The sequence below is a fragment of the Myxine glutinosa genome, chromosome 13, assembly GCF_964187855.1.
Source record: "Myxine glutinosa chromosome 13, kmMyxGlut1.1, whole genome shotgun sequence".
Classification (NCBI taxonomy): Eukaryota; Metazoa; Chordata; class Myxini; order Myxiniformes; family Myxinidae; genus Myxine; species Myxine glutinosa.
This window is the reverse complement of record NC_136273.1, coordinates 81,674,242-81,746,330: the sequence shown is the minus strand read 5'-3', so window position 1 is coordinate 81,746,330 and position 72,089 is coordinate 81,674,242.

The following is a 72,089-nucleotide window of genomic DNA, read 5'->3' as shown; positions in this document are numbered from 1 at the left end:
AAAGGCTATTTTTGATTTATTGATTAATCAATTAATCGATTAATTATTTAATTGTTCGATTAATGACTTCATTAATTTTTTTTAAGTTACAGATTCGAATGAAACGGTGGTGGTTTAGATATTGTATGAGCCAATTATTGATTAATTATTTCATTACTTTATGATTTTTATTTATTTATTTTCATTATTAAATAATTATTTATTTTCTTTCTCTTTTTTTTTTTTTTTTTTTTTTTGTATACAAGATCGAGGCTCGTGAAAGAGCGAACATTAATCACACAGAAAGACAAACAGACACACAAAACAAATAACATCGGGAGCGGTAGACAAGATGGGGAGAGAGGGGGAAGGACACAAACACACATTTGAGAGCAGGGACCGAGAGACATGGAGACATCGAGAGAACTGTGGGAGGGAGAGGGCTTTGGGGGGGAGGCATGGGAAGGGGGGGGGGGGGGGTGGGAGAGGTATAAAACATATGGACACTGCCAAGACTTCCAGGAAAGAAGTTGGAATTTCAAACAAGGTGGATCTGGGGTGAATTAGTGGGGGTAGAAAAGATCAAGGTTTTGGATGGGGGAAGATAAGATATGGTGGTGAACAGCTGTTTTGAAGACCTGGAGGGAGGAGTGTGATTGAAGTGAGTGTGGGAGTTTGTTCCAGGGGCGGGAGAAAAGAGGAATGAAAGAGTGAAGGTGAGCAGAGAGCCGAGATTTCGGCAGTTTAACCATCAGAGGGTGGCTGGCAGATCTTGTGCGACCTGTAGGAATATTTGGGGGACAGAGCACAGAGAGAGCTGGGGGAGCAAGGCCGGAGAGGAGTCGGTAGAAGACAGAAAGACCACCTACCTGCCTGCGGTGAGTGAGTGAAAGGCCCTCAGAGATAGCTTCATCGCGGGAGATTCCAATGATTCTGAAAGCTTTGGATTCAACAGCGTGAAGCCGAGCCAGGTGTGAGGCAGGAGCACCAGCCCATAGGGGAGAACAGTATTCCATTGAGCTGCGGATGAAAGCCTTGTATGTGGTGAGGAGCTCAGGTGTGCCTAGGAAGGACTTCGCACGACGGAGGATGCCCAGTCGGCGACTGGCTTTGGAGGCCAGCTTGGAAATGTGGTTTTCCCAAGAAAGATCATGGCAGATGGTGAGACCCAAATGCTTGAGCGACAGAACTTCTTGGAGAGGATTGTTGAGAAAGTAGATGGGAGGGTTGTCCAGTCGATCTTTTCGGAGAGACATAGTAAGAGTGTGAGATTTGTCAGGATTGAAAGACATGTTCCACATGTTTGACCAGTCTGTGATTTTGTCCAGGTCTTCAGAGAGTGAGGAGGCTGCAGACTGCCGATCTGAGGGAAGAGGACTGGAGCGGCAGAGAGTGGAGTCATCAGCAAAGTGATACAGAGGATTTTCCAGAGAGTCGGAGAGATCATTGATAAAGACCAGAAAAAGCACAGGGCCCAGCATACTGCCTTGGGGAACTCCAGCCTGAACGGGAAGGGGAGATGAGAGAAATCCATTCAGGGCCACACGTTGACTACGACCAGAGAGGAAGTCCGCAAGCCATGCATGGAGATTTCCATGGATACCATAGGAGGAGAGTTTGGTGAGCAGAGCTGGGTGCCAGACCGTATCGAAGGCACGTGATATGTCAAGGGAGACAGCTCTGATTTCCTGTTTGGCATTGAGGACCTCCATCCATTGTTGAGACAGCAGAAGCAACCTGTCCAGAGTAGAGTGACCTGGTCTGAAACCAAATTGATGATCAGAGATCAAGCCATTGGAGAAGAGGAAAGATTTCATATCCGAAGCAATGATGGATTCCATGACTTTGCTGATAATTGGGAGCAGGCTGATTGGTCTGTAGTTGCAAGGATCTGTTTTTGCACCTTTTTTGTGTAAAGCGGTAATGTTTGCTGATTTCCAGGATGCTGGCAGATGACCTTGAGCAAAGGATAGGGTGAAAAGAACAGAGAGAGGGTGAGATAGAGCGGCAGAGCAGGATTTTAGAACCCGTGGGCTGATGCCATCTGGTCCAGTTGCAGAATCAGAGTCGAGGTTTGACAAAAACTCCTCCACCTTGTCAGGAGAGAAGGTCACAGAGTCCAGGAGCAGTTTGGTTCGACTGGGAAAGGTGGGAACAGAGAGAGATGGGTTTGGGACTAAGGATTTTGAGGCAAACACAGAGTTGAGGCATTCGGCTTTGTCACGTGCGATGTCAACTGTGTGGCCATTTGAGGTAAGGGAGGGGATGGAGGGGGAACAAACACCAGAAACGGATTTGACCAGACGCCACCAGGATTTGGAGGAAGGAGACAGGTTTGAGAGTTCATTCTTGAGTGAGGAGAGATAGTGCTTCCTGGCACTCCTGAGGGTAGACACACACTTGTTCCGAGCTTGGTGGAAGGAACTGAGATTTCCTTCAGTTGGATTAGCCTTCCAAGAGGCAAAGGCAAGTTGTTTCAGGGCAACTGCCTCACCACAAGATTCAGTGTACCATGGACGGGAGGAAGGGTAAGACAACTGAAGGCGAGATGGGATAAATCTGTGCATGAGAGAGATCAGTTTGCTTTGGAAGAATTCCCAGGAAGAATTGATGTCAGAGGCAGTGGAGATGGGAGACCAATCCAGACGATTGATGGCTGCTTGAAGACCGTCCCAGTCGGCCTGAGTGAAATGCCAGACTCGTCGACGCTGAGGAGGCTCTCTGAGAATGGCCAGAGAGATGTCCACTTTGACAAGCACATGATCAGAAGAACCGATTGGAGCAGAAGAAGAGCAGCAGACATTAGCAGGGAAGTTAGTCATAACCAAGTCTAGAAGAGAAGATACTCCATTGGCTGAGATCCGGGTCGGGAAATTGACAGATTGTGTCAATCCCAGTGAGTCACAGAAGTCCTTTGCTGAGGTGCCATGACTGGTGAGAGAGGAACCCACACCCAACCAGGTGGCATGATGACAATTGAAGTCACCACATATGAGGAAGAGAGAGTTGGGATGAGTGGATAGAAGTTGGTCCATGTTGTCAGACAGTGAAATGTAGATGGAGTCATCACTGTTTGGGGGACGGTACAGAACACATATGAACAAAAGGTGGGAGCGGAGAGGAAGCCGTAGCCAGAGGTACTCCTGGGGGTGAGGAGGAGAGAGGGCAGTGCAAGGAGAGTGAGGAAGAGAGTTTTTGATAAAGATAGCCACCCCACCACCAGGCCGAGGCTCAGGTCTATCATACCGGAGGAGGGAGTAACCAGGAAGAGATATTAAGGAATCAGAGACATCTTGAAGGAGGAAAGTCTCTGTTAAGCAGATCAAGTCTGGATTGTCAGAAGCAACCTGTATGGAGAGATCAGTCAGGTTTGAGCGAAGGCCCCGGATGTTTGAGGTCCATACCGTTAATGAAGAGAGAGGGGGAGCATCGGGTACAGGACAGGGGAGGGGAGGAGTAGGGTAAGATGAAGGATGAGAGAGGGAGGTAGGGAGAGCAGTTGTTAGTGTGTCAGCGATTGCAGAAGAGTTCCAAGAAAGGGAAGGATGAGGAGGATGAAAGGTTTGAAGGTGAAGGGATGAGGCACAGAGAGGGGTTGTTTGAGGGGGGGCAGAGGAAAGAAGAAGATTGGGGGGGGTGGAGGTATGAGATAGAAGGGAGACGAAGTGGGGAGGAGGCAGCTTTGAGGAGGAGGGGGGAGGAGGGAGAATTGGAGAGGAATGGTATGGGGGGAGATTTGAATGGGAGGGGTTGGGGAGGAGTTTTGAAGGGGAGGAGTGAGGGGGGAGTTTAGGAGGGGAAGGGCAAGGGGGGAGTTCAGGAGTGGAAGGGCAAGGGGGGAGTTCAGGAGTGGAGGGGTAGGGGGGGAGTTTAAGAGTGGTGGGGCAAGGGGGGAGTTTAGGAGTGTAGGTGCAAGGGGAGGGATTTGGATGGGAGGGGCAAGAGGGGAGTTTAGAAAGTGGATGATTAATGAAAGACGAACATTGAAAACAAATTGGGTTTGTTGTGATTTTCAAGTTAGCAATCCGGTTCAGAATGATGGAGGAGGGATGGAATGAATGTGAATTTAGACCATGTAGTGAGGGAGACGTATAAGATATTGAATTTCTTTTTTTTGAGGTGGAATGAGTTGGAGAGGAAATTGAGAAAAGCCTTTTAAATAGGAAGAAAAACAGCGTGTTGTAAAATACCACTGAGTAAAACACTGAAGGGGAAAGGTTATACATATTTAAATAATATTTAAACAGAACCGTGAACAATCTTATGTGCACGAAAATACCAACGGGGGGAGAGCCGAGAGGGACCACCACGAGTCACGTGAAGGGCAAACGGTGGATGGCAAGGAGTTAATGGGGGCGGGGCGAACAGCACACCTGGACAGAAAATACAGGATGAGTCAACAGTACACGTGGAGAAAGGAAAATAAATATTTTTTTGTTTTTTTTTGTTTGTTTGGTTTTTGGGGGTGGGGGGGGGGGGAGGTGGGGATTTAGAACGTTAGACAGAGTATTATGTTCGGGGTAGAAGGGAAAAAAACTAAGAGCCAAGCAAAACACGATTAAGATAACAAACACCGAAGGGGGTACAACTACAAGGCCGCACACGAGGAGCAGAACACGATTAAATAATTACAAGTTACAGGAAATTCAAACCAAAAGTAACTATAATCAAAACAATAACGCATGGACGATAATAACGAGTTGAAATTTGACAATCTATCTGGGGAAATGGGGGAGAAACACGTGGTCGAAGAACGAACGAACGAACGAATAAGAATGAATAAACGAATGAGAAGAGAGAAGGAAATGTCTGAGCAATATCTCAGGCACCATTTGAGCTAGGAAGCTGATATTTGGACATGCCAATGACCAAGTGATTTGGCTGTAAAGGCTATTTTTGATTTATTGATTAATCAATTAATCGACTAATTATTTAATTATTCGATTAATGGCTTCATTAATTTTTTTTAAGTTACAGATTCGAATGAAACGGTGGTGGTTTAGATATTATATTAGCCAATTGATTAATTATTTCATTACTTTATGATTATTGTTTATTTATTTTCATTATTAAATAATTATTTATTTTCTTTCTCATCTGGGCAATATCTCAGGTGCCTTTTGAGCTAGGAAGCTGATATTTGGACATGCCAATGACCAAGTGATTTTTTTATTTTTTTTATTTTTTATTTTTTTTGTATACAAGATCGAGGCTCGTGAAAGAGCAAAAATTGGCTGTAAAGGCTATTTTTGATTTATTGATAAATCAATTAATCGATTAATTATTTAATTATTCGATTAATGACTTCATTAATTTTTTTTAAGTTACAGATTCGAATGAAACGGTGGTGGTTTAGATATTATATTAGCCAATTGATTAATTATTTCATTACTTTATGATTATTATTTATTTATTTTCATTATTAAATAATTATTTATTTTCTTTCTCATCTGAGCAATATCTCAGGCACCATTTGAGCTAGGAAGCTGATATTTGGACATGCCAATGACCAAGTGATTTGGCTGTAAAGGCTATTTTTGATTTATTGATTAATCAATTAATCGATTAATTATTTAATTATTCGATTAATGACTTCATTAATTTTTTTTTAAGTTACAGATTCGAATGAAACGGTGGTGGTTTAGATATTATATTAGCCAATTGATTAATTATTTCATTAATTTATTATTATTATTTATTTATTTTCATTATTAAATAATTATTTATTTTCTTTCTCATTTGGCCAATATCTCAGGCACCATTTGAGCTAGGAAGCTGATATTTGGACACGACAGTGACAAAGTGATGAGGCTATAAAGGATATTTTTGATTTATTGATTAATCAGTGGACCCTCTAAGCATTCCACCACCGAGTCTGCTAACTAGCTATAGCCGTAACTTAGTGGCGTGGTCTAATGACTCACGATAAGCATTGTTTCCTGTTATATATGCAAAACGAACTTGATGAAGCTGTTTCCATGGATACGACCACACGGTTTACATTTACTAGGGCATGCCCGTACTATATCTATATCTAAAATTATATCCCCCCCCTCTATTTACATGAATGGTTTGGTCCATTCGCAACGACCACAGAACCCCCCCCTCTATTCTATTTACATGCAATGGTTTGGTCCAAAGCGAACGGCTTCCGGAGTTTGGTAAAGAAATCGCCATCGCGTGCACAAACGCGCAGGAAAGCGAATGAATCGCAAATTCGTTTTTATTAGTTTTAAAACGTAGTTTAACGCCAACATAGTTTGCAAACGTGAAATAAATGAATACGCTCTCAAATGTGCCATCCGAGGCAGAGTGTGTCCTCCACGTTCGGCACACGCGATCGTTCGCTGCTCTCTGATTGGTTGAATCGTTTTTTGGACATAGCTCGGTAAGTAATTGTCCGATTAATATGAAACCTTGAAAAGGCACATCCTCGGGTCCCCAGCAATATACCTGGCAAGTTAAAAGTATATCGGACCCGTGGTTGTCGAGAAACAGCGGTCACAGACAAACGTACAGACAGACAGACAGAGATTACTGGAATTATAGATAGATGTTCACTACCTACTCACACAGTTCAAAGTGACCAGCCGAATGGTGAATCACTGCTCGCTCAGAGGTCACGGGTTCAAATCTGACTCAAGGCTGAACTAGAAAAGCATCTGAAAATGCAAAGCACGTCCACTCCGTTTGTATTCAGACGTCTTCTTCTTCTTCCGTATGATCAAAATAATGAAAACAGTAAAAAAAAAAAAAAAGTGAAAATTGATGATTTTATGAAGCCTTGACCTTTGAGATTAAAATCTAAAAAAAAAGAATCTCCTAGTTTTTATTGGTGAACCAATTCTGTGACTCAATATCAAAAATTTCTTAAAATTTCAGGTCAATTGGAAGAAAATTGACGATTTTATGCAACCTTGACCTTTGACATTTTGATATAAAAAAACAAACAAATGACGCCTACCTTTTGATTAGTGAACCAATTCAGTGACCTGATATGCAAATTCTTTAAATAAGTCGATGAAGCTAACTCCGAGGGCCTTTCGCTCACTCACCGCAGGCATGTTGGTGGTCTTTCTGTCTTCAACCGACTCCTCTCCAGACTTGCTCACCCAGCTCTCTCTGAGATCTGTCCCCAAAATATTCCTACAGATCGCACAAGATCTGCCAGCAACCCACTTTGGTGAAACTACCAAAATCAAGACTCTCTGCTCACCTTCACTCCTTCATTCCTCTTTTCTCCCACCTCTGGAACAAACTCCCGCACTCCCTTCAATCCCACTCCACCCTCAAGGTCTTTGAAACAGCTGTTCACCACCATCTCTTATCTTCGCCCATCCAAAACCTTCATCTTTTCTACCCCCGCTAATTCACCCCAGATTCACTTTTTTGAAATTCCAACTTCTTTCCTGGAAGTCCTTGCAGTGTCCATATGTTTTATACCTCTCCCACAGCCCTCTCCCTCCCACAGATCTCTCAATGTCCCTGCTCTCAAATGTTGTGTTTGTGTCCTTCCCCCTCTCTCCCCATCTTGTCTACTGCTCCCCTTATTTTGTGTTTTATGTGTCGGTTTGACTTTTTGTGTCATTAATGTTAGCTCTTTCACGAGCCTCGATCTTGTATACAAAAAAAAAATAAAAAATTAATCGATTAATTTTTTATTGATTATTCGATTAATTATTTAATTATTCGAGTAATGACTTAATTAATTTAAATTTTTTAAGTTACAGCTTCGGATGATGCACTGGTGGTTTAGGTATGCTATTAGCCAATTGATTAAGACATTATTTTACGATCATTATTTATTGATTTTAATTATGCAATTAATCAATGATTGTGCACCTCTCCCTCCCAATACAGTCTATATGAACTGCACAGCGATATCGCCGGGCGCCAAAAGCAATGCCACGCTGGAGGATATTTATTTATTTATTTGGCATGGGGGCGGTGTGCTTTGAATTTATCTTTACTTGTTTATTTATTTATTTGGCATGGGGGCGGTGTGCTTTGAATTTATCTTTACTTGTTTATTTATTTATTTGGTATGGGGGCGGTGTGCTTTGAATTTATCTTTACTTGTTTATTTATTTATTTGGCATGGGGGTGGTGTGCTTTGAATTTATCTGTACTTGTTATTATTATTTTTTATAGACAACAGGAATCCTTTTGTAAACACACAAACAACATGGTGGTGAGGGGAGGTGGTGCACTTTGTCACCTTCTTCTCATCGTGGACGGGTGTGACCAAAGACTGCACCAAATAATAACTGATGGGAGTGAAGACTGTAATGAGGGCGGCAGCTTTAGTGGGACAAAGGACCGCGCACATGGCACCCGGTATCACGCTGATCGACATGCGTTTGGGACAGGGCCTGGTCGTACACCCTGGAGGTCTTTATAGACACCACCCACCAAGGACGACTCCCTTTTCACGACTTTTACCGATGACGGCCAGTAGCGGTAGCCCCTCCATTTCCACCCCCCCCCCCCCCCCCCGCCCCACACAAGCACACACAAACACTCATACGCATACGAACCATGTTTGTGCACCTACATGTATACGATTGTATATATGATTTTGCGAGATTGTGCTGTACGTGATTATACATATTACATACACACAGTCACACACATACACAAACACACCATAGACATTCAAATGGACCTTGGTCTGGATAAGAAATCCATGTGTACATCTGTACAGGGTAAAGCAACAAATCGGACAACATAAAAATTTACACGAATACAACAATACAGGAACTAGACAACGAAGCATCATAAAAATACCTCAGAGTAGAAGAAGCCACCAAAGATGTCACAAACAAAGGCACAAAACAATTTCCAAAGAATACCTGCGTAGAACGAGGCTGATCGTGAAAAGATACCTTTCTTCAAGGAACAAAATCAAAGCCATAAACCAACTGGCAATGCCAGTATTCCAATACAGCTGTGGGATAATAAACTGGCCAAAATCATAAATCAACAAACTAAATATAAAAACAAGGAAACGTATGACTATCCACAAAACGTTTTACAAAAATTTATGCATCCCGAGAATGTACCTGCTAAGACGAGAATGGGGTAACGGACTGATGGAACTCAATGAAGTGCATCAATGACAACAGTCGGACTGGCTGAATATGTGAAAAGTTCAACAGACTACAGAATCCAAATGGTACGCAAACGCAAAGACAGCAAGCCAGAGAAAGTATCCCAAACCACCGAGCAAAATTTCCAAAGATAGATGCAAATGGAAGATGTCACACATGAAACCGAAACAGCAACGAATACAGCCCCAACTATTGCAAAAAATGCAAAGGAAAAATATAAAGCAAAATAGCAACAGATATACACTGACAACTAGGAGAATGACAAAAGAGCAGGCAGGTAAAAAAAACAAAAAAACGTTGGACATCTTGGGAGTAGACAAAGAAGGCTCTTTGGAATGTATAAGAAGTGGTCAGCTCAACAGGGATGAAGAACGAGAATCATTATGAATGCCCAAGACCAAGGACACCACACCAATGTCTGGAAGAAAATTGCGGCACTGAGTTAATCGGAGAACTGTATGTTCCACAAGGTAGAAACAGAAAGTACGAGCCATCACCTCAGGGTGTAAAAAAAACTCATGTCAGAACAGCTGTACACACAAAAACACAACAAAGTATGTCGAGTAATCAACTGGTACATCTGCAGAAATTTCAATATCCCAGTCCCAGAAAACCCATGGAAACATGAACCAAAAGCAATCATTGAGAACAAAGAAGTAACACTCACGTATGACCTGGTGATTCCATCGGGTGTGAACACAGAAAACAAAACATTGAGATGGGACATCGTACATAGTGCTTTAATACACAAAGGAAAATAAGTCATTGCTAATTGAGGTTTCAGTACCCAGTGATTTCGGACGAAACACAGAAATCAAAAAAATGACCAAATATCAAGACTTCAAAAATGAAGTTAAAAGATCTTGGAAGCTGAATTGCTGAAGAGCACCAAAATTGCACCAATGATATTTGGAGCAATGGTAATGATGAAGAAGAACCACACAAGGAAATTAAAAACCCATGCCAGGAAATATTACCACAAACTAAGTACAGTTGAAACCTGTCCTGGGCTCAGTGACAACCCTGAAAAGAGCTCCCGGAACTAAACTTTGAGAACAAGAAAAGTTGAAACATTTGAGTGAAACTTGTTGGGTCATAAACCTTCCACGGCCAACCACATGAGAAGGTGGGAATAATTGTGTTATTAAAGTAGTACTAGTACTAGTACTAGTACTAGTAGTAGTAGTAGTAGTAGTAGTAGTAGTGAGTAGCAAATCCCACAATGTCACCAGAGGAAACAATTTCGCCAAGACTTCGTTTTGGTAATTGCACACACAAAATGGTCGTCGATTACAGGTCCCCTGTACTTTTGACAAAACAAATAGACACCAACGGCACGATTCATACACTGTGCCAGCGTATTAATGGGCAGGAACGAAAGGCTGCAGTAATGGAAACTCGATTAGTAGAAAGTCGTGCATTCTTTGTGTACGCATTTCAAAGAGGCCTGCAGATGTGCCAGCACATAGTGGTGCTTTTGACACGGGGCAAACGTGGATGCTGAAAGCCCTTTGTGATGCATATATATCCTTGTTAAATTGGGCTCAGCTGACTTCCGATTTTCTCGTCTGAATACGCTGAATGCATCTAGGCCAGCGGTTGAATTAATCAGAAAACAGCACAAACATCACACACACACACACACACACACGCACGGAAGTGGATACATCTCCTCAAACCCACCCTAGCGTGGAGACAAAAACATATACTGTACATATATACATCTACATATATAAATATACATACATATACATATATACATCTACATATATAAATATACATACATTTACATATATAAATATACATACATATACATATATACATCTACATATATAAATATACATACATATATATATATATATATATATATATATATATATATTGTTGCGGATATGAGGATTGTGTTTTTTTTATTGTGTTGTATTGTATAGTAAATTGTTGTGAAATATTGCTTTATTCTGGACCCTCCTTACTCCAGTTATGTATAAAGGTCAAAGGGCGTCCCATAATTAGGTCATAAACAATCACGTCAGCCAATCATAGATTTTCCCCCTGGTTGATAGTTATATCTTTATTATGTGTATTAGGGTAAGGCCTTGTCTTCCATTAAGATGACACTCCATTGCACCAAGTGAAATAAGATAGATTCCTTTCATTCCCCATTCCCACTCCCAAAAACTTTCATTGCCAAGCCTCGATTGCCAATTACATCCCCTCCAAGCCTCCATTGCCAACTGCACGGGGCACAGGTTTGTTACAGCGGTGGGTTGCTGATTTCACCCCAATAGACGCCATTAAGCATGTGCTCAGCTCGGGGTCAGAGGCCCTGTGCCCACCAATCAGGACCGAGGCGAGCTGACCGATGGGCGTGTCCTAAAGGCCGGCGGCTTGATCGCCAGAGGCGCTATAAAAGCGCGCACGCAAGGTACTGCCGAAGGATATCCAGGGAAGCACAAAGCCTGCTATTCGTCGCCTTGCTCGCCAAAGTTGGACCAAAAAAAGGAGTTAACAGCAAGAAGCCTGGAGAAAGCACGCGACGTCCACGCAGCAACACAGCAGCTTCAACAACAGCAGCTTCAGTAACCGCAGCTTTGGGCCTGGACGGCAGTTTTGAGCGGGGCCGCGAAGGAACGGCGGCTGCCAAACGCGCCGATCGTGCTGCAGCTTCCTTGGACCTTCCTTTCCCTCCAGCCATCCACCTCCTGCCTTTCCATCCTTCTTGTGTACGTGAGTTTGTTTTGTTTGTTCTGTCCTTGGGTTAATTAAGACTGTAAGTAAGCTAGGAATTTGCACTGTGTCTCTGATTCTTCTGTAAATTATTTTATTATCTTTCCTTCTTCCTTGGTTACTTTGAGCGTGTATATAATAGGAATAAATTTAGTAGTATTGCCAACCTTTTTGTCTTCTTCTTCTTCTTCACATCCGTGTCGCTTTTGTCTTTTCAATATTGAATATCTGTGGCGCGATCCGGCCAACGTTCGGGAATCGGGTTAGTCGGGGTAACTGTTAGGGCCACGGGGCCTCCGCTTGGCAAAACCAACATCTTATCCGTGGTCCGTAACAAAATATATACATCTTCATACATAAACATACATATATATATATATATATATATATATATATATATATATATATATATATATATATATATATATATATATATATATATATATATATATATATATATATATATATATATATATATATATATATATATATATATATATATATATATATATATATATATATATATATATATATATAGATAGATAGATATATATATATATATATATATATATATATATATATATATATATATATATATATATTGTTGCGGAGATGAGGACTGTATATTTTTTGATTGTGTGCTGTACTATTATTATTATTGTTTATTCTGCACCCCCCTACCTCCGGAGCTGTGTAAAGGTGAAAGGGCATCCCATAATTAGTCCACAAGCATACACATCAGCCAAGTAATAGAATACCCCTGTTGATAGTTATCTCTTATTCTGTGTTTTAGAGTAAGGCTGTGTCTCCCATTAATTGAAGTACTCCATTGCACCAGTGAAAGAGAATAGATCCCCTTTCCTTCCCATCCCCAAAATCTCCATTTCCTTCACATCCCCTCTCGTCATTGCCGAGCCTCGATTGCCCATATTACATCCCCTCTCGTCATTGCTGAGCCCTCGATTCTCAATCACCTCCCCTCCAATAACCGCCATTGACCACGAGGCAGGGTCGGAGAAGAAGGGCGTGACTCCACCTCGTCATAGAGGGGAGGAGGGGCGTACCCGCCCGTCGTCATCGAGGGCGGAGCCCGAGGGTCACGCGACCAACCAGTGCCGAGGTGAGCACCCCGATGGGCGTGTCCAAAACGCCGGCGGCTGAATCGCTGGAGGCGCTATAAAAGGCGCAAACGGAAGTGAGTCGTGAGTTGGTCTGAGTTGGTTGAGAGTCGGTCGTCAAGTGGAGAGTGGTGAAGAGTCAGTCAGTAGAGGGGGTGGTCAAGTCGTTGCGTCGGTTGCCAGTAGAGGGTCCGTGAAGAGTTGGTCACAAAGAGTTGGTCACAAAGAGTTGGTCGTCAAGAAAGAGTCCTGAAGCTTGTGAGGGAAGGACAGAGAACCCGTCACACCAAAGCTCCACCAAGCGTTCACCTCCACCAAAGCTCCACCAAGCTCCGCGTTGGCTCCACCAAGCGTTCACCTCCACCAAGGCTCCACCAAGCTCCACGTTGGCTCCACCAAGCGTTCACCTCCACCAAGGCTCCACCAAGCTCCGCGTTGGCTCCACCAAGCGTTCACCTCCACCAAAGCTCCGCCAAGCTCCGCGTTGGCTCCACCAAGCGTTCACCTCCAGCCATCCACCTCCTGCCATTCCTGTCATTCCCCGCGTGAGTCTGCCTTTTGTTTGTTCTGTCCTGGGTTAATTAAGACTGTAGGTAAGCTAGTATTTTCCCTGTGTCACCTGCGTCTTATGTGCTTGTAAATAAACGTGACTGCTTTCTTTTTGCTTGTGTGTAAATAGTCAATAAATTCAGTAATATTTCCAAACCTTTCTTTGCCTTCGTTTTCCTCTTTGCATTCGTCGCCTTTGTCTTTTCCCTATTGACTAGCTGCGGTGCGACCCGGCCAACGTTTGGGTGGAATCGGGTGAGTCGGGGATCCTGTTAGGTCGCGGTAATACACCACCGCTCGGTCATCATAACATCTAAACCGCGATCTGTAACAATATATATTGTTACAGATCGCGGTTAGATGTTATAGACCGAGCGGTGGTTTAAAACCGCGACCTAACAAAACTCACCCGATTCCACCCGAACGTTGGTTGTATCGCACCCTAGCTGCTCAATGAGGGAAAAGACGAAAACGACGCAATGCAAAGAGGAAAACGAAGGCAAAGAAAGGTTTGGAAATACGACTGAATTTATTGACTATTTACACACAAGCAAAAAGAAAGCAGTCACGTTTATTTACAAGCACATAAGACGCAGGTGACACAGGGAAAATACTAGCTTATACAGACTTAATTAACCCAGGACAGAACAAACAAAAGACGACTCACACGGGGAATTGCAGGAGGTGGATGGCTGGAGGTGAACGCTTGGTGGAGCCAACGCGGAGCTTGGTGGAGCTGAACGCTTGGTGGAGCCAACGCGGAGCTTGGGGGAGCTGAACGCTTGGTGGAGCCAACGCGGAGCTTGGTGGAGCTGAACGCTTGGTGGAGCCAACGCGGAGCTTGGTGGAGCTGAACGCTTGGTGGAGCCAACGCGGAGCTTGGGGGATTGGTGTGACGGGTTCTCTCTCCTTCCTTAGTCCCACCCAGTCCAACAACTTCCTCTCTTGCTTCAGGACTCTTTCTCTCTCTTTCTTGGTCCCTCACTCTTTACCACCGACTCCTCACCGCAACCAACGCAACCACTTGACCACCACCTCTACTGACTGACTCTTCACCACTCTGCACTTGACGACCGACTCCCAACCAACTCAGACCAACTCAAAGTCCAACTCCAGGCCTTTCTGTCTTCTGCTCTCCTCTGTAAAAACGCATCTCCCTTTGGACACGCCCTTGCCTTGGGTTATATAGGCCCCCGCCCCTCAACCTTTGCGACCCTCCCCGATCGCTCTTCCTCCGCCCTCTCTAGCCGAACCCCTGGCTCATGGTTGGTCGAGTGGGGCGGGCTCACTCCTCCCCTCTATGACGAGGTGGAGACACGCCTTTCCTCCCCGACTCGAGCCTCGTGGTCAATGGCGGTTATTGGAGGGAAAAACCGACCAAAATGCGGAAGGCGCTTCGAATTGCAATTGACGGAAAGGGGGGAATGGAAGGGAATCTATCTCTTTCACTGGTGCAATGGAGTATTTCTATTAATGGAAGACACAGCCTTATCCTAAAACACAGAATAAGATATAACTGTCAAAAGAAAAGATATATCGTGTCCTGCATGTATGTTTTTATGGACTAACTACGGGAACGCCCTTTGACCTTTATACAACCACAACGGAGGGAGGAGGGGTGATATTTTACAACATTTTACCACCACAACAAAATAAAAAAAAACATTCTCATATTCACAACACTGCACCCTCCTCCCCTTAGGCACGTCCCGGGCCTATTACTTTTACCTTAGTGTGGCATGTAGGTGTAGTTCCCTCTACTTTTAACCTGACCCTGAGTGCGACTGGTTTTAAAACATAAATAAATGTGTCCCGCTGCTCCATTGCACCCTGCCTAACAGACTTACGCCCACAGTTAACCGAATTGCGGAATGGTCTTCAAACTATACACTGACGGTGGGGAGCATTATTTACACTGACGCTATTTTTATTTACAAAACTAACCCAGGACCTGTAATTGTTCTTTCTGGGGGGAAGGACAGTCTGCTCTGCATCAATGCACCATTAAAGCACCCAAAAACGCACCAATACACACCCAAGCACCAATCGGTGCAGTCACCATTGTTCAATGAATAAAATAAAACCAACAAACCCAACCCTGCAGGTGTCTCTTGCTCTTCGGCTCCCTCTGCTGGTTATTATTATTTCTTCCAGTTGTTGTCATTTTCATTTGCTTTGCTTACTGGCGGCCTATTTGCAATAAAGCTTGCCCAAACGTGTCCATTTTATTTATCTTTATTTATGGCCTACAGGGCCGACTACGTGTGGTTCACCTGTGGGGCATCGGTGCCCTGTGGCCAAGGTCCGCCAGCAAGATTTCGGGCCCTCATGGCCGGTTCCAGCAGAGGGGCCATGCCCCAACCCATGGGGTCCATAAGGGGTGCTCGGCCACTGACATGTGGTCCATAATGTGGTGCATCGATGCAGACAGCTGGTTCTGGGAATTTCGGGCGCACAATGGCCGACCCACGCACGCTCCCCTCGGCGCCCAACGGCGCTCAGGTCCTCATGTGGGAGACAAAAAGGGGGGACAAGACAGATGAGCGAGGGGTAAGGTCTCAAGGGTACACATCAAAAAGGCAATGCAAGGCGAAATGCGTACGGAGGGCGAAGTGAGAAAGCTCGTCCCTACCGTACGTCACCCCCCTGTTACCTAGCCCACCCTTGCCCTTACCCCATATGTACAAAACCTACACATTACCAATTCGTCACTACTGTCACGTCTTCCCCATATTTCCCCTATATCAAATTCGTCACCACAATCCCTCTACTTCAAAAATTTGCCATCATCAATTCATCATCAATCCTCATAAGGAGGCAGAGATGGAACATCAAAGCACAATGTCACACCCACGTCATGATGCGTCTCACATTCCAAACATTTGCACAATAAAAAATAATAAAACATGGCATGGTGTGGAGTTCCTGTCACCTCCGGTGAGTGGGTGCAGATGGTGCGAGGAGATCCTTCATCCTAACTATCCTCTAAATGACTTTAACACACTTTACACTACCCGGGGTCTTTCTCCGGCCAAACCATTGGCCCTCTTACACTATGGGTTCTAAAAACCAATTCCCATTGGCCAAACTGTGGTGCTTTTCAATTTGGGGTCTCACTCCCCCGATTCATCTCCCGGTGCCCTCGCACAATTTCTGGGCCGCGACGTGTAGCTCTCCCAACAGGTCTACCCACCTGCACACCTCCACCACTGTAGTTGCCACCCGAGCTTACCTAGCTCCTCACCCTAACCTATCTAACTGGGGGCAGCCCCTCTCCTGGCTCTGTCACCCCATGGTGCCCTCTGGCACTGGGCTACCCGGGTCCGTCCTCCGGATCCTCGGGCCCCATCCACAACAACTACTACCGGCTCCCAGAGCCCACCTGCGGCCTCACCTGGCCGACATCCTTACAGTGGTGGAGTGCCCAAACCAACTACACACACTAACAGGCTACACGCCCAGCCATTTCCACAACACTAATGCACCCATCCAAATACCATTCTTTCACCTCGCACCACAGATGCCAATATCCAACCACAATTTACCTGTACCCTCTACCTAACTCTTACACTACCCGCCCCGGGTATCCGTGATGGGGGGTCCACTCTTCCCCCATTCACACCTTCGCACCATCCACTCCACTCCACAATTTCCACCATTCTCACTCCACGACCATCCATTCCAATCCTCCAGACCATTTATTCCATACACCTGTCTTTCATTCACCTGTCGTTGCACACCTGTGCAATCCTACCTGGTGCCACCTGCACCCTCCTCCTCTTCCTGGACCATTTGGTCAACACAACACGCAATCACCACTACTCCCTCATACACTACTCCATTCACCTGTTCAGTTGCACACCTGTGCAATCACACCTGTTCCATTCTCACCTGTTCAATCCTCACACACACGGCATCATCTCAGCTAACTACTCCCCTCTGAAACTTGCGCTTCCCAGTCGTCCCTTTAAACTATTGCGCTCCCACGTCATTATAATCCACACTAATCTACCTGCGTCCCCACTACAGGTATCAGTCACTATCTAACCTTACCGTCACCTAATGTCATCTTCGCTAGATCCCTATCATTATCCAAGCCCTCCCTGGCTCGGTTGTCATAGCCACCCCATAAACTATTGCGCATTTGCCCCCACCTGTGAGGGATGGTGGATTTGCCATCCCACCACATCGGGGGTCTCTCTATCAATTTTGCTCGTCCAAATTCCAACCAATTCAAAAAATTTCCATTTACTGCCAATGCTACCCACTATTATAAATTTCGTATCAAATCACTACCATCATCGTCCGTCTACTTATTACATCCTCTCGGTGCGCCATGACATCATTAAACTCGGTTTCGCAAAGCCGAGCAATGAATTCGGGTGGTTTGGTCGCCTGCAGGTTGAATCCGTCCGGCTTTCGGTTCAAGGGAGGTGGTTTGGTTGGACCGAGATTCCACGCACCATCTCGGCGCGGCACCTTGCGGTCCCGGGCCCGATGGCTCAATCTCCCCCGGTCGGAATCCCGTCCCCACGAGGGGGCACCGTTCCGCCTCCTCCCACTCGCCCTTGAACCGGACCGGTCGCCTCGCCCGACAAAGCCCGGACTCGACCGTGCGGGGCGGGGCCAAGCCCGAATCGGCAACGACGCTTCGAAGAGAAACGACGCAGCTTCGATCGGCGCCGGGCCTCGCACCCAACCAAGCACCCCTCGCACCGAGTGCTCGCATCGGCTATCCGTCGCTCTAACCACTAAACCGGTTACCATCGATGCTTCACTTGCATGCTTACAAGCATACGCTACCCCTTTCACCCTCACAAAACCTGGCGTTCCAACGCCGTCCGTACATTCCACCAACGCTCTCTCTGTTACACACCACACCTCTTGCGCACACTTCGGTCCACACCTCTCATCCGTTACGTCCTCCGTAACACTCACCATGGGCGTGCACTCCGCATTGCTCTCACTCCCTGTGTCACACCCCGTACACACCGACGTGCATTCTCGCTCGCACTCGGTTTCACTCCCACACTTTATAACACACCCACTCGCCGACGCACACTTTTTCCTCCCACGCGTGCCATTTCCACTCACTCGGGACCCTTCACCAACGCCCGGATGCTTCCTCGATCCCAAGCGCGCGAAAATTCTTTTGTCGCTAAACATCTTCTTACAAAATCTCCCAGCACAATACACAGCACGTCTCACCTTCGGGGTTCTTCTTCCTCCCTGCACCAAAACCTGCAAACTTCCATTTGGATTAGCGAGTACAGCATCAGGATGTGCATTTAGACTTTGAGCAATTTCCATTCCTTCCTCCGATTGTTGCTCTTTTAACTTTAAGTCCCCGGTCTCTCCAATTTCAACTATACCCATAATTTCTTTGTTCACCTCGACGACCGTTGGCTTTAATAAAACACCCTCCTCTACCTCATCGGTCGCCGGCTTTTCCAAACCCCGGGTCGCGATTTCTACCCCCGTCATTGTACCCGTGCTTTCCTCCGCTTCGCTCAACCAGCGCTTTTCGACTCGCGTTACCTCCTCGTGCACCCCTGGGACCCTTTCGCCCACCATGCGATCCATGGTCTCCCCACATTTTTGCATGCTGTCATCCATTCTGTTGGTTATTGCTTCAATTTGGTTTAACCATCGCTCCCTGTTCCGGTTCAAAAGGGCCTCCATTTCAGCCATAAATAATTGCATGTCTTCCACCGTTGGTACAAAGGGCGCGGCAAAATTTGGTGCCGCTGTAACCACGTGCGCGAGAGCGCCATTTAGTGCACCTGCTACCTCCTCAACCACACCTTCTTTACTCTCCTCCACCATTTTCTCCACATACATTTCCCCGAGGTCCTGGGTTACCCCTAACCCGTCTATCTCTCCCACCGGCATCCCGTCGCCTTGAACAGCCATGGCGCGATTTCAAAATTCGGGTTTTATAAAACAAAACAAATTTCGGCCGCTCCAAATTTTGACCAAATTTTTTTTTTTTCCTCTATTCGTTTTTTTAAAAAAAAATTTGGTCGGGCCTCGAATCTCACTCCCAGACACCAATTGTTACAGATCGCGGTTAGATGTTATAGACCGAGCGGTGGTTTAAAACCGCGACCTAACAAAACTCACCCGATTCCACCCGAACGTTGGTTGTATCGCACCCTAGCTGCTCAATGAGGGAAAAGACGAAAACGACGCAATGCAAAGAGGAAAACGAAGGCAAAGAAAGGTTTGGAAATACGACTGAATTTATTGACTATTTACACACAAGCAAAAAGAAAGCAGTCACGTTTATTTACAAGCACATAAGACGCAGGTGACACAGGGAAAATACTAGCTTATACAGACTTAATTAACCCAGGACAGAACAAACAAAAGACGACTCACACGGGGAATTGCAGGAGGTGGATGGCTGGAGGTGAACGCTTGGTGGAGCCAACGCGGAGCTTGGTGGAGCTGAACGCTTGGTGGAGCCAACGCGGAGCTTGGGGGAGCTGAACGCTTGGTGGAGCCAACGCGGAGCTTGGTGGAGCTGAACGCTTGGTGGAGCCAACGCGGAGCTTGGTGGAGCTGAACGCTTGGTGGAGCCAACGCGGAGCTTGGGGGATTGGTGTGACGGGTTCTCTCTCCTTCCTTAGTCCCACCCAGTCCAACAACTTCCTCTCTTGCTTCAGGACTCTTTCTCTCTCTTTCTTGGTCCCTCACTCTTTACCACCGACTCCTCACCGCAACCAACGCAACCACTTGACCACCACCTCTACTGACTGACTCTTCACCACTCTGCACTTGACGACCGACTCCCAACCAACTCAGACCAACTCAAAGTCCAACTCCAGGCCTTTCTGTCTTCTGCTCTCCTCTGTAAAAACGCATCTCCCTTTGGACACGCCCTTGCCTTGGGTTATATAGGCCCCCGCCCCTCAACCTTTGCGACCCTCCCCGATCGCTCTTCCTCCGCCCTCTCTAGCCGAACCCCTGGCTCATGGTTGGTCGAGTGGGGCGGGCTCACTCCTCCCCTCTATGACGAGGTGGAGACACGCCTTTCCTCCCCGACTCGAGCCTCGTGGTCAATGGCGGTTATTGGAGGGAAAAACCGACCAAAATGCGGAAGGCGCTTCGAATTGCAATTGACGGAAAGGGGGGAATGGAAGGGAATCTATCTCTTTCACTGGTGCAATGGAGTATTTCTATTAATGGAAGACACAGCCTTATCCTAAAACACAGAATAAGATATAACTGTCAAAAGAAAAGATATATCGTGTCCTGCATGTATGTTTTTATGGACTAACTACGGGAACGCCCTTTGACCTTTATACAACCACAACGGAGGGAGGAGGGGTGATATTTTACAACATTTTACCACCACAACAAAATAAAAAAAAACATTCTCATATTCACAACAATATATACACAAAGAATTAAGTTAAGCACCCCTACACAACGAATTAAGGTAAGCACCCCCTAATATATATTCTTTGTGTATATGTATACATTGGCATATATTCTAAGGTATGTGAGATCAAATAATGATTGGTATGACATTAGCAATTATCCATTGATGAAATTGAGTGATCAAAGTGAAAAAAAGTGATTGGTTGAGTCAGTGATCCGATCACGTGGGTCCTACACACGTTATTGACGCAAAGATCGCTAGAGGTCTTCTCAGAACAATGACTGTACGTTAGAAAACATAAACGTCATCCACACTGTCCGTGATGGACCTATAGCTCCATACTTAAATTGAGGTGAAAATATGCCTAAAATTCCCAAAAATTTTCACCTTAAATTATTCAGAATAAAATATTGAAAACGGCATGATTGTTATGTTTTTATGTGACCATAATATCACTTCTCCAGAAAATATAGCAATATCATGGGTATATTACACTGTTTTGACGACAACAAACTTGTAATGTGCGAGGTTGTAAAAAAACGGGGGGGGTGCTTAACTTAATTCTTTGTGTATATATATATATATATATATATATATATATATATATATATATATATATATATATATATATATATATATATATATATATATATTGTTGCGGATTTGAGAATCCTGTGTTATTGTAAATACCACCCTCTGTAAATGTAATGATTCTTGTAAATACCTCCGTTTCATGTAAAGATCAAAGGTCGTCCTTTTAGTTAGTCCATCGCACACACGTAGAGAACCATAGAACCTCTCTATAGTTATTTCTTTATGCTATGTTAGTTTAAGGCTGTTTCCCATTAATTGACATTGCATTGCACCAAATGAAATAAGATAGGTCCCTTTCAGTTCCCCAATCATCTCTTCGGAGTGCCAGTAACAGTTGGGCTGTTTAAGTTGGTGTTCGTCGCTGTTGCATTGGGCTGTTTTCTTCACCCCAAACTCCATTACGCACGCGGTCAACTCGGGAAAGAATGGTGTGGCCCACCCATCGTCATCAGGAGGTGGAGCCAGGAAGCCCTTGCGCCCAACCAGGACTCGGTGGGCATGGCTTGGTATGGTGTGGCTATGGCTTGGTAGGGCGTGGCTATATAACCCGTCGAGGGAAGCCCCCACCGAGCAGACGATCGAGGGAGCCAGAGGCATGTCAAAGCGAAAACCAGCCCAGCCACGAAAAACGATATATGTGGGCCTGCCGCGTGAAAGGAGATACGTGTGCCTGCTGCCGCCTTGCTCGCTCCAGCCCGGAGCGGACCTGTTGCTGTGCCCTGCCCAGCCTTCCAGCCCTGTGGTCCCATCTTCTTCTCCCTCCAGCAATTCCTGCTTCAATTCCCCATTCGTGTGCGTGAGTTTGTTCTGTTCGTTCTGTCCTGGGTATAAGTAAGCTTGTTTAAGTTAACCACTGTACTGTGTATCTGCTTTTCCATTGTCCCTGTAAATTACATTTCTTTCTTCTCTTGCTTTGGTTGTGTGTAAATAATTAATAAATACCTGTGTTCTTTCTTTACCCCTTTTGCTTCTTCATATTCGGTCGCTTTAGAGGTTTCCACATTGAACACCTGTGGCATGATTTGGCCAATGCTCAGAATCGGGTTTAGTCCTTGTTAAATGACTCGAACCGTGGGCTGCTAAAAACCGCTCGGAAAATAACATCTTGTCCGGGGTTCGAGCGGAGTTACCCCCCTGCCTTGTGGAGCGGGGTAGCTTCAGGATCGGAGACGGCCAGTGCAAATAGAAGGGGGATTAACCCCCCCCCCCCCCCGCTAAGGGGAGCGCCGTACTCCGTTTCCATAACAATTGGTGTCGGGAGCGAGATTCGGACCCGAAGTGCGCTTAACGCACTCAAAATTACGAGTGGCCAAAATTGTATTTTATATCCTACATTTTAAAATCGTGCCATGGATAATCAAGGCGACCGGATGCCGGTGGAGGAGTTAGAAGAAGGGTGAGAAGCAGCCGAGGACCCAAGGGAAGAGGTGGGAATCATGGAGGAGGAAGGCAATACGCATTTGGTTGCGGAGGGTCTAAGCGCACGAGATGGCGGCGCCTCGCATGAGGTGGGAGGTGCACAAAATGGCGCCGCGCGCGTGGGTGCGGCAGCCGCGCCCGCGGCGCCGGTGAATTTGAACCTCTTCATGGTGCAAATGGAGGCCCTCATGCTAAATATGGGTGAGCGATTAGAAAGTAAAATAGACACCCAAAAGGAAGAAACGAGGGCTCAGGGTGAGCAATTGGGAGGCCAAATTGGAGCAATGAGGGACGAAGCAAGGGGTACCAGTGCCCAAATTGGGAAGTTGGACAGTAAATTTGGGGGATTAGAAAACCAAATCGGGGAGTTGAGGAATGGCATGGGAAATCCAATCGGGGGGCTAGAAGCCAAATTTGAGGGTTTAGACAATAGATTTGAGGGGTTAGACAACAGGTTAGAAGAGCTAGAAGGTAAATTGGGGGGCCAACTGGAGGACGTGGGTAACCACATTGGGGAAATGAAGGAGGGGTTAACGGGGTTGGAAAATAGAATGGCTGCCCAGGAGAACCAGATGGAAGGGGTGAAGAATGGGTTAGGGGGGTTAGAAAACACCATGGAAGGCAAATTGAGGGAAATAGGGGAGCAATCCGCCCGGGAAATTAAACAGATGGGGAATCAGATAGAGGAGGTGAAAATCATGTTCGAAACCAAATTGGATGCCCAGAGGAATGATTTGGAGCAGATGAGGGTGGCATCTACCAAAGAGATGGGAGAAATGGGGGAGGAGATCAGACGAGGTGTGGGCGAAGAGGTCACGGGGGTACGCGAGGAGGTAAAGCGGGGTGAGGAGCGTATGGAGAAAGAGGTGAGAAATGGGACGGCAAAGTTACAAGGTGGCATAGAGGAGTTGACGCAGGGGGTGGGGCAGCTGACCGTGGGACAAAGGGAATTGAAGGAACAGGTAAAAAAGAATACGGCCGTGATCGAGGGGTTGAAGGCGACCCAGAAGGAAATAAGAAGGACGTAGCAGTCATAAAGAAGGAGTGTCAGACGGTACACGAGGGGTTGACAAAGAGGTTGGACGAGGTGACAGAGGCAATGGAGATGAAAGAACGGGAAGCAAGGACGCACATAGAAACGACCAAGGTGGCATTAGAGGAAGAAATTGAGGGGGCGCACCGGGAAATAAAAGAGGTAAAGCAAAAATTAGAGGAAGTGGAAGAGGGGGTGAGTGAAATTAAGAAGAGATGGAGGGAAACTCAGAGGGAGATAAAGGAGGAAGTGATGGATTATGTACAAGGTCTGTGCTCAAATCATGATGATGTGCTTACTAACCAAATAAAGAGTTTGCAGGTGGCGGAGGAGGAGCGAAGACGAGGTGCCGAGGTGAGTGGCGATATAATCGGAAATGTATATGGTGTGACGGGAGGTTCAGGGGGCTTGGGTGTTGGGTTGGACCCCGGTGTTCGTGAGAGACCAATGGTGAGGTGTATGACTGGTCCGGAGTGTATGGAAAGAGGAGGTGCAGGGAGGTCCGACTGTGGGGAGTGCAGAAGGTATTTGTGAGCCAGGGTGTGCGGCGGTGATCAGGTGTGTGCAAGAATGCACCCCCATGAGTGGTACGGAGTATGTACCGGGAGAGAGTGCGCAAGAATGTGCGCGAGAAAGGTGTGGAATGGAGGTGTGTGTGAGGAAAGAGTGTATGCCGAGGTGTGAGTGTGCTGTCGAAAGTGAGAGTAAATGCACGACAGAGTGTGGTGGTGAGAGTGACACGGAGTACGGGTCGGTTGTGGCAGGTGATAAGGGATGCACACCTGGAAGGGAAGAATGCACACCTGCAATGGTTGAGCGTGTGCGGGAATGTACACCTGAGTTGGTGTTGGCGCAGGTGCGAGAGGGCACATGGAAGCGCGTGATTGGGTGTGCAAAAGAGTGCACACCCATGGTTGTCACAGAGGATGTGACCGAGGAGTGGGCGCAAAGAGGTGTGTTGATGAGTGTGAACGACGAGTGTGTGCCAAGGTGTGCGGTGGTCGGGTGTGTAACGAAGTCTGTGAGCGGAACAAGAACAAGTGCAATAACGAAGTACGTGGGGTATACGGTCGGCGTTGGAGTGCCGAGCTCGGTGAGTGTGAAAGGGGTCGCGTATGCGTGTGAGCCTGCAGATTAAGCATCGACGTTAACCGGGTTAGCAGTTAGACCAACGGTTAGCCGAAGCGAGCCCTCGGTTCGTGCCGGGCTTTGGGTGCTGCGGGAACCAGCGGGGATCGTAACCACGTCGGTTTCAAAAGAACCGCCATGCGCGATTCACGCCGGGCCTCGCTCTGCACGGTCGCATCCGTGCTCCGCTAAGCGGAGCGGGTGGCCCGGTTCAAGGGCAGGTAGGAAGGGTCGGCACGGTGACCCCTTGTGGTTGCGGCATTCCGGCCGGGCAAGGTTGGGCCATCGCGGGGGAGACCGAGAGGTTCCGCGCCGAGGTGGACCTCGGAATCTCGGCCCGAGTAAACCTCCTTCCCTGAACCGAGTGCCGGACGGATCCAACTGCAGGAAACGAACCACCCGCGCATTCATTGCTCGGCTTTGCGAAGCCGAGTTTTAATAATGTAACGACGCACCGAGGCTCAGATATAGCGGACTGTGATGATGATAATGTTTTGATCCGAAATTGGGAATAGTGAATCGGATTGGCAGTAATGATTGCCAAATTTTGATTGGCAGAAAAATTGGATGGGCAAAATTGATAATGGAAGATGCCCGATGTGGTGGGATGGCAACTCTGCCATCCCTCACTACTCCGGGGCACATGAGCACTGGTTATGGGGTTTGGCAGTGTAAGCTCGCCGAGGGAGGGTTTGGATAATTGTATAGGGATCTAGAAAGATGACCATAGGTGACATAAGGAGTAAGTCGCGACATTGTACAGGTAGTCGGGGACATAGGTAGATTAGCTGGTTGTTAATGACGTGGTATGTGTTTAGTTTAAAGGGAAGACGGGGAGCACCAAGTTACAAGGGCACCAGGTAGATCAGATGATGCCGTGTGTGTGAGAATCTTGATATTGAGCAAATGAGGAATTGCTTGGCAATGCTCGGGAGAGATGTGTGTATGAGCGTGGGAGAATTTGGGTGCCTGAGGCAATGGTTTGGAGAGTTAGAAGTGTATTGTGAAAAGTGTGAGGTGATTGTGAGTTGTATTGAGCGTGGAAGTGTATGGAGCAGCGTATGAGGAACAAGTCAAGTGAATCCACTTGGATTCCGCCCAGGTTGGCACATGGAAATTATGATGTAGCATAATTATCATCTCGGGTCAAGATTTGAAATTATGCCATGGTTTTTGTAAAATTGCTACTAGTATTCACATTATGTACTTTCACCAAAACATACATCATCATAGAAACATACATAGAATTTGGGTCCTCTGGGTCATTTGGGTCCTCTGGGTCATTTGGGTCCTCTGGGTCATTTGGGTCCTCTGGGTCATTTGGGTCCTCTGGGTCATTTGGGTCCTCTGGGTCATTTGGGTCCTCTGGGTCATTTGGGTCATTTGGGTCATTTGGGTCCTCTGGGTCATTTGGGTCCTCTGGGTCATTTGGGTCCTCTGGGTCATTTGGGTCATTTGGGTCAATTGGGTCCTCTGGGTCATTTGGGTCCTCTGGGTCCTCTGGGTCCTCTGGGTCCTCTGGGTCCTCTGGGTCCTCTGGGTCCTCTGGGTCATTTGGGTCATTTGGGTCCTCTGGGTCATTTGGGTCCTCTGGGTCATTTGGGTCCTCTGGGTCATTTGGGTCCTCTGGGTCATTTGGGTCATTTGGGTCCTCTGGGTCATTTGGGTCCTCTGGGTCATTTGGGTCCTCTGGGTCATTTGGGTCCTCTGGGTCATTTGGGTCCTCTGGGTCATTTGGGTCCTCTGGGTCATTTGGGTCCTCTGGGTCATTTGGGTCCTCTGGGTCATTTGGGTCCTTTGGGTCATTTGGGTCCTCTGGGTCATTTGGGTCCTCTGGGTCATTTGGGTCCTCTGGGTCATTTGGGTCCTCTGGGTCATTTGGGTCCTCTGGGTCATTTGGGTCCTCTGGGTCATTTGGGTCCTCTGGGTCATTTGGGTCCTCTGGGTCATTTGGGTCCTCTGGGTCATTTGGGTCCTCTGGGTCATTTGGGTCATTTGGGTCCTCTGGGTCATTTGGGTCCTCTGGGTCATTTGGGTCCTCTGGGTCATTTGGGTCCTCTGGGTCATTTGGGTCCTCTGGGTCATTTGGGTCCTCTGGGTCATTTGGGTCCTCTGGGTCATTTGGGTCCTCTGGGTCATTTGGGTCCTCTGGGACATTTGGGTCCTCTGGGTCATTTGGGTCCTCTGGGTCATTTGGGTCCTCTGGGTCATTTGGGTCCTCTGGGTCATTTGGGTCCTCTGGGTCATTTGGGTCCTCTGGGTCATTTGGGTCCTCTGGGTCATTTGGGTCCTCTGGGTCATTTGGGTCCTCTGGGGCATTTGGGTCCTCTGGGTCATTTGGGTCCTCTGGGTCATTTGGGTCCTCTGGGTCCCCTGGGTCCTCTGGGTCATTTGGGTCCTCTGGGTCATTTGGGTCCTCTGGGTCCTCTGGGTCCTCTGGGTCATTTGGGTCCTCTGGGTCATTTGGGTCCTCTGGGTCATTTGGGTCCTCTGGGTCATTTGGGTCCTCTGGGTCATTTGGGTCCTCTGGGTCATTTGGGTCCTCTGGGTCCTCTGGGTCATTTGGGTCCTCTGGGTCATTTGGGTCCTCTGGGTCATTTGGGTCCTCTGGGTCATTTGGGTCCTCTGGGTCATTTGGGTCCTCTGGGTCATTTGGGTCCTCTGGGTCATTTGGGTCCTCTGGGTCATTTGGGTCCTCTGGGTCATTTGGGTCCTCTGGGTCATTTGGGTCCTCTGGGTCATTTGGGTCCTCTGGGTCATTTGGGTCCTCTGGGTCATTTGGGTCCTCTGGGTCATTTGGGTCCTCTGGGTCATTTGGGTCCTCTGGGTCATTTGGGTCCTCTGGGTCATTTGGGTCCTCTGGGTCATTTGGGTCCTCTGGGTCATTTGGGCCCTCTGGGTCATTTGGGTCCTCTGGGTCATTTGGGTCCTCTGGGTCATTTGGGTCCTCTGGGTCATTTGGGTCATTTGGGTCCTCTGGGTCATTTGGGTCCTCTGGGTCATTTGGGTCCTCTGGGTCATTTGGGTCCTCTGGGTCATTTGGGTCCTCTGGGTCATTTGGGTCCTCTGGGACATTTGGGTCCTCTGGGACATTTGGGTCCTCTGGGTCATTTGGGTCCTCTGGGTCATTTGGGTCCTCTGGGTCATTTGGGTCCTCTGGGTCATTTGGGTCCTCTGGGTCATTTGGGTCCTCTGGGTCATTTGGGTCCTCTGGGGCATTTGGGTCCTCTGGGTCATTTGGGTCCTCTGGGTCATTTGGGTCCTCTGGGTCCTCTGGGTCATTTGGGTCCTCTTGGTCATTTGGGTCCTCTGGGTCCTCTGGGTCCTCTGGGTCCTCTGGGTCATTTGGGTCCTCTGGGTCCTCTGGGTCCTCTGGGTCATTTGGGTCCTCTGGGTCATTTGGGTCCTCTGGGTCATTTGGGTCCTCTGGGTCATTTGGGTCCTCTGGGTCATTTGGGTCCTCTGGGTCATTTGGGTCCTCTGGGTCATTTGGGTCCTCTGGGTCATTTGGGTCCTCTGGGTCATTTGGGTCCTCTGGGTCATTTGGGTCCTCTGGGTCATTTGGGTCCTCTGGGTCATTTGGGTCCTCTGGGACATTTGGGTCCTCTGGGTCATTTGGGTCCTCTGGGTCATTTGGGTCCTCTGGGTCATTTGGGTCCTCTGGGGCATTTGGGTCCTCTGGGGCATTTGGGTCATTTGGGTCCTCTGGGTCATTTGGGTCCTCTGGGTCATTTGGGTCCTCTGGGTCATTTGGGTCCTCTGGGTCATTTGGGTCCTCTGGGGCATTTGGGTCCTCTGGGTCATTTGGGTCCTCTGGGTCATTTGGGTCCTCTGGGTCATTTGGGTCCTCTTGGTCATTTGGGTCCTCTGGGTCCTCTGGGTCCTCTGGGTCCTCTGGGTCCTCTGGGTCATTTGGGTCCTCTGGGTCCTCTGGGTCCTCTGGGTCATTTGGGTCCTCTGGGTCATTTGGGTCCTCTGGGTCATTTGGGTCCTCTGGGTCATTTGGGTCCTCTGGGTCATTTGGGTCCTCTGGGTCATTTGGGTCCTCTGGGTCATTTGGGTCCTCTGGGTCATTTGGGTCCTCTGGGTCATTTGGGTCCTCTGGGTCATTTGGGTCCTCTGGGTCATTTGGGTCCTCTGGGTCATTTGGGTCCTCTGGGTCATTTGGGTCATTTGGGTCCTCTGGGTCATTTGGGTCCTCTGGGTCATTTGGGTCCTCTGGGTCATTTGGGTCCTCTGGGTCATTTGGGTCCTATATTCCTATCCTATAACATATATCTCCTATAACCTATCCTATAAATATAGATTTGATGACGTCATGTTTACACATCTGAGCGACAGAAATGAGCGACAGAAATGAGCGACAGAAATGGGTGACAGAAACTAGCTTCACTTTTGAGCGCCCGAAATTCCCAGGCAAACGCTATAACGCACCAGGTTTACAACCTGTGCGTTAATAATTGTGATTGTGCATTGTATTGAACTAGGGCATTGCCCGTACGTGAGTGCCCGTTCCTTGCCAATGCCCGTACTATATATATATCTAAAATTATATCCCCCCCCCCTCTATTTACATGAAATGGTTTGGTCCATTCGCAACGACCACAGAACCCCCCCCTCTATTTACATGCAATGGTTTGGTCCAAAGCGAACGGTTTGGTCCATTCGATGTGATTCGATGATTCGATGTGAATGGTTTGGTCCATTCGCAACGACCACAGAACCCCCCCCTCTATTTACATGAATGGTTTGGTCCATTCGCAAAGCCAAAGCGAACGACCACAGAACCCCCCCCTCTATTTACATGAATGGTTTGGTCCATTCGCAAAGCCAAAGCGAACGACCACAGAACCCCCCCCCCCCCCCCCTCTATTTACATGAATGGTTTGGTCCATTCGCAACGGCAAAGCGAACGGCGAACGGCTAAATCGCCATAGCTCGGTAAGTACTTGTCCGATTAATTTCAAACCTTGAAAAGGCACATCCTCGGGTCCCCAGCAATATACCTGGCAAGTTTCAAGTATATCGGACCGGTAGTTGTCGAGAAACAGCGGTCACAGACAAACGTACAGACGTACAGACGTACAGACGTACAAACGTACAAACGTACAGAGATTACTGGAATTATAGATAGATGAAGAAGCCTGGTAGGAAGGAGGGTGCAGGAAGCACCAGGTGTGATGGCACAGGTGTGCAAATACAGGTATGGAGCATGGTTGTATGGAATAAATGGTCTGGAATCTATGGAGTATGGAATGGATGGTGTGGAGTGAGTATGGTGGAAACTGTGGAGTGGAGTGGATGGTGCGAAGGTGTGTATGGGGAGGATGGACCCCATCACGAATACCCAGGGGGGGTAGTTTAAGAGTTAGGTAGAGGGTATAGGTAAATTGTGGTTGGATATTGGCAACTGTGGTGCATGTGGAAGAATGGTGTTTGGGTGGGTGCATTAGTGACGTGGAAAAGACTGGGCGTGTGGCCTGTTAGAGGGATGGTTGGTTGGGTGCTCCGCCACTGGTAGTCTGTCGGCCAGGTGAGGCCGCAGGTAGGCTCTGGGAGCCAGTTAGAGTTCAATGGGCCCCGAGGATCCAAAGGAAGGACCCGGGTAGCCCAGTGCCAGAGAGGGCACCGAGGGGGGTAAGCGCCAGAGAGGGCCTTCCCCAGGTAGGTTAGCGAGGAGCAGGTACGCTCGGGAGGCAACTTCAGTGGCGGAGGCGCACAGGTAAGTAGACCTGTTAGGGGAGCCACATGACTCAGTCCCGAAATTGTGCAAAGGCACAGGGAGTTGAAGCGGGGGAGTGAGACCCCAAATTGATGAAGCACCACTGGTCAATGGGAATTGGTTCTTAAAACCGCATAGAGTGTAAGATGGCCAATGAATTGGCAGGGAAAGACCCCGGGTAGTGTAAAGTGTATTAAAGTCATTTAGAGGATAGTTAGGATTAAGAATCCCCTCACACCATCTATATCCACTCACCTGCGGTGACGAAACTCCACACCGTGCCATCTGTTTTTATTTTTCTGTGCAAATGTTTTGGATTGTGAGACGCATCATGACGTGGGTGTGACATTGTGCTTCATGTTCCATCTCTTCCTCCTTAAGAGGAATTGATGAGAAATTTGAATTTATGGCAAATTTTGGATTAGTGGGATTGTAACGAATTTGGATTAGGGGAGATATGGGGAAGACGTGACGGTAGTGACGAATTTGTCAATGTGTAGGATTTTGTAAATACGGGGAGGGGTAAGGGGGGCAGTGTAGGTCACATGTGGGGGGCGTACCTAGGGACGAACCTTTCTCAGCTCGCTCCCATGCGCCCCTCATTCTGCATTGCCTTGTTTGATGTGTACCCTTGCACCCTGACCCATGACTCACCTGTCTTCTCTGTCTTCCTTCTCCCAACCGAGGATCGTGCTCTCTGGGCACTGAGGGGAGCGTGTGGGAGGCCGCGTCCGTGTGCCCAAATCCCCGCAACTAGCTGCCTGCATCCATGCACCACTTTATGGACCACATTGTTGTGGCCGAGCACCACCATATGGACCACAGTACTGTGGCCAAGCACCACTCATGGACCCCAAGTTTTGGGGCCTGGCCCCTCTGCTGGGACCAGCCAGGTTGGCCAGAGGAAGATCTTGCTTGCGGACCTCGGTGAGGTGGCACCAAGCCATACAGGTGAACCACCCATAGTCGGCCCCTGTTGGCCATAAATAAAAAATGGACGCGTTGTGTGCCTTTTTTATTATTGCAAATAGGCCGCAAGCAAGAAGAACAAGAAAGACAACATCAGGAAGAACAACGGCCAGCAGAGGGAGCAGAAGAACAAGACCACCAACAGTGTGTTTGTTTGTTTTATTGAACTGTGGTGACTGTGCACTGACTGGTGCTTTATGGTGCTTTGGTGATTATTGGTGCTGGTGCATCGATGCAGTGCATGCTGTCTCCTCCCCTCCCACAGGATTTTCTTTTTGTATCCCTAAAGGAAAAATCACAGGTCCTGGGTTGCGTTTTGTAAATAGTCCAATTAACGTCACTTGTAAATAATGCTCCCCACCGTTTATGTACAGTTTGAAAACCATTCCGTAATTCGTTTATCCCTTGGGCGTGAATCTGTTAGGCAGGGTGCAATGCAACAGCGGGATATACTTATTTGTGTTTTAAAATTGTCACACTCAGGGTCAGGTTAATTGTAGAGGGAATTACACCTACGTGCCACATTAAGTTAAAGTTTTATAGGCCCGGGACGTGGCTGGAGTATGAGGGTGCAGTGTTGCGGATTTGGGAAACCCTGCAGTTGGTGTAATTGTTGAAAATATCACCCTCTGTAAATAATAGTAATGATTCCTGTAAATACCTCCATTTGTGTAAAGGTCAAAGGTCATCCCTTTAGCTAGTCCATGTACAAGCATGTAGCCAATCATAGAACCTCTCAATAGTTATATCATTATTATGTGTTCCAGTTTAAGGCTCTGTTTTCCATTAGTTGACTCTGCATGGCACCAAATGAAATAAGGTAGAATCCCCTTTCAATTGCCCCAGAACCTCCATTGCCAACTGTATTCGCCCTCCATTACGCACGCGGTCAACTCGGCTAAGAAGGGCGTGGCCCACCCATCGTCATCAGTAGGTGGAGCCAGGAAGCCCTTGCGCCCAACCAGGACTCGGTGGGCACGGCTTGGTAAGGTGTGGCTATGGCTTGGTAGGGCGTGGCTATATAACCCGTCGAGGGAAGCCCCCACCGAGCAGATGATTGAGGGAGGCAGATGATCGAGGGAGCCAGAGGCGTGTCAAAGCAAAAACCAGCTCTGCCGCATGCAACGAGATACGTGTGCCTGCCGCGTGGAACGAGATAAGTGTGCCTGCCGCCGCCTTGCTCGCTTCCAGCCCGGAGCGGACCTGCTTGCTGTGCCGCCCTGCCAAACCTTCCAGCCCTGTGGTCCCACCTTCTTCTCCCTCCAGCCAATCCAATCTGCAATTCCCTATTCGTGTGAGTGAGTTCGTTCTGTCTGTAATGTCCTGGGTATAAGTAAGCTTGTTTAAGTTAACCACTGCACTGTGTATCTGCTTTTCCATTGTCCCTGTAAATTACATTTCTTTTCTTCTCTTGCTTTGGGTTTTTGTGTAAATAATAATAATAAATCCTGATATTCCTTACCTTTGGTTTTCTTTCCCATCCGATCGCTTTCGTCCTGTCCCCCATTGATATACGTGGCACGATTTGGCCAACGCTCAGGATCGGGTTAGTCTTTGTTAAATGGCTCGAACTCCGGGTTGCTAAAAACCGCTCGGCAACTAGATTATCTAAAACCGTGGTTTGAGCAGAAGTTATTCCCTCATTCCCGGCTGGCGGTTGTAATTAGTTACGTAGCGAACCCCGAGGCCTAACAAACCCTACCTACCGTCGGTCCGGGAAGGACGTTGTAGCTTCAGGATCGGAGACGGCCAGTGCAAATAGAAGGGGGATATTAACCCCCCCCCCCCCCCCCACCGCTAAGGGGAGCGCCGTACTCCATTTCCGTAACTATATATATATATTGTTGCGGATCTCGAGCCCGTCGACGTACAGAGGGGGGTTCAACCCTTTTCCCCCTCGGGCCTTCGAGTCCACGAGGCCGCAACCCACTCTACACTCGTGGGGCGGATTGCGGAGCAATTCCAGCCGCCACCCCCGTAGCGAGCGTGTGGAAAGGTATCGGGTCGAATCCCCACGTACCTTCGATACACACGCCGCCACGAGAATGGGGACTGGACCTCGCACGAGCCACGCTAGTCGGATACGCCCGAGTGGTTTGCGTGTCATGTGACTCGTGCCGTTAATTCTTATTGAACCCGATTGAGTGGTTTTACTCGTACAGTGCGAAGCCAATGGTGGGAAATGACGGGAACGGCCAAATGGATGCAAAAGAACACAGGTTTATTATACTATTTATACAAATGATCAGGGCAAAGAGAAACAGAGCAGAAACTTAACGGCCTTAACGTAATCCCCGGACAAGGGCCCTTTCACTCACGCGGGGAAAGGAAGGAAGAGAAGAGAACGCGCTCAAGCGCGGCCTTGGCGCCGTTCGCCCCGGTCAGCTCGTTTGGCGTGTCCCTGGGATGTTCGCGGCACAGGCAGGGAGCTCGGGCAAGGAGATCGTTGGTGGCTGTGGCCCCGGGAGGGATCGTCCTTGCAAGCGCTATTAACAGGCAGCAGAGCGCCGGGCAGGGACAGAATGCAGTTCGTGCTTTCGATCACACACACGGTCACTTCAGAATTCCAGGACAGAGATCTCAGAGACAGACAGTGTGCTGGGAGCTTGGCCACGGAGGAGAGCGTTCGGGGGCAGTCTGGGACAGTCTGAGTTCAGGATCCGGCCCGGGTTTTATAGCCCCTCCCCAGAGTCTTACCCGAATGTTCCAAACTCCTCCCCTGGCTGCCATTGTTAGCCACTCCCTTGAGCTCCCATTGGCTGCTGGCTGCTTACCGGCCACTCCCCTTCAGCTCCTCCCTGGGGCCTCCTAGACTTGTTCCAGGCCCGAGCACATGGCATTCTTGCCCAATTGAGGCCTACACTTGCTGGCCTGTCTCAACGCATACTAACACAGGAAAGGAGACTATGCTTACATTTAATAAGAAATAACTGTACTAAGCGAGGCTACATGTTGTGGTGCAACTAACTAAGAGTGTGGGGGGGTTATCTTTTATTCTCACAACCGCAACAGTATATATACAGTCACGTGAAAAAGTAAGTACACCCCATGTAAAGGTTTGAATTTTTCAACATATTTCAACATACAGCTGTTTGATTTTCATTTCAACAATATTGATGGGTAAAGGTGATATAATATAACAAATATCATGAAACATTTACATTTTGTAGTCCATTGTATAATTTAAATAAACATAAATGCAAATTTCGCATGTGGAAAAAGTAAGTACACCCTTGGCTCAAATAGGTGGTATTGCCCCTTTTGGCAGAAACAACCTCAAGTAGGCGTTTCTTAAAACTGTCTACCAGTCTCTGACATCGACTGGGAGAAATTTTTGCCCACTCCTCCATGCAGAATTCTTTCAGCTGTGCAATGTTTGAGGGGTTTCTTGCATGCACAGCTCGTTTCAAATCCCCCCACAACATCTCGATGGGATTTAGATCCGGGCTTTGACTTGGCCATTCCAGAACCCTCCATTGCTTTCCTTTCAGCCATTCCTTGGTGGATTTACTGGTATGTTTAGGGTCATTGTCATGTTGCAAGTTCCACCTTCGGTTGAGCTTCAACTCTTCGACAGATGGGCTCACATTATCCTCAAGCACCCTCTGGTACAATGAAGAATTCATGGTGGATTCTATGATGGTGAGCTGCCCAGGCCCTGATGCAGCAAAGCTGCCCCAAACCATAATATTTCCACCACCATGCTTTACAGTTGGTATCAGGTTCTTGTGGTCAAATGCTGTCTTTGGTTTTCGCCAATTATGTCTTCTGGTACTGTGGCCAAATAGCTCTACCTTTGACTCATCTGTCCAGAGCACATTGTTCCAGAAGTGCTGGTCTTTGCCTAGTAGTCCATGGGCCAGGATCCCAAATTTCCAGTATCGGTACCACCCGGGGTGACTAATTCTCTTTGGTGTTTTTAACTTGCTATATGTCTCTAGTTTGCATTTTGATATGATAGCCCTTGCAGACTCACAGCTTTTAGAGTTTATCACTTCTTGTAATGGACATGCCCCATGGATGAACGGCGTGAACACACACTTTACCACTATCCTTTATTCTCACACCACAATCTTTCTGTTAAGAATCAGTTCAGTCACAGACAAGCATAAAATACCACATAGGGATCCTTTCTTACCTGTATCACGAATGTAGGCAGTCATTCTCGTACATAAAGGCAGATTTTGTCGATGAAGTGGGTTGTTTTCAAAAAAATTCGAACTTAACTTAACAAAATATTTATGCAAGTTGAACAAAATATTTATGTTTTTGTCAAGTCACACCCTGTGACAAATCAGACTCTAGGTTTCCTGTTTTAAGCAAGGTCACGGGTGACAGCAAAGACTAAATCACTGCCAAAAGAAGTGGCAAGACGTTGGACTCTCTTGGAGAGATTTGCACAGGCACACTCTCCAGTCAGCAGGGTATACAGGAATTCCTTGACCAATTCGGGAATGACACTCTGCTCTGTATTGGGTGGCCATGCTTGACTGGCGTCTTGCTTCTTGATCTGCTTCCTCAGCTGCATTTCTGCTTTGGTTAAGACATCTCCAGAGCTGGCAGTCCTTGCTTCTTGCAGATCCTTCTTCATGTTGTGGGCTTGTTTGGCAAGATCATCCATGGAAAGGCTGTCTGGATAGAGGAGAATCTTTCCTTTCTCATCAGAGACAAAGTGGAGTGATCCTCCCAGCTCACTTTCCAGCTTACGACGAACATGTTTCTTCGTTGAGGGTTTCATTTGGGTGATGCCATGTGCATTCATGGATCTCTCTAGCCTACCTGTGAGGTCTGTCATAAGCAGTATTTCAGGATTGGGAAAGAATTCATTCCTGATATACAAGAAGAGTTCCTCATAGGCTTGTCTCACTGCTTCCTCATACTCTGCATCCTCTCTTTGTTCATTCTCCTCACCTGCACCAGAGCTGGCAGAAGACTCGTCTTTTGTGTACAGTTTGTAGCATGACTTGTGGTAATGTCCCTCTGCAGCAACAAGGTCTCTGCTCAGTAAGGCAAGGATTCTTGGATCCAGTTTTTTGGTTGCTGCGTTGCGAACCCTAGCATCTGCACGTAACTCAACACACTGGATGAGGGGTTCCCTTGTATTGTGTCCTTTTAGGTATCTGCTCGACTTGTTGCAGAAAATGCAGATTTTATCATACAGATGCTAGGTTGATGTACCTGGTGCATCCCCAGCTGATCTTCATGAACTGACCTCTCCAGGTTCATCTTTGGGGTCTTTGGAAAGGAGAGAGTCAAGAGACTTCTTCATGGTGAAAATGCTACAGCAAATTCTGATGATACTGCAATTGTGGTATTTGTCCTTCTTCAATGCCTTTGGCTATATCCAGAAGTGGAGCATGCTGTCTGATCTCTGCAACCCTGAGCAAAGTGTTCCATGAGTCCAGATCTTGTGGTGACACCAGGGAGTCGGAGTCTTCATTAGAGCAATGAATGATACAGTCAGTGCGTGCTCGCTTCCTTGGCAGGGTGGCACCTTCATCTCTACTTGGTGGATCATGCATCATGCACACCTCAGGACGTCAGCACACTACAGTAGACACCTGCAATGTACAAGCATCAATCCGTGTTCCAACAATCCAATGCATTCTTTGTTCTGACAGTACCATTGAAAGCAAAACAAAATCTTATCTAAGATCTGCCACATCTTGACCTCACTGGTAAGTTAATCCTCGAAAAGGAAAGGATATTACCATAGTTAACTGATCTTAACTAATCAAACTTAATTAACTTTAATTAGAACTGCAAAAGATAACTTACATAGCCAGATATCTCACCAGTTCCATCAAAGGAGCTGAAAAAAAAGCTTACATCTATCCGCAATTAACTCTTCCTAGAAAAAAAGCTGAACGTGAGTACACAATTATCCAATAATAAAGTACAGACAAATAGGAAATGCATTTACTTTGCTCTGATGTTTAATAATTACAATATAGTAGCATTTATCACATGGTTTTAGTTCTGCATTGACTGAAATTAGATGTGATCTTTGCATACCGCAAGATTTAAATGAATTACGCAATGCCGCTATTGGGTGAATTTGAAGTTTTTACAAAAAACTGACAAAGCTGCCAGTGTGGAAAGGCTATCACATCTTAATGTACTTATATTGACCCAATAAGCATTTTAGTACCACTTAGGTTTGGTCACCCCAGGTGGTACCGATATTTGGCCTGGCCCATGGACTATAGGTGTTCATTGGCAAACTTTAGTCTTGCCCTGATGTTCTTTCTGGACAGCAAAGGTTTCCTCCTGGCACACCTCCAATGTAGATCAAATTTGTGCAGCCTCTTTCTAATCGTAGACTCGTGCACTTTGACATCAACAGTGGCAAGAGCTACCTGTAGGTCCCGTGATGACATTCTGGGGTTCTTAGAGACTTCTTTCAGCATCTTGCGGTCTGCTCTCGGGCTGAACTTGCTGGGGCGGCCTGGCCTGAACAAGTTGGCAGTTGTTTGGAATCTTCTCCACTTGTAGATGATCTTCCGGACAGTCGAATGATTGATTTCAATTTGTTTGGAGATCTTTTTAAATCCCTTCCCAGACTCGTAGGCATCTATAACCTTCTTTCTGAAGGCCTCAGAGATCTCTTTTGGTCTAGGCATGGTGACGCCGCACACTTCAACAACAAAGAGCAAACCAAACTAAATGTCTGAGGTTTAAATAAGACAGGTTCCTCCAAGATCCTCTCTAACGATGTTCTAATCATTTGCACCTGAGCTGGTGCACCTGATTCTAATTTTAGGTATTTGAAGTAGTGATAAATGTAGGGGTGTACTTACTTTTTCCACATGCGAAATTTGCATTTATGTTTATTTAAATTATACAATGGACTACAAAATGTAAATGTTTCATGATATTTGTTATATTATATCACCTTTATCTGTCAATATTGTTGAAATGAAGATAAAATAGCTGTATGTTGAAATATGTTGAAAAAGTCAAAATTTTACATGGGGTGCACTTACTTTTTCCCGTGACTGTATATACATATGTATATATATATGTATATATATATATATATGTATATATATATATATATATATACATACACATATATAAATATACATACATATACATATATAAATATACATACACATACATATATAAATATACATACATATACATATCTAAATATACATACATATTCATACATAAATATACATACATATACATATTCATACATACATACATACATATACATATATAAATATACATACATATACATGTATAAATATACATACACATACTTATATAAATATACCTACATATTCATATATAAATATACATACATATACATATTCATACATACATACATACATATACATACACATACATATATAAATATACATATTCATATATAAATATGCATATTCATACATACATACATACATACATACATACATATACATATACATATAAATATACATTATACATACACATACATATATAAATATACATACATATACATACATAAATATACATACACATACATATATAAATATACATACACATCTATACAATGCATTCAGATAGTATTCAGACCCCTTCACTTTTTTTCACATTTTGTTATGTTGCAGCCTTCTGCTGAAATCGTTTAAATTCATTTTTTCCCTCATCAATCTACACTCAATACCCCATAATGACAAAGAGAAAACAGGATTTTAGAAAGTTTTGCAAATTTATTAAAAAGAAAAAACTGAAATATCACATTTACATAAGTATTCAGACCCTTAACTCAGTACTTAGTTGAAGCACCTTTGGCAGCGATGACAGCGTCGAGTCTTCTTGGGTATGACGCGACAAGCTTTGCACACCTGGATTTGGGGATTTTCTGCCATTCTTCTCTGCAGATCCTCTCAAGCTCTGTCAGGCTGGATGGGGACCGCCGGTGGACAGCCATTTTCAGGTCTCTCCAGAGATGTTCGATTGGGTTCAAGTAAGGGCTCTGGCTGGGACACTCAAGGACCTTCACAGAGTTGTCCCTAAGCCACTCCTGCGTTGTCTTGGCTGTGTGCTTCAGGTCATTGCCCTGTTGGAAGGTGAACCTTCGGCCCAGTCTGAGGTCCTGAGCGCTCTGTTTCAGGTTTTCATTAAGGATATCTCTGTAATTTGCTCCGTTCATTGTTCCCTCAACCCTGACCAGTCCCCCAGTCCCTGCTGCTGAAAAACACCCCCACAGCATGATGCTGCCACCACCATGCTTCACCGTTGGGATGGTATTGGGCAGGTGATGAGCGGTGTCTGGTTTCCTCCAGACATGACGCTTAGAATCGAGGCCAAACAGTTCAATCTTGGTTTCATCAGACCACAGAATCTTGTTTCTCACATTGAGAGTCCTTTAGGTGCTTTTTTGCAAACTCCCAGCGGCTTTCATGTTTCTTTCACTGAGGAGAGGCTTCCGTCTGGCCACTCTGCCATAAAGCCCAGATCGGTGGGGTGATGTGATGTGATGGTTGTCCTTCTGGAAGTTTCTCCCATCTCCAAACAGGATCTCTGGAGCTCAGCCAGAGTGACCATAGGGTTCTTGGTCACCTCTCTTACCAAGGCCCTTCTCCCCCTATTGCTCAGTTTGGCCGGGCAGCCAGCTCTAGGAAGAGTCCTGGTTGTTCCAAACTTCTTCCATTTAAGAATTATAGAGGCCACTGTGCTCTTGGGAACCTTCAATGCAGCAAACAGTTATTTTGTCGGCTTCCCCAGATCTGTGCCTCGACACAATCCTGTCTCTGAGCTCTGCAGGCAGTTCCTTCGACCTCATGGCTTGGTTTTTGCGCTGATACGCATTGTCAGCTGTGAGACCTTATATAGACAGGTGTGTGCCTTTCCAAATCATGTCCAATCAATTGAATTTACCACAGGTGGACTCCAATCAAGATGTAGAAACATCTCAAAGAGGATCAAGAGAAATGGGAGGCACCTGAGCTAAATTTCAAGTGTCATAGCAAAGGGTCTGAATACTTATGTCAAAGTGATATTTCAGTTTTTTCTTTTTAATAAATTTACAAAACTTTCTAAAATCCTGTTTTCTCTTTGTCGTTATGGGGTATTGAGTGTAGATTCATGAGGGAAAAATGAATTTAAACGATTTCAGCAAAAGGCTGCAACATAACAAAATGTGAAAAAAGTGAAGGGGTCTGAATACTTTCTGAATGCACTGTACATATACATATTCATACATATACATATACATATATATTCATGCACGCACACAAAGGTGGATACTTCCAGACGTAGGTGGGCTCCGTTCCACCTTCTGAAACCCGCATGTGCAGATAACAACCAGCAACAACAACAGCACTTACACACAGCAAGTCCGATGATCTTTCGAGAGCGGATGCACCCAAACATTTGCGAGCATGTTATTGGCAAGGGGTCAGCGTTATTGTAACTCTGAGCGATAACTAAGGTCACGGCGCAAACACGGAAAATTACGTGTTATTTATTGGTCACGCAAGGCCACCCATCATCATCGTCTCACCACTTTGTGTAAGTGATGAGGAAGGTACCACATGATCAGCCACTGGAACGATTCATATTATAATTGTGCGAGTCAATGTGACTTTCAATCCCATAACAATCCACAAATTCATACTTCAATTACCGAACCACTAATTGGTACCTTGCTGCCCCCTGAAGCAGCACAAGATGTACAGTACTTCTGGAAGGTTCTCACCTTTATAATCCTCTTTCTTGAACCAACAGGCAGAGTAATGTATCCATTCTCTCGATGACCTCTTGCAGCAACCTTTCAGAATTTTTGATCATTAACCATTTCCTAGGAGCTAGCAGGATGGCCTATACAGGTGGGTACACTAGCCCGAGAGGTGTCTCATCTGGGTTCCAGTAAACTGGAGTATAAACTATCATCAATACATTTGCTGTCCCTCGGATGGACGTCAGACTGGAGGTACCATCTGCTACCATTTGTTTGTGGACGTTAAAGATCCCACGGTGTCCTTCGCGAAGAGTGCGCAAGTTATCGCAGGCACCCTGCACAAATGATCAATTCCTGTCATAAATTACAGGGGGCATTGCATCAGTGGCTCAGCTGTGCCCCCCTCTGTCAATGATTGGACTCGCAGCCATGTGCTGTATATGAAAGAGGAAGGATTGCCCCAGCTGGGTAAGTTTGGCCCAAGTCCCCAAATCCAAGCCCTGATATTCGACTGGTTTGGAGTGTGTTCAGGGTGCCGGTGATAACTCGACTGCTCTTTCTCGAGAGACTCCGTGGGATATTTAACATCCGTCAGCTCATGCTAACAGATGAGACAGCCAGCTTAATGATCAACCGAGGGATGGCACACACTTCTGATGCAACGCCCTGCATGTGAAGCACCAATCGAACCAGCGGCGTCCAGTCGGGTTGGGAATCAAACCCAGACTGGCCAGGCCAAAGGGTACAGTAGGTGCGCAAACTCCGCACCTAGCTTCCATATTTGAGGATCTCGTTCAAAGAGCCTTTTGGACACACCCTCGTATGTTTTCACACTTAGAAATTATTACCTCCACCACCAAAGGTGGATGGAGGTTATGTTTTCACCCCTGTCTGTTTTTCCGTTTGTTTGTTTGTTTGTAAACAAAATATCTCAAAAAAGTTGTGGACAGATTTGGACGAAACTTGGTGGAGATGTTGGGTGTCTGACAAGGACAAACAGATTCGATTTTGGTGAAGATCTGAATATGGATGCTGATATGATAATTATTTAATTTTTTAAGTGATTCTTCACCATTGGGAGATCAGGCCAAAAACTATACATTGCGGGATATCTCAAAAGGTTAATGGTTGGATTTGGAGTAACTTGGTGGACAGGTTGTGTGTGTGACAAGGAAGAATAGATACGATTTTGGTGAATATCTGAATATGGATTCGGAAATGAGAATTATTTAATTATTTGAAGTGAATCTTCACCATTGGGAGATAGGGCCAAAAACTATACATTGCGGGATATCTCAAAAAGTTATGGACGGATTTGGACGAAACTTGGCGGACCGGTTGGGTGTCTGACAAGGACGATTCGATTCGATTTTGGTGAAGATCTTAATATGGATTCGGAAATGAGAATTATTTAATTATTTGAAGTGAATCTTCACCATTGGGAGATAGGGCCAAAAACTATACATTGCGGGATATCTCAAAAAGTTATGGACGGATTTGGACGAAACCTGGCGGACCGGTTTGGTGTCTGACAAGGACGATTCGATTCGATTTTGGTGAAGATCTTAATATGGATTCGGATATGAGAATTATTTAATTTTCAAGTGATTCTTCACCATTGGGAGATCGGGCCAAAAACTATACATTGCGGGATATCTCAAAAAGTTATGGACGGATTTGGACGAAACTTGGCGGACCGGTTGGGTGTCTGACAAGGACGATTCGATTCGATTTTGGTGAAGATCTTAATATGGATTCGGATATGAGAATTATTTAATTTTTAAGTGATTCTTCACCATTGGGAGATCGGGCCAAAAACTATGCATTGCGGGATATCTCAAAAGGTTAATGGTTGGATTTGGACGAAACTTCAGGGCAATATGTTTTCGCCCCTCCAGTGTTTCAACTCCACCACTTTTACCAATTTCATTTCCATCCTAATGGTAAGTATTTGGCAATGGGTGAGGTGAGGAAGTGTTTTCTCCACTCATCCATTGCCAAATATCTCTGCACAAGCATTAATGTGTTTGTAATTGTACTCATCGGCTGTAAGAGCCTCACCAGCAGATTGGACGTTGAGATCCATCAATGCCTCCATTGCGGAAGATGGTCATGGTGTTCCGGCAAAAGTTTGACAACAGCCTGGCTTCTTCAAGCATCTGCTTGCAATTATGAGATAATGAGCGTAAATTGCGTTTCGTTTCCGGATCACTGCAAGAAAATGCTTTTGTTAAATCGTGGATTAATCTGAGCATCATATGCTGGACTCGGGCACGATGTTTCGGTTGGGGAGTTGGGAAAGGAGACGAAGAATGACACGAAGGAAAAGAGGAGGGAGGTGAAAACCATGAACAAGAATACAATGATTTCTCCAGGGATGGTACAAGGAAAAGCCAGGGCACAGGTGGATGCGCAAACAAAGCTTGCTCCATGAAGCAAAGTGACGACATGTCCACTCAGCGGTCCCTACCTGCCTCCTTGTTTTCAATTATCGCAATCAATGGTGACTCCGCTGCGAGCTGGACAATCAAAGCGAACGAACAGATTAACCCTCACAAAGTGAATCTATTAAGTCTTCCTCCTGATCAGGAAAGCAAATCCAAAGCGCATGGCACAGACTCATTTACTTGTACGATTCGACTTTGGATCCTCAACTCCCTGGTTCCTATTTCCTCCCTTCAGTGGAACTCAATTTTATGAAGCTAACTCCGAGGGCCTTTCACTCACTCACCGCAGGCAGGTTGGTGGTCTTTCTGTCTTCTACCGACTCCTCTCCGGCCTTGCTCCTCCAGCTCTCTCTGTGCTTTGTCCCACAAATATTCCTACAGGTCGCACAAGATCTGCCAGCAACCCACTTCTTGTGAAATTGCCAAAATCAAGACTCTCTATTCACCTTCGCTCCTTCATTCTTCTTTTCTCCCGCCTCTGGAACAAACTCCCTCACTCTCTTCAATCCCACTCCACCCTCCAGGTCTTTAAAACAGCTGTTCACCACCATCTCTTATCTTCCCCCATCCAAAACCTTGATCTTTTCTACCCCCGTTAATTCACCCCAGGTCCACTTTTTTGCAATACCAACTTCTTTCCTGAAAGTCCTAGCAGTGTCCTTGTGTTTTATACCTCTCCCACCCTCCCCCAAGCCCTCTACTTCCCACAGATTTCCCGATGTCCCTGTTCTCTACTGTTGTACTTGTGTGCTTCCCCCTCTCTGCCCATCTTGTCTCCTGCTCCCTTTATTTCATTTTGTGTGGCCGTTTGTTTTTTGTCATTAATGTTAGCTCTTTCACGCGCCTCGATGTTGTGTACAACCAAAACAAAACAAAAAAACAAGCGTTACGCCTAGGTCCCCCGTCTGTGAAGTGGTGTGAGTTGACAAAGTGGAAGACGCAAGGCTGCCATCTTGGATTTTGACGTGGCGACCCAATTTTCAATAGCGTTCTTTCTTATGCCTAGATACACCCACACACCAGATTATAAGTTGGTCCTTCGCTTATTTTTCAAGATATTCCGCTCAAAAGGTTCAGACATACATAGCGATGGCCATCTTGGATTTTGAGGTGGCGACCCAATTTTCAAGAGCGTTCTTCCTTATGCGTAGATACACCCACACACCAGATTAGAAGTTAGTAGTTCGTTTATTTTTCAAGATATTCCGCTCACAATGTTCAGACATATATATGGTGGCGGCCATCTTGGATTTTGACGTGGCGACCCAATTTTCAATAGCGTTCTTCCTTATGCCTAGATACACCCACACACCAGATTAGAAGTTGGTACTTCGCTTATTTTTCAAGATATTCCGCTCACAAGATTCAGACATACATGGCGTCAGACATACATGGCGGCGGCCATCTTGGATTTTGACGTGGGTTGCACCCACACACCAAATTAAAATTCGGTCCTTCGCTTACGCATGCACGCACGGACGCATGCACGCATGCACGTTCACACGCACGCACGGACGCACGCACACACGGACGGGGCGGAAAACCATAGTCCCCCTTTCGCTCCGCGGTGCGACGGGGGACAAAAAAAGAACTGGATTCTCGAGGTGGTAGTGTGGAATTCCATGATTACATTTTGATCGGTTAGATTGTGGTTGTGATTCCAGAGGCTCTTCAATCCCATTCTCACCTCCAGGGAGGGCTTCAAGCAACAGGTGAACCACCATCTCAGGTCATCCCCCATCCCTGCCTGCAATATTTTCTATACCCATTAACTTAACTTAGCTCAACCTTCAGAATTGCTGGTTCCTGATTTTCTCACCTCCTCTTTCTCCCTCTATTACTGTTATGACGAGAGCAGCATTCGGTAGAGCGCACACCTCCATATGGCTGAACAGTTTACGTTTTGTATCCCACTGATCTGAACCAAAATCGAATCGACTTGTTCTTGCCACCTAACAAACTCATCCACCAAGTTTGGTCAGAACTCATCCACAACTTTTTCAGACATCATGCGAAATATCATTTTTGGCTACATCTCTCAATGGTGAAGAATCACTTTGGAATAAAATTTTTAAAAAGTGCATCCGGATCTTCACCGAAATGGAATGGGCTTGTTCTTGTCACATGTCGAACCTGTCCATAAAGTTTTGTCCAAATCCGTGCATAACTTGTTGAGCTATCGTGCTCACAGACAAACACACACAGACAAACAGGGGTGAAAACCGAAGGTGAATGGAGGTAATAATATGAGTTACCCTTCAAGGAACTTCGACACACGAAGCCGCCATTAGGCTCACCTATCCTTCGTAAGTGCTGAGTGTCAAACAAGGAAGCAGCAGGTACCATTTTTAAAGTGTTTGCAATGATTGGGCCGCGTTCGCACCGCCGACCTCCCAGACTCAGAGCAGACACTCCAACCATTTCCCCACCGAGGCTGGTGTGCTCATTCATTCCTCTGCCTGTTGAGTCCAAATTTGGCCCCAAGTTGCACTTTTACCCTCCATCTCCTCACTCTTCCATGACCCTCGACTTTGTATCATTTATTGGGGGTTTTATAGAAACTTTAAGAAAATAACATTTTTGCAGAGCTCAGTGCATTTGATTGGAAAGGTCAAAGAAAAACTGGAAATTAACAATCTTTACCCTCGCCTGAGGACAGGGTATTGCATTTGAGTCCGTTTGTTTGTTTGTTACTTGGCAAAAAAAATAAATTCTTGCAAGAATGTTGATCACTCCGGTTTGTGTGTGTGTTTGTGTTTGTTTGTTGGTTTGTGTGTTTGTCTGTCCGCTCTCTTATACTTGCCTACAGGTCACAATTTTAAACCGATCTTCACGAAACTTCCCCAAATCGTAGCGTTCGTAGTCCGACAAAATCCTATATATTTTTGAGGTCAAAAGGTCAACATAGGCCAAAGGTCAACCACTTTTTTCAAATTTCTAAAATACTCAATTTTAATCCGATTGACTTGAAATTTGAATAGGTTTTACATATCGGCGAACTGAATTCAACCATTAACTATTTTTGAGATCAGCATAGGCCAAAAGGTCAACATAGGCCAAAGGTCAACAACAATTTCAAATTTCTAAAATCCTCAATTTTCATCCGATTGACTTTGAATTCGAATGTGATTTTCATATCGACTAACTGAATTCAACCATCAACAATTTTTGAGATCTGCGTAGGCCGAAAGGTCAACATAGGCCAAAGGTCAAACACTTTTTTCTAATTTCTAAAATCCTCAATTTTAATCTGATTCACTTGAAATTTGAATGGGATTTACATATCAGTTAATCAAATTCAACCAACAACTATTTTGGAGATCAGCATAGGCCAAAAGGTCAACATAGGCCAAAGGTCAACCACTTTTTTCAAATTTCTAAAAGCCTCAATTTTCATCCGCTTGACTTGAAATTTGAATAGGATTTTCATATCAGGTCACTGAATTCAACGACCAATTATTTGTGATGTCAAAAGATTGCTCTGCTGAGTGCCATTCTGCTTTGTTCTCTTTTGCCAAGTGTCGCTCTCTGGGTGATTTTTCATTTTTCGTCTGTTTGTTTGTCCGCACAGAATAAATATGATTTTCTCTGCAACCGTTGGTCCGATTGACAGGAAATTTTCAGTATAAGTGCAACTCCACCTGTATAATTTTTTAATGATAATTATGACGTCATAGGTCACGTGGTTCGGCCACAATCTTGGAAAAACTGAAAAAAAATTGCATCTCTATCTCCGAAAGCGCTGAAAAGAAAAAATTGAGACATGGCTCATTGTAAAGAACTCTCCATGGGGAATAAAATATGTTAATGATGATGTCATAGGTGTCTCCATTATGACGCCATAATTCGACAAGTACAAAACTTCATCCGATCAAGATGAAATTTCTTGAGCGTCATGTAGGCATAAATTGGTGGAGAAAAAAAATAATGATTACGTCATCGATCACGTGGTTCGGCCGCCATATTTGTTTTAACACAAAAGCCTTATAAACCACTGAAAACACATCCTGGCGAGTGTCTGCAATCTCTGATTGCTCTTTCTTGTTTTAAATGTCACATGACCATCCTTCATTACAGCATCATAATAATTAATTCAAACAAATAAAAAATCTCCTGGATTTGCGAGGGTAATGGCATCCATAGTCTGTTTTAACAATTTACGCTGGTATATATATATGGTTGGTCTAAAATAAGGGGGGTTGCAAAGTACTTATTACCTCAGATTAAGTGGAATTACGACTGGAATGAGTAAGTGAGAAATCGATGACTAGCACTGTAGGAAGTTGAGGAGATAAAGCATTCATGGAAAGTTCTAGAAAATCATTACAATTGCTCAGAAGTTATAATCAGAAAAAGTTATGTGGCTCCAGAGTGGGTGAGGAAGATGGAAATTTGAGGACATTAAAATCACAGTAATGGTTTTCTCCTAAAGATAAAGGCTGGTTTATGCTTGCGTAATAACAGAAAATTGTCCGCAAGCTAACCAGGACAGTCAGCAAGTTTCTATTCCACATCCAGATAAATATTATGGTCATCTCTACATCACCTGACCGTGGCAGTTTTCACCTTATTATGCCATGACTATACGTTGAATCATCGCAATGTGGCTCAGTTGGCATGACAAGAACTCTTTTATCCGTTGCCAGCTAATCTATATCTGTAGTTGAATGGCATAAACTGACCCAGAAGTTAATCATCGTGGATGGAACATTCAAGATTTCAGATCAAAAATGACCTGGATAAGTAGTTGATCTTCCATTGCAAGACATTTGTGTCAACTTTGCAACCAAAGAGGATGTACATGAAAATAATTCCTCATGTACTGGTATCTGTAGGTCAACTTCGCCAGCTAACGACTTGCCAACATCAGCCTGGGGTCGCTACATTAGTGCCAATCGGCCTCGAAAACCCGTCAAGATTGTAATGACCCCCAAGAGTCAGATGGCTCGTGATTCTGTGAGCTAACTCCCTCATTAGATGTTCACAGCCTGTCTGGTGCTGCTTGCCTCGGCGTGTATGTGAGTGAGAGTGTGTGTGTAAGTTACTGGTGTTGGCTGCTATCCCACGTGGGTGGGTTTCAAGAGGTGAAATGGAGACATACCAGGTCTCAAAGTATCCACCTCCATTAGCATGTGGGTGTGTTTCTTTCTTTGTGTATATTTGCACTTACAATTTATTTTTACGCATCACCAGCTTTTAGGAAAAAGACGGCCAAACAGGTTAATCCAAAATTCAATTTACTTGTGTTTCTTTTGTGAAATAAAAAATAATTTTTCCCTATTTTACCTTAAAATGTGAGGTTTGGTATGTTTTAATTGACAGGCCATTACACCATGTCCAGAGATCGAGAGTTTGTTGGAGAGTCAAAAAGGGGAAGAGAGATTTGGAGAGATGATCTATATGGAGATGTAGACAGATATAGAGAGATATAGAAATATAGAGACCTACAGTCACGTGAAAAAGTAAGTACACCCCATGTAAAGTTTTGACTTTTTCAACATATTTCAACATACAGCTATTTGATCTTCATTTCAACAATATTGACAGATAAAGGTGTTATAATATAACAAATACCATGAAACATTTACATTTTGTAGTCCATTGTATAATTTAAATAAACATAAATGCAAATTTTGCATGTGGAAAAAGTAAGTACACCCTTGGCTCTAATAGGTGGTATTGCCCACTTTGGCAGAAACAACCTCAAGTAGGCGTTTCTTATAACAGTCTACCAGTCTCTGACATCGACTGGGAGAAATGTTTGCCCACTCCTCCATGCAGAATTCTTTCAGCTGTGCGATGTTTGAGGGGTTTCTTGCATGCACAGCTCGTTTCAAATCCTCCCACAACATCTCGATGGGATTTAGATCCGGGCTTTGTCTTGGCCATTCCAGAACCCTCCATTGCTTTCTTTTCAGCCATTCCTTGGTGGATTTACTGGTATGTTTAGGGTCATTGTCATGTTGCAAGGTCCACCTTCGGTTGAGCTTCAACTTCCGGACAGATGGCCTCACATTATCCTCAAGCACCCTCTGGTACAATGACGAATTCATAGTGGATTCTATGATGGTGAGCTGCCCAGGCCCTGATGCAGCAAAGCTGCCCCAACCATAATATTTCCACCACCATGCTTTACAGTTGGTATCAGGTTCTTGTGGTCAAATGCTGTCTTTGGTTTTCGCCAAACATGTCTTCTGGTACTGTGGCCAAATAGCTCCACCTTTGACTCATCTGTCCAGAGCACATTGTTCCAGAAGTGCTGGTCTTTGCCGAGGTGTTCATTGGCAAACTTTAGTCTTGCAAACTGATGTGCAAACTGATGTTCTTTCTGGACAGCAAAGGTTTCCTCCTGGCACACCTCCCATGTAGATCAAATTTGTGCAGCCTCTTTCTAATGGTAGACTCGTGCACTTTGACATCAACAGTGGCAAGAGCTACCTGTATGTCCCGTGATGACATTCTGGGGTTCTTAGAGACTTCTTTCAGCATCTTGCAGTTTGCTCTCTGGATGAACTTGCTGGGGTGTCCTGGCCTCAACAAGTTGGCAGTTCTTTGGAATATTCTCCACTTGTAGATGATCTTCCGGACAGTCGAATGTTTGTTTTCAAATTGTTTGGAGATCTTTTAAAATCCCTTCCCAGACTCGTAGGCATCTTTAACCTTCTTTCTGAAGGCCTCAGAGAGCTCTTTTGATATTGGCATGGTGACGCTGCACAATTCAACAACAAAGAGCAAACCAAACTAAATGTCTGAGGTTTAAATAAGACAGGTTTCTCCAAGATCCTCTCTAACGATGTTCTAATCATTTGCACCTGAGCTGGTGCACCTGATTCTAATTTTATGTGTTTGAAGTAGTGATAAATGTAGGGGTGTACTTACTTTTTCCACATTCGAAATTTGCATTTATGTTTATTTAAATTATACAATGGACTACAAAATGTAAATGTTTCATGATAGTTGTAATATTATATCACATTTATCTATCAATATTGTTGAAATGAAGATCAAATAGCTGTATGTTGAAATATGTTGAAAAAGTCAAAACTTTACATGGGGTGTACTTACTTTTTCACGTGACTGTATATGGAGGATGTAGAGAGATATATAGAGATGTAGATATATATTATATATATATATATATATATATATATATATACAGTATATCTATATATATATATATATATATATATATAGATATACTGTATATATATATGTAGAAAGATGAAGACAGATATAGAGAACTATATAGAGATGTAGAGAGCTATTTAGAGGTGTCGAGATATGTGAGAGATATGATATGAGATGTAGAGATATGTAGAGATATGTAGAGAGATGTAGTGAGATGTAGAGAGATGCAGAGAGATGTAGGGATATGTAGAGAGATGTAGAGAGATGTAAAGAGATGTAGAGATATGTAGAGAGATGTAGAGAGATGTAGAGAGAGATGTAGAGAGATGTAGAGATATGTAGAGAGATGTCGAGAGATGTAGAGAGATGTAGAGAGATGTAGAGAGATGTAGCGAGATGTAGAGAGATGTAGAGAGATGTAGGGATATGTAGAGAGATGTAGAGAGATGTAGAGAGATGTAGAGATATGTAGAGAGATGTAGAGAGATGTAGAGAGATGTAGAGAGATGTAGAGATATGTCGAGTTATGTCGAGATATGTAGAGAGATGTAGAGAGATGTAGAGAGATGTCGCGAGATGTAGAGAGATGTAGAGAGATGTAGAGATATGTAGAGAGATGTAGAGAGATTTAGAGAGATGTAGAGAGATGTAGAGATATGTCGAGAGATGTAGAGAGATGTAGAGAGATTTAGAGAGATGTAGAGAGATTTAGGGAGATGTAGAGAGATTTAGGGAGATGTAGAGATATGTCGAGAGATGTAGAGAGATGTCGAGAGATGTAGAGAGATGTAGAGAGATGTAGAGAGATGTAGAGAGATGTAGCGATATGTAGAGAGATGTTGAGAGATGTAGGGAGATGTAGAGAGATGTAGCGATATGTAGAGAGATGTAGAGATATGTAGAGAGATGTAGAGAGATGTAGAGAGATGTAGAGAGATGTAGAGAGATGTAGAGAGATGTCGAGAGATGTAGAGAGATGTAGAGAGATGTAGAGAGATGTCGCGAGATGTAGAGAGATGTAGAGAGATGTAGAGATATGTAGAGAGATGTAGAGAGATTTAGAGAGATGTAGAGAGATGTAGAGATATGTCGAGAGATGTAGCGAGATGTAGAGATATGTCGAGAGATGTAGAGAGATGTAGAGAGATGTAGAGAGATGTAGAGAGATTTAGGGAGATGTAGAGAGATTTAGGGAGATGTAGAGATATGTCGAGAGATGTAGAGAGATGTAGAGAGATGTAGAGAGATGTAGCGATATGTAGAGAGATGTTGAGAGATGTAGGGAGATGTAGGGAGATGTAGCGATATGTAGAGAGATGTAGAGATATGTAGAGAGATGTAGAGAGATGTAGAGAGATGTAGAGAGATGTAGAGAGATGTAGAGATATGTAGAGAGATGTCGAGAGATGTAGAGAGATGTAGAGAGATGTAGCGAGATGTAGAGAGATGTAGAGAGATGTAGGGATATGTAGAGAGATGTAGAGAGATGTAGAGAGATGTAGAGATATGTAGAGAGATGTAGAGAGATGTAGAGAGATGTAGAGAGATGTATAGATATGTCGAGTTATGTCGAGATATGTAGAGAGATGTAGAGAGATGTAGAGAGATGTCGCGAGATGTAGAGAGATGTAGAGAGATGTAGAGATATGTAGAGAGATGTAGTGAGATTTAGAGAGATGTAGAGAGATGTAGAGATATGTCGAGAGATGTAGAGAGATGTAGAGAGATGTAGAGAGATGTAGAGAGATTTAGGGAGATGTAGAGAGATTTAGGGAGATGTAGAGATATGTCGAGAGATGTAGAGAGATGTCGAGAGATGTAGAGAGATGTAGAGAGATGTAGAGAGATGTAGCGATATGTAGAGAGATGTTGAGAGATGTAGGGAGATGTAGAGAGATGTAGCGATATGTAGAGAGATGTAGAGATATGTAGAGAGATGTAGAGAGATGTAGAGAGATGTAGAGAGATGTAGAGATATGTAGAGAGATGTCGAGAGATGTAGAGAGATGTAGAGAGATGTAGAGAGATGTAGCGAGATGTAGAGAGATGTAGAGAGATGTAGGGATATGTAGAGAGATGTAGAGAGATGTAGAGATATGTAGAGAGATGTAGATAGATGTAGAGAGATGTAGAGAGATGTAGAGAGATGTAGAGATATGTCGAGTTATGTCGAGATATGTAGAGAGATGTAGAGAGATGTAGAGAGATGTCGCGAGATGTAGAGAGATGTAGAGAGATGTAGAGATATGTAGAGAGATGTAGAGAGATTTAGAGAGATGTAGAGAGATGTAGAGATATGTCGAGAGATGTAGAGAGATGTAGAGAGATGTAGAGAGATGTAGAGAGATTTAGGGAGATGTAGAGAGATTTAGGGAGATGTAGAGATATGTCGAGAGATGTAGAGAGATGTCGAGAGATGTAGAGAGATGTAGAGAGATGTAGAGAGATGTAGCGATATGTAGAGAGATGTTGAGAGATGTAGGGAGATGTAGAGAGATGTAGCGATATGTAGAGAGATGTAGAGATATGTCGAGAGATGTAGAGAGATGTAGAGATATGTAGAGATATGTCGAGAGATGTAGAGAGATGTAGAGAGATGTAGAGATATGTCGAGAGATGTAGAGAGATGTAGAGATATGTAGAGAGATGTCGAGAGATGTAGAGATATGTAGAGAGATGTCGAGAGATGTAGAGAGATGTAGAGAGATGTAGAGAGATGTAGAGAGATGTAGAGAGATGTCGAGAGATGTAGAGAGATGTAGAGATATGTAGAGAGATGTAGAGAGATGTAGAGATATGTAGAGATATGTAGAGAGATGTAGAGAGATGTAGAGAGATGTAGAGAGATGTAGGGAGATGTAGAGAGATGTCGAGAGATGTAGAGATATGTAGTGAGATGTAGAGATATGTCGAGAGATGTAGAGAGATGTAGAGATATGTAGAGAGATGTAGAGAGATGTCGAGAGATGTAGAGATATGTAGAGAGATGTAGAGATATGTAGAGAGATGTAGAGAGATTTAGAGAGATTTAGAGAGATGTAGAGAGATGTAGAGAGATGTAGAGATATGTCGAGAGATGTAGAGAGATGTAGAGAGATGTAGAGAGATGTAGAGAGATGTGGAGATATGTCGAGAGATGTAGCGAGATGTAGAGAGATGTAGAGAGATGTAGAGAGATGTAGAGAGATTTAGAGAGATGTCGAGAGATGTAGAGAGATGTAGAGATATGTAGAGAGATGTAGAGAGATGTAGAGAGATGTAGTGAGATGTAGAGAGATGTAGAGATATGTCGAGAGATGTAGAGAGATGTAGAGAGATGTAGAGAGATGTAGAGAGATGTAGAGAGATTTAGAGAGATGTAGAGAGATGTAGAGATATGTAGAGATATGTCGAGAGATGTAGAGAGATTTAGAGAGATGTAGAGAGATGTAGAGATATGTAGAGAGATGTAGAGAGATGTAGAGAGATGTAGAGATATGTAGAGAGATGTAGAGAGATTTAGAGAGATGTAGAGAGATGTAGAGATATGTAGAGAGATGTAGAGAGATGTAGAGAGATGTAGAGAGATGTAGAGAGATGTAGAGAGATGTAGAGAGATTTAGAGAGATTTAGAGAGATGTAGAGAGATGTAGGGAGATGTAGAGAGATGTCGAGAGATGTAGAGATATGTAGTGAGATGTAGAGATATGTCGAGAGATGTAGAGAGATGTAGAGATATGTAGAGAGATGTAGAGAGATGTCGAGAGATGTAGAGATATGTAGAGAGATGTAGAGATATGTAGAGAGATGTAGAGAGATTTAGAGAGATTTAGAGAGATGTAGAGAGATGTAGAGAGATGTAGAGATATGTCGAGAGATGTAGAGAGATGTAGAGAGATGTAGAGAGATGTAGAGAGATGTAGAGATATGTCGAGAGATGTAGCGAGATGTAGAGAGATGTAGAGAGATTTAGGGAGATGTAGAGAGATTTAGGGAGATGTAGAGATATGTCGAGAGATGTAGAGAGATGTAGAGAGATGTAGAGAGATGTAGCGATATGTAGAGAGATGTTGAGAGATGTAGGGAGATGTAGGGAGATGTAGCGATATGTAGAGAGATGTAGAGATATGTAGAGAGATGTAGAGAGATGTAGAGAGATGTAGAGAGATGTAGAGAGATGTAGAGATATGTAGAGAGATGTCGAGAGATGTAGAGAGATGTAGAGAGATGTAGCGAGATGTAGAGAGATGTAGCGAGATGTAGGGATATGTAGAGAGATGTAGAGAGATGTAGAGAGATGTAGAGATATGTAGAGAGATGTAGGGAGATGTAGAGAGATGTAGAGAGATGTATAGATATGTCGAGTTATGTCGAGATATGTAGAGAGATGTAGAGAGATGTAGAGAGATGTCGCGAGATGTAGAGAGATGTAGAGAGATGTAGAGATATGTAGAGAGATGTAGAGAGATTTAGAGAGATGTAGAGAGATGTAGAGATATGTCGAGAGATGTAGAGAGATGTAGAGAGATGTAGAGAGATGTAGAGAGATTTAGGGAGATGTAGAGAGATTTAGGGAGATGTAGAGATATGTCGAGAGATGTAGAGAGATGTCGAGAGATGTAGAGAGATGTAGAGAGATGTAGAGAGATGTAGCGATATGTAGAGAGATGTTGAGAGATGTAGGGAGATGTAGAGAGATGTAGCGATATGTAGAGAGATGTAGAGATATGTAGAGAGATGTAGAGAGATGTAGAGAGATGTAGAGAGATGTAGAGATATGTAGAGAGATGTCGAGAGATGTAGAGAGATGTAGAGAGATGTAGAGAGATGTAGCGAGATGTAGAGAGATGTAGAGAGATGTAGGGATATGTAGAGAGATGTAGAGAGATGTAGAGATATGTAGAGAGATGTAGATAGATGTAGAGAGATGTAGAGAGATGTAGAGAGATGTAGAGATATGTCGAGTTATGTCGAGATATGTAGAGAGATGTAGAGAGATGTAGAGAGATGTCGCGAGATGTAGAGAGATGTAGAGAGATGTAGAGATATGTAGAGAGATGTAGAGAGATTTAGAGAGATGTAGAGAGATGTAGAGATATGTCGAGAGATGTAGAGAGATGTAGAGAGATGTAGAGAGATGTAGAGAGATTTAGGGAGATGTAGAGAGATTTAGGGAGATGTAGAGATATGTCGAGAGATGTAGAGAGATGTCGAGAGATGTAGAGAGATGTAGAGAGATGTAGAGAGATGTAGCGATATGTAGAGAGATGTTGAGAGATGTAGGGAGATGTAGAGAGATGTAGCGATATGTAGAGAGATGTAGAGATATGTCGAGAGATGTAGAGAGATGTAGAGATATGTAGAGATATGTCGAGAGATGTAGAGAGATGTAGAGAGATGTAGAGATATGTCGAGAGATGTAGAGATATGTAGAGAGATGTCGAGAGATGTAGAGATATGTAGAGAGATGTCGAGAGATGTAGAGAGATGTAGAGAGATGTAGAGAGATGTAGAGAGATGTAGAGAGATGTCGAGAGATGTAGAGAGATGTAGAGATATGTAGAGAGATGTAGAGAGATGTAGAGATATGTAGAGATATGTAGAGAGATGTAGAGAGATGTAGAGAGATGTAGAGAGATGTAGGGAGATGTAGAGAGATGTCGAGAGATGTAGAGATATGTAGTGAGATGTAGAGATATGTCGAGAGATGTAGAGAGATGTAGAGATATGTAGAGAGATGTAGAGAGATGTCGAGAGATGTAGAGATATGTAGAGAGATGTAGAGATATGTAGAGAGATGTAGAGAGATTTAGAGAGATTTAGAGAGATGTAGAGAGATGTAGAGAGATGTAGAGATATGTCGAGAGATGTAGAGAGATGTAGAGAGATGTAGAGAGATGTAGAGAGATGTAGAGATATGTCGAGAGATGTAGCGAGATGTAGAGAGATGTAGAGAGATGTAGAGAGATGTAGAGAGATTTAGAGAGATGTCGAGAGATGTAGAGAGATGTAGAGATATGTAGAGAGATGTAGAGAGATGTAGAGAGATGTAGTGAGATGTAGAGAGATGTAGAGATATGTCGAGAGATGTAGAGAGATGTAGAGAGATGTAGAGAGATGTAGAGAGATGTAGAGAGATTTAGAGAGATGTAGAGAGATGTAGAGATATGTAGAGATATGTCGAGAGATGTAGAGAGATTTAGAGAGATGTAGAGAGATGTAGAGATATGTAGAGAGATGTAGAGAGATGTAGAGAGATGTAGAGATATGTAGAGAGATGTAGAGAGATTTAGAGAGATGTAGAGAGATGTAGAGATATGTAGAGAGATGTAGAGAGATGTAGAGAGATGTAGAGAGATGTAGAGAGATGTAGAGAGATGTAGAGAGATTTAGAGAGATTTAGAGAGATGTAGAGAGATGTAGGGAGATGTAGAGAGATGTCGAGAGATGTAGAGATATGTAGTGAGATGTAGAGATATGTCGAGAGATGTAGAGAGATGTAGAGATATGTAGAGAGATGTAGAGAGATGTCGAGAGATGTAGAGATATGTAGAGAGATGTAGAGATATGTAGAGAGATGTAGAGAGATTTAGAGAGATTTAGAGAGATGTAGAGAGATGTAGAGAGATGTAGAGATATGTTGAGAGATGTAGAGAGATGTAGAGAGATGTAGAGAGATGTAGAGAGATGTAGAGATATGTCGAGAGATGTAGCGAGATGTAGAGAGATGTAGAGAGATGTAGAGAGATGTAGAGAGATTTAGAGAGATGTCGAGAGATGTAGAGAGATGTAGAGATATGTAGAGAGATGTAGAGAGATGTAGAGAGATGTAGTGAGATGTAGAGAGATGTAGAGATATGTCGAGAGATGTAGAGAGATGTAGAGAGATGTAGAGAGATTTAGAGAGATGTAGAGAGATGTAGAGAGATGTCGAGAGATGTAGAGAGATGTAGAGAGATGTAGAGAGATGTAGAGAGATTTAGAGAGATGTAGAGAGATGTAGAGATATGTAGAGAGATGTAGAGAGATGTAGAGAGATGTAGAGAGATGTAGAGAGATGTAGAGAGATGTAGAGAGATGTAGAGAGATGTAGAGATATGTAGAGAGATGTAGAGAGATGTAGAGAGATGTAGAGAGATGTAGAGAGATGTAGAGAGATGTAGAGAGATTTAGAGATATGTAGAGAGATGTAGAGAGATGTAGAGAGATGTAGAGAGATTTAGAGAGATGTAGAGATATGTAGAGAGATGTAGAGAGATGTAGAGATATGTCGAGAGATGTAGAGATATGTAGAGATATGTAGAGATATGTAGAGAGATGTAGAGGGATGTAGAGATATATATTGAAATAGAGAGATGTAAAGAGAAGTCGACAGATGTTGACAGATACACAGTCGTGGCGAAAAATATTGGCACCCTTGCACTTTTTTCAAAAAACTATTAAGTTGAAATTAAGAAAAGTATTTGATCTCCAGAATTCTTTATTTCACTGTTAATATTAAAGAACCTTTGTTTTTAATTCAGAACATAATATATCCTTTTAAATCAGAAAACAAAATGGCATTGACAAAATTGTTGATGCCCGAGACTTAATATTTGGTAGCACAGCTTTTGGGCAAAATATTGCACTGGAGTATTCAGAAGGAACCAAAAAAAAAGAAAAAAAAAGTAAAGAGCAAAGATGAAGTCATCAGCAGAAACCCGGATTTTGATTCGGGTTTCCTGGATGGATTTCTTTGGTATCACAGCTTTTGGACAAAATAACTACAGTCAAGCGCTTCCTATAGCCATGAATGAGCTTCCGACACCTCTCTCCTGGTAGTTTAGCCCACTCTTCTTGTGCAAATTGCTCCAGTTTTCCCAGATTTGAAGGATGCCTTCTCCAAACTGCTGTTTTCAGATCTCACCACAGGAGCTCAATGGGATTTAGATCTGGACTCTTTGCTGGCCACTTCAGAACAGTCCAGCGTTTTGCCTTGAACCTTTCCTGGGTGCTTTTTGAAGTGTGTTTGGGGTCATTGTCCTGCTGCAAGACCCATGACCTTCGACAAAGACCCACCTTTCTGACACTGGGTTGAACATTTCGCTCCAAAATTCCTTGGTAATCTCCTGATTTCATGATGCCATACACACATTCAAGGCACCCAATGCCAGAGGCGGCACAGCAACCCCAAAACATCACTGAACCTCCTCCATGTTTGACTTTAGGGAAGGTGTTCTTTTTTTCTTTTTTTTTGTATACAGAGTCGAGGCTCGTGAAAGAGCTAACATTTATCAAACAAACAAATCAAACAAACAAGCAAACGAAGTATATAAAAAGGGGAGCAGTCGACAAGATGGGGAGAGAAGGGGAGGAAGCACACAAGCACAACATTTGAGAGCAGGGACATCGGGAGATGTTTAGGAGGGAGAGGGCCTGGGGGGAGTCAGGATAGGTATAAAACGCAAGAACACCAAGGACTTCCAGGAAAGAAGACAAGTCACCTCAAAAAAGTGGTTTTGGGGTGAAATTAGCGGGGGTAGAAAAGATCAAGGTTTTGGATTGGGGAAGATAAGAGATGGTGGTGAACACCTGTTTTAAAGACCTGGAGGGAGGAGTGGGATTGAAGAGAGTGAGGGAGTTTGTTCCAGAGGCGGGAGAAAAGAGGAATGAAGGAGTGAAGTTGAGCAGAGAGTCTTGATTTTAGCAGTTTAACCATAAGAGGGTTGCAGGCAGATCTTGTGCCACCTGCAGGAATATTTGGGGGACAGAACCCAGAGAGAGCTGGGGGAGCAAGGCCGGAGAGGAGTCGGTAGAAGACGGAAAGACCACCAACCTGCCTGCGGTGAGTAAGTGAAAGGCCCTCGGAGATAGCGTCATCGGGGGAGATTCCAATGATTCTGAACGCTTTGGTTTTCTTTGAAGGCTTCATTTTGATTTCTGTAAAAATAGAGAAATTTACCAAAAAGCTCTAATTTGGTCTCATCTGTCCACAGGACATTCTCCCAGAAAGAGTTTGGCTTGTTCAGGTGTGTTTTGGCAAACTCCAGTTGGGCTTTCTCACCAAAGGGGTCCTCCCGGGTCTCCTACCATAGAACCCCCCTTCATTGAGTTGGCGACGGGTGGTGGGAACTGTCATACCTTGTGTCTGAAGGTCAGCTTGAATCTGTTTGGCAGTTGATCGAGGTGCTTTCTCCATCATTCAAACAATCCTTCGCTGCAATCTTCGATCAAGTTTTCTCTTGCGGCCACGTCCAGGGAGGTTGCCTTCAGTGCCATGGGCCTTACACTTCCTGATTTGCGTACGGTGAGAACAGGAACATGAAGGTCTCTGGAGATGGACTTGTAGCCTTGAGATTGTCCATGCTTGGCTACAATATTGTGTCTGACCTCAGACAATTTTCTGGTTTTCTTTCATTTCTCCATGCTCATTACGGTACAGACTGTGACACAAAACAACAGAATGACTCCTTTTCTCGATTCAAACTGGTTGTATGAGTGATTTCTATATTGCAGGCACCCGCAACTCATCACAGGTGAGTTCATTTCCAAAGTAAAGGAGAATCACCTGCTTGAAATCTAATTATTTCTAACAACTTCTAAGAGGTGCCAATACTATTGTCCGGGCCATTTTAGGATTTCTGTGTGGAATAAGCTAAGATTTCGTATTTTTCAGCTTTTTTGGTTTTGTTCCACTGCAAACCAAGGAAATACATATGTGGATACTGTAGCGGTTACCGCTGGATGTACATAATCGCCTTGCACCGGCCAGAACACGGCCAGACGCGCCTCTCCCGGGCATGCCCGGACTCACTGTTCCCGGGCACGCCCGAACCTCCCGGGCACGCCCGGTCTCGTCTTTCCCGGGCATGCCCGCTCTCGCCTTTCCAGGGCTCGCCCAGAGCGTCCGGGCATGCCCGCTATCGCCTTTCCAGGGCTCGCCCAGAGCGTCCGGGCATGCCCGCTATCGCCTTTCCAGGGCTCGCCCAGAGCGTCCGGGCATGCCCACTATCGCCTTTCCAGGGCACGCCCAGAGCGTCCGGGCATGCCCGCTATCGCCTTTCCAGGGCTCGCCCAGAGCGTCCGGGCATGCCCGCTATCGCCTTTCCAGTGCTCGCCCAGAGCGCCCGGGCACGCCCAGCCTCGACTTGCCAGGCCGCAGCCAAACACGCCCGGGCAGGTCCAGACTCGCCTTTCCAAGGCTCGCCCTTGATACCCGGGCATGCCCGGTATAGCTTTTGCCGGGCAAACTTCCCGACATAAATGTGTATATATATTGTTGCCCGAAAAACGGGCTTGTCAGAATACCTGAGCTGTTTTGTTTCAATAAAGCAACTCGGACGAATTCCGTCTTTGGTCGCGTCAATTCTTTCGACTCGCGTTGGAGCGCAGTTCCTTCATTGGTGACCTACCGACATGGATACGGCAGTGACGCTTAAACTGCCTACCTTCTGGGAGGCTCACGCGGCTGTTTGGTTCGCCCAGGCGGACTCCCAGTTCGCCCTGCGAGGCATCACCGCGGACGACACCCACTTCCACCATGTTGTGGCGGCGCTCGGTTCCGCCACCGCGGCCCGCGCCTTGAGCCTCCTCCAGCACCCGCCGGCTGCTGACAAATACGACGCGCTGAAGACGCTCCTCCTCGGTGCTTTCGCCCTCTCACCGGCAGCACGCGCACGGCGCCTGCTTGACCTGCCCGAGCTCGGCGACACGCGCCCGTCCGAGCGCATGGACTATATGCTCTCGTTGCTCGGCGAGCACTCTCCGGCATTCCTGTTCCGGGAGCTGTTCCTCCGTCTCCGTCAGCTGCCTAACCCGGTACGCCTCGCCCTGGCTGGCACGTTGATCACGGATTCCCGCGCCCTCGCCAGGGAAGCCGATAAGATCAGCTCGGCGGGCCAGCACATCGGCGCGGTTACCTGGAGCCCGCCGCCGTCCGAGGCGACGCCCACGACGCCCGAGCGCCCTGCGCGGTTGGAGTTGGAGGCCGAACTGCCGGTGCAACTGGCGGCCGCCACGCCGCACCGCCCGCTTCCGACACGACGGCCGGGGCCTCCACCTGACCGGGCATGGTGTTATTACCACGCCAGGTTCGGATACAAGGCTCGGACGTGCCGGCCCCCGTGCACTTTCGGCAGGTCGGGAAACGGCCGGGCCGGCGTTCATTCCCAGCCATGAGCGCCGGCCACTCGGGCAACTTGCTGTTTATTCGGGACAAAGCGTCTGGACGGCGTTTCCTGTGCGACACCGGCGCCCAACTGAGCGTCATACCTGCCTCCGAGCAGGACAGGCTGGACGCAGTTTGCGGCCCCTCTTTGGTCGCTGCTAATGGCTCGGCCATACGCACTTTCGGCCCACGCGTCGTCACCCTCTGCTTCGGCAGCCAGCGCTTTCAATGGACTTTTGTTGCCGCCAGCGTCCCCGTGGCTTTGCTGGGCGCCGACTTCCTCTGCGCGCACGGGCTGCTGGTCGACGTCAAACGACGTCGCCTTGTCCACGCCGAGACCTTCAGCTCCCTGGCGTGCACAATGAGCAGCTCCGCGCCGACCGAACTGGCGTGCGCCCTCCCGGCAACGAACGAGTTCGCTCGCCTGCTCGTGGAATTCCCGGCCCTCACGCGGCCGACGTTTTCGGCCGTCGCGGTGCGGCACGGGATCGAGCACCACATACCCACTACGGGCCCGCCGGTCTACGCCAGGGCCCGCCGCCTCGACCCAGCCAAGCTCGCCGTGGCAAAGGCCGAATTCGACGCGTTGGAGCACCTCGGCATCGTGCGGTGCTCCGATAGCGCGTGGGCCTCGCCACTGCACATCGTGCCAAAGCCGGGGGGTGGATGGCGCCCGTGTGGCGACTACCGCCGTCTCAATGACGCTACCACCCCCGACAGGTACCCGATCCCGCATATTCAGGACTTTTCCGCCCGTTTGGCGGGACGGGTCATCTTTTCGAAAATTGACCTGATACGGGGCTACCACCAGGTACCTGTCCGGGCGGCCGACGTCCCGAAGACGGCCATCATCACGCCGTTCGGCCTGTTCGAATTTTTGCGGATGCCGTTTGGCCTCAAGAACGCGGCCCAGGCGTTCCAGCGCTTGATGGACGGCGTGCTGCGCGACCTGCCGTTTCTTTTCGTCTATCTGGACGACATCCTCGTCGCCAGCACGTCCCGCGCCGAGCACCTCCTCCACCTCCGAACACTGTTCGGTCGCCTCAGCGAGCACGGCTTAATTGTCAACCCGGTCAAATGCCACTTCGGCACGACGACCGTTGACTTTTTGGGCCACCGCATCACCAAGACCGGGGCCGTGCCACTGCCGACCAAGGTCGAGGCCATCACCACGTTCCCGCGTCCCCGTTCCATCAAGGCCCTCCAAGAGTTCCTCGGCATGGTGAATTTTTATCACCGATTCGTGCCCCGCGCTGCTCAGCTCATGCGGCCCCTTTACGAGGCCCTCCGGGGCAAGCCGGCCAAGCATGACATTGTTTGGTCCGCGGCCATGGACGCGGCCTTCGCCAGTGCCAAACGGGCCCTCGCCGACGCAACGCTGCTGGCTCACCCGGTGCTCAACGTGCCCATCGCCCTCACTACGGACGCCTCCAACTACGTGGTGGGCGCCGTCCATGAGCAATGGGTGGACGGGGTTTGGCAGCCACTCGCTTTTTTCAGCCGGCAACTCCGGCCGAACGAGTTAAACTACAGCACGTTCGACCGCGAGCTGCTCGGGCTATTCCTGGCCGTTCGCCATTTCCGACACCTCCTGGAGGGCCGCCCGTTCACGGCTTTCGTCGACCACAAGCCGTTGGTCTACGCAATGGCTAAGGTCACGGAGCCGTGGTCGGCCCGCCAGCAGCGCCACCTCTCCGCCGTGTCGGAGTTCACCACGGACATCCAGCACGTCGCCGGCAAAGACAACGCCGTGGCCGACTGCCTTTCGCGGGCTAGCGCGAACGCGGTCCACCTCGGCGTGGACTTCACGCTCATGGCGGCCGACCAGACCACCGACGCCTCGGTGCAGGCACTCCGCGTGGCGGACACGGGCCTCCGCCTGGCCGACATCCCCTTCGCGGGCACCGTCCTGCTCTGCGACGTCTCCCAGGGCCAGCCTCGCCCCATCGTGCCCGTTTCCTGGCAGCGCCGCATCTTCGCCTCCATCCACGGCCTTTCTCACCCGGGCCGGAAAGCTTCTCAGAAGCTGGTGTCGGCGCGTTTCGTCTGGCACGGCCTTCGACGAAACATCCGCGACTGGGCCAACGCCTGCACGGCCTGCCAGCGAGCCAAGGTCCACCGCCACACCCAGGCCCCGCTGGCACCTTTCGCCGTGCCTGAACGGCATTTCGACCACGTCCACGTGGACCTGGTGGGTCCCCTGCCCCCCTCGCGGGGGTTCACCCACCTGCTCACCATGGTGGACAGGACCACCAGGTGGCCGGAGGCCGTGCCCCTCACCTCCACCACCACCGCCGACGTGGCGCAGGCGTTCATCGCCACCTGGGTCGCGCGCTTCGGCGCACCAGCGGACATCTCGTCCGACCGCGGCCCACAGTTCATGTCTGAGCTTTGGGGCGCGGTCGCCCGTTCGTTGGGGGTCACGCTGCACCGCACCACGGCCTACCACCCCCAAGCCAATGGGTTGTGCGAGCGGTTTCACCGCTCCATGAAGGCCGCACTCATGGCCGGCCTTCAGGACGACGGTTGGGCCGACCGGCTGCCGTGGGTCCTTTTGGGCCTTCGCACGGCCCCCAAGGAAGACCTCCAGGCGTCCGCCGCCGAGCTCGTCTACGGCCAGCCACTCCGCGTCCCGGGCGAATTCGTGCCTGACGCTACCAGTCCCTGGTCCGCCGCTCGCCAGCGCTCGGACCTCCAGGAGGCCGCCCGACGATTTGCCCCCGTGCCGACGTCCCGCCACGGTGGCCCCCAGTCCTACGTCCCCCCGGCGCTTCGCACAGCGGAGTACGTCTTTGTGCGTCATGACGCGCACCGGGGGCCACTCCGGCTGCCGTACGATGGGCCCTTCCGGGTCCTGCGACGGGGCGACAAGTCTTTCATCGTCGACTTCGGCGGCCGGCCGGACCGGATTTCTGTGGACCGCCTCAAACCGGCACACATGGACGTCGACCAACCACCACGGTTGGCCCTTCCTCCGCGGCGAGGCCGCCCCCCGTCCACAGTTCCCCCCGCTCGACCACCCACCACCACGTCAGACCCCTCCCCACGACCCTCCAGGGGTCGCTTCGGCCGGGTCATCCGGACCCCCCTTAAATTGACCCTGCCGGTGCAGGTCGATTCTGGAGGGGCGTGTATAGCGGTTACCGCTGGATGTACATAATCGCCTTGCACCGGCCAGAACACGGCCAGACGCGCCTCTCCCGGGCATGCCCGGACTCACTGTTCCCGGGCACGCCCGAACCTCCCGGGCACGCCCGGTCTCGTCTTTCCCGGGCATGCCCGCTCTCGCCTTTCCAGGGCTCGCCCAGAGCGTCCGGGCATGCCCGCTATCGCCTTTCCAGGGCTCGCCCAGAGCGTCCGGGCATGCCCGCTATCGCCTTTCCAGGGCTCGCCCAGAGCGTCCGGGCATGCCCGCTATCGCCTTTCCAGGGCTCGCCCAGAGCGTCCGGGCATGCCCGCTATCGCCTTTCCAGTGCTCGCCCAGAGCGCCCGGGCACGCCCAGCCTCGACTTGCCAGGCCGCAGCCAAACACGCCCGGGCAGGTCCAGACTCGCCTTTCCAAGGCTCGCCCTTGATACCCGGGCATGCCCGGTATAGCTTTTGCCGGGCAAACTTCCCGACATAAATGTGTACATATATATATATTGTTGCCCGAAAAACGGGCTTGTCAGAATACCTGAGCTGTTTTGTTTCAATAAAGCAACTCGGACGAATTCCGTCTTTGGTCGCGTCAATTCTTTCGACTCGCGTTGGAGCGCAGTTCCTTCAATACCAAAATATTTTTAATTTCAACAATTTTCTGGAAGAAATGGTGCATTATTTGAACAAAGTGCAAGGGTGCCAATATTTTTGCCCACGACTGTATATACATCGGTTTGAGGGTAAGGAGTAAGGGGAATGTGCTAGGGCTAGGAGCTAGGGATATGAGTTAGGACTAGGAGCGAGGGCTAGGAGCGAGAGCTAGGAGTTAGGGCGAGGAGATAGGGCGAGGAGATAGGGCGAGGAGATAGGGCGAGGAGATAGGGCGAGGAGATAGGGCGAGGAGATAGGGCGAGGCGATAGGGCGAGGAGATAGGGCGAGGAGTTAGGGCGAGGAGTTAGGGCGAGGAGATAGGGCGAGGAGATAGGGCGAGGAGATAAGGCGAGGAGTTAGGGCGAGGAGTTAGGGCGAGGAGATAGGGCGATGAGATAGGGCGAGGAGTTAGGGCGAGGAGATAGGGCGAGGAGATAGGGAGAGGAGATAGGGAGAGGAGATAGGGAGAGGAGATAGGGCGAGGAGATAGGGAGAGGAGATAGGGCGAGGAGATAGGGCGAGGAGATAGGGCGAGGAGATAGGGCGAGGAGATAGGGCGAGGAGTTAGGGAGAGGAGATAGGGAGAGGAGATAGGGAGAGGAGATAGGGCGAGGAGTTAGGGCGAGGAGTTAGGGCGAGGAGATAGGGAGAGGAGATAGGGCGAGGAGATAGGGAGAGGAGATAGGGCGAGGAGTTAGGGCGAGGAGATATGGCGAGGAGATAGGGCGAGGAGATAGGGCGAGGAGATAGGGAGAGGAGATAGGGAGAGGAGATAGGGCGAGGAGATAGGGCGAGGAGTTAGGGCGAGGCGATAGGGAGAGGAGAAAGGGCGAGGAGTTAGGGTGAGGAGATAGGGCGAGGAGATAGGGAGAGGAGATAGGGAGAGGAGATAGGGAGAGGAGATAGGGCGAGGAGTTAGGGCGAGGAGATAGGGAGAGGAGATAGGGCGAGGAGATAGGGAGAGGAGATAGGGCGAGGAGTTAGGGCGAGGAGATAGGGCGAGGAGATAGGGAGAGGAGATAGGGAGAGGAGATAGGGAGAGGAGATAGGGCGAGGAGATAGGGAGAGGAGATAGGGCGAGGAGATAGGGCGAGGAGATAGGGCGAGGAGATAGGGCGAGGAGATAGGACGAGGAGTTAGGGCGAGGAGATAGGGCGAGGAGATAGGGAGAGGAGATAGGGCGAGGAGATAGGGAGAGGAGATAGGGCGAGGAGTTAGGGCGAGGAGATAGGGAGAGGAGATAGGGAGAGGAGATAGGGCGAGGAGATAGGGAGAGGAGATAGGGCGAGGAGATAGGGCGAGGAGATAGGGCGAGGAGATAGGGCGAGGAGATAGGGCGAGGAGTTAGGGCGAGGAGATAGGGGGAGGAGATAGGGCGAGGAGATAGGGCGAGGAGATAGGGAGAGGAGATAGGGAGAGGAGATAGGGAGAGGCGATAGGGCGAGGAGATAGGGCGAGGAGTTAGGGCGAGGAGTTAGGGCGAGGAGATAGGGCGAGGAGATAGGGCGAGGAGATAGGGAGAGGAGATAGGGCGAGGAGTTAGGGCGAGGAGATAGGGCGAGGAGATAGGGCGAGGAGATAGGGCGAGGAGATAGGGCGAGGAGATAGGGAGAGGAGATAGGGCGAGGAGATAGGGCGAGGAGATAGGGCGAGGAGATAGGGAGAGGAGATAGGGAGAGGAGATAGGGCGAGGAGATAGGGAGAGGAGATAGGGCGAGGAGATAGGGCGAGGAGATAGGGAGAGGAGATAGGGCGAGGAGATAGGGAGAGGAGATAGGGAGAGGAGATAGGGCGAGGAGATAGGGAGAGGAGATAGGGAGAGGAGATAGGGCGAGGAGATAGGGCGAGGAGATAGGGAGAGGAGATAGGGCGAGGAGATAGGGCGAGGAGATAGGGAGAGGAGATAGGGAGAGGAGATAGGGCGAGGAGATAGGGCGATGAGATAGGGCGAGGAGATAGGGCGAGGAGATAGGGCGAGGAGATAGGGAGAGGAGATAGGGCGAGGAGATAGGGCGAGGAGATCGGGCGAGGAGTTAGGGCGAGGAGTTAGGGCGAGGAGTTAGGGCGAGGAGTTAGGGCGAGGAGTTAGGGCGAGGAGATAGGGCGAGGAGATAGGGCGAGGAGATATGGCGAGGAGATAGGGCGAGGAGTTGGGGCGAGGAGTTGGGGTGAGGAGTTAGGGTGAGGAGTTAGTGCGAGGAGTTAGGGATCTTTGTTCCTTTCACATTTCTTTCTACTTTTTCATGTTTCTCCTTATTCATTCTAATTCTTACTTCTTCTATATTTCTCTCTTTCTTTATCTATCTGTTTTCGAATCTGTCTTCTTTCTTTTTCCTGGAAGGTTCACTTGGCTGTGCTTGGATGGGTTTGAGGGTAGAGGAGAAGTGGCTGAAACCCGAATCCCATGTAAGTTCCTGCTGATGACTTCACCTTGGCTCTTTACTTTTTTTTTCTTTTTTTTTGGTTTCTTCTGATGACTCCAGTGCAATATTTGGTTTTCTTCTTCTATATATATATATATATATATATATATATATATATATATATATATATATATATATATATATATATATATATATATATATATACATATATATATACATATATGTATCTGTGCAGTGTCTGTATTGTGCAGTGTTGTCACTGAACTACTCCCTCAAACTTTTGTGAAATCCTACCAAACTTGTGGTATGCACCTACCTCTCCCGTGTGTGTGTGGTAGGGTATTTGTTTTAAAAAAAATTGAAAATTATTTTATTTTATTTTTTGAAAAATTAATTTTTTCACTTAAATCTTCAACTTCAATTGTTTATAAAATTTAGATCACGTATATTACAAATACATTTGTGAAAAATAATTGTTTGTACTATGATTGGTACCATGACAAAACAGCAACTCAGGTACAGTCATCTATCAAAATGTCTGCATATCTGGGCAGTGTCTGTGTTGTCACTAAACTACTTACTCCCTCAAACTTTTGTTTCCGTGGTTGTGAAGTGTTTTTAATAACGTGGTGGTGAGGTGTTTTGAATTTCGTGTTTGTGACGTGTTTTGAATTATGTGGTGGTGAGGTGTTTTTAATTTCGTGGTGGTGAGGTGTTTTGAATTTCGTGGTGGTGAAGTGTAATCGTCCCAAATTTCCAGTATGCACCTACCCCTCCCGTATGTATGTGCTTTTGGGTTCTTTTTTGAATTTTTGTTTTTGAAAATTTTCTCTTGCTTGTGGCATTTAGGGATTGAGAGCCAACGTTCCCTCTTGGGCCTTCTCGTTCCAAAAGCGATAGTGGACGGTTGTGCTTTGCTCTCTGCACGGGGAAGCTTCATCGTGAGCAGCCATGTTGGGACATCTTGCTGGTGGTTGTGAGGAGGAAGAGCCCGGGAACTGCGGGTTTCCGTGCAGATATCGTGGGTATAGGCGCAGCTGGAAGAGCGAGCTGCACGCCTGCTCGTTCGCTTCGCGGGATGCCTACTACGCGCCAACGAGCACGGTCGAATGAACGAGGGTGCACTGAGGCCTTCTTCCCGCCAAGGCCAGAGCCGCGTCCGGATAGCGCGCTCGGGGCCTGAACGATTCCTGACGAGATACACCGGCCGATTTGAGCTAAGTGCCCCAATAAATACCATATATTTATTTCCGTTTATTTTTCCCTTTTGTCTGTAGTCGGGTCTGTGTGGGAGTACTCCATTTAGGAATTTAGTTTATTGTGCATTTTCTTTGTTACTGGCATTTCTTTCATTAAACCTGTTTATTTGCACATTTTAATTCCGTCTCGGTTATAGTTAATTTACACAGGTGTGAAGACTGCCGGTGGGATCCGTGAAGGTGAGCGCTCTGGCCTCTCCCCCACTTGCTCCCCGCGCGTATAATGAAGGACGGCCATTGAATTGAACACCTCGGAGTGTTAGGCTCATTTGGTCCTCTGTATCACCCTGTGGCGTTCACCACACAGGGTAGTCATGCGACAATATATATATATTATATATACATATACAGGGTGAGTCAAAGGTAGCGCCCGATTGCTGTTTATATATATATATATATATATATATATATATATATATATTGTTACGGAACCCAACGTCGGCCTATGGTTCCCCTTTGAGGGGGGATTAGTCCCCTCGCTTGTCACTGACCGATGTGGTCCCTGAAGCTGCACCGCGACCTCCGGAAAGGCCAGTGAGCAGCTTTGTTCATGACCGCAGATAAGATGTTAATTTGCCGAGCGGATGGCAGCCGCGGCCCGAACCGTTAACAAAGACTAACCCGATTCTGAACGTCGGCCAAATCGTGCCACAGGTATTCAATTTGGAAAAGACAAAGACGACGGATGTGAAGAAGAAGAAGAAGAAGACAAGAGGTAGGAAATACGAATATGATTTATTATTACTATTTACAATCAAAAGAAACCAAGGAGAAGGAAGGATAATAAAATAAAGGCAGAAAGAGGGACGGACCAGAAGGACACAGTGAAACTTAGCTTACCTATGCAGTCTTACTTAACCCAGGACAGAACAAACAAAGACGGACTCACACGAATGGGGAATGGAAGCAGGAACGATTGGCTGGAATGGTTTGGGATGGCAGAGAAGGGGAGGAAGGCATGGAGCTGGCTGGAGCTTGATCCCGCACGGGACGTCGGGCTGGACCTCGACGGCCACCGATGCCACCGCAATCTGGCTCCCGCGGGGTAACGGGTCGAAGCTGCCTGGTGGAGCCCACGCTGCCTGGTGGAGTCAATGCTGCTTGTGGAGCCAAAGCTGCTGGTGGAGCCAAAACTACGGGTGGAGCCAAAACTGCTGGTGGAGCCAAAGCTGCTTCTCTGGCTCACCTCAGGACGCATCTCCCTTCTCTCTCCGAGGGCTCGTCTCGACTCATCTGCCGTCTCTGGCACAACTCTCTGTGGGGGCTGATGCAACGGGTTTTATAACCCCGCCCTCTTGAGCCATACCCACTCATTCTTGGTTGGTCGTAGGGGCTTCTTGGCTCCACCTCTTGATGACGATGGGCGGGCCACGCCCTTCTTCTCCGAGTTGGAGCACATGGGCAATGGCGGCGAATGCAGTTGGCAATAGAGGCTTTGGGAATGGGAATGAAAGGGGATCTATCTCTTTGAATTCGGTGCAATGGAGTATTAATTAATGGAAGACAAAGCCTTAACTTAATACACAGAATAAGGAAATAACTACCAACAAGCAGGAAATCTATGATTGGCTAACGCGATTGTATATGACCTAACTAAGGGACGCCCTATGACCTTTATACACAACTGGAGGAAGGAGGGTGATATTTTTACAACAATAAAAAAACACAATTCTCATATCCACAACACTATATATATATATATATTGTTGCGGTTTTCAGAACCCACACAGGTAACATCATTAAAGGTTAAAGGTTGCACCCCATAGTTAGGCCACAAGCAACACGTAGGTCACCTTAGAACGTTAGTTATTTCTTAGTATATGTGAGATAAGGCCATTTCCAATAGTTATCTGCGTTGTGTAAAACAAACAAGCGTTACGCCTAGGTCCCCCGTCGGTGAAGTGATGTGAGTTGACAACGTGGAAGACGCAGAAAACATGCTATGATATGATATTTCGCTCACAAGGTTCAGACATACATGGCGGCGGCCATCTTGGATTTTGACGTGGCGACCCAATTTTCAATAGCGTTCGTCCTTGTGCCTAGATACACCCAAACACCAGATTAGAAGTTGGTACTTTGCTTATTTTTCAAGATATTCATCTCACAAGGTTCAGACATACATGGCGGCGGCCATCTTGGATTTTTACGTGGCGACCCAATTTTCAATAGTGTTCTTCCTTATGCCTAGATACACCCACACACCAGAATAGAAGTTGGTACTTCGCTTATTTTTCAAGATATTCATCTCACAAGGTTAAGACATACATGGCATCAGACATACATGGCAGGGACCATCTTGGATTTTGACGTGGGTTGCACCCACACACCAAATTCGAATGCGGTCCTTCACTTACGCACGCACGCACGCCCACACGCAAACACGCACGCCCGCACGCACGCACGGACACACGGACAGAGGGGAAAGCCATAGTCCCCCTTTCGCTACGCTGTGTGACGGGGGACAATAAGAGTAGGCCCCGTTCATTCTGCAGCCCTCCCTCCAATCGACTCCATTGCGCACTATCCAGTCTGCACCCCATGC